Below are 72,089 nucleotides of genomic sequence, written 5' to 3'. Positions count from 1 at the left end.
CAAAGAAAGTAACCAAAAGCCACTAACCATCACCTACAGCCCCCAACTAAAACCTTTCCAGCACATCATGAAGGATTTACAACCATCCTGAAGGACGATGTCACTCTCACAGACCTTGGGGGACAGGCCGGTCCTCACTTACAGACAGCCCCCTAACCTGAAGCAAATACTCACCAGCAACTACTAACCACACAACAGAAACACTAACCCAGGAAGCAGTGCCTGCAACAAACCCCTTGCCAACTCTGTCGGCATATCTATTCAATCGACATCATCATAGGACATAACCACATCAGCCACGCCATCAGGGGCTCGTCCACCTGCACATCTACCAATGTGATATATGTCATCATGTGCCAGCAATGCCCCTCTGCCATGTACGCTGGCCAAATCAGACAGTCTCTGTGCAAAAGAATAAACAGACACAAAGCAGACATCAAGAATTGTAACTTTCAAAAACCAATAGGAAAGAATTTCAGTCTCCCTGGACACTCAATAACAGATTTAAAGTGGCTATTCCTCAACAAAAAAACTTCAACAACAGACTCAAATCAATTTGAAAATTTGCACTATCAGATTAAGCCTGAATAAAGGCTGGGAGTGGCTGGGTCACTACAAAAAATCACTTTCCCTATGTTGATAATCACACCTTCTTGTCAACTGTTGGGAATGGTCCACATCTACCATGATTGAACTGGCCTCGTTAACACCGACCCCCCACTTGGTAAGGCAACTCCCATCTTTTCATGTGCTGTATATTTGTACCTGCTTACTGTATTTTTCACTCCATGCATCTGATGAAGTGGTTTATAGCCCACAAAAGCTTATGCCCAAATTAATTTGTTAGTCTCTAAGGTGCCATAAGAAGTCCTCATTGGTTAAATCTGGACAAGTAATTGCTCATATAACTATTGTGAATATGTTTATAGTAAATGAATGAGGCAGAAGTTTACTAAACTAAATATTGTGGGTATGTTAATAGTAAATAAAGTAGGCAGGAACTTCCTGAACTGGTAAGATTGCCTTAGACAATCTGCAAAGTGATTGGTGTGTGCAAAATTTGCAAAGTTATTGGTCCTTACATACAAGACGCACAGATGTTGGTAGATAGGAAAGATGTCTATTAAGTGTGTAGTGTTTGATATGAACTGGAATTGTGGTATCACCTTGCACATAAGCCCCCTGGATCTGGGCCTGGCCAGCATGGGTAAAGAGCTGTTACATGCCTAATAAAAAAGCCTTAGTGCTGAGCTGGAGTTGAAATGAGATGGGTTTTTTTGGATCCCAGAGAACTGGATAAAGCGTTCCAGAACTGAGTGAGGTGTTCTGGATAAGCCAAGTGGAAAGGTCTTGGAAGGAATCCCAACAATGGTATCAAAGTTTCCCAACACAATGAAGTCTTCTGAATGTCATCATCATGTCAGATACATATTAGAATCTTCCTCAACTCCTCCAAAAAGGCTTTGTTAGTTTGGGATTGACAGATTAGCATGTTGAATAGGAAAATCTTGAAAAAAAAACTCCAGTTGACTTCACTGAGGGCATAACAAAGGCCATTTTCCTACTTTTCATCTGAAAAATTTCCATCACACTCTCAGTCATGTCCATAGGGGATGAAGTCTTCAAGTCATTACTGAAACATGGTAGACCGGGGACACTGGCTCACTTCTTTGCCCCTCTGATGCTCTGAGTTGCTTTGGTTCTGTTCATAAATATTATACTCTCTGCAAAATTGCATCTAATTTGCTAAATCTGTTTTAACCCTTCACGGTCTAATGGAACAATTAATCACAGTGAACCAAATTCAGAATCATGGTGGACCAGTTTAGTGGTTTTAGTAAAAATAAAATAAACAAATAAACAAACCCAACAACAATATTTGCTAACCAGGGTTTTCTTTTTTTAGGCTGGGATATTCAAATATATTGAATGGAAGTTGAGTGCCTAACTCCCTAAGGATTTTTGCTTTATTTATTTATTTTCCCAGCAGCTCCTGCCTGCTTGACTCTGTTCTCTGTAGGGAACTCTTGGCTTGTTATGCACACACCAGTGAACCTCATGTGGTTAAGAGATTCTGCCCCAGAGGAGCCATCTAGAGAATGGAAATTGGTTCCCCCCTGTGATTCAGACTGTGAATATGATAAAAAGGTTCATTTGTTCCACAGATTCAGCACATCATCCAGAAGTTCATTCAATAGGAGCTTGCATCTCTCTTCTATTCTGAACAGATAGATACTCCTGATATTTCTCTTCAGTGCCCTTTGACACCAATCATTGTTATTGTTTCCATTACAAGGATGACCAACGTGGCCCCTGGCTGAGCTTTGAGGGAACAGCATGCGAGAGTCACCAAGGGTAGGAGTTTTAAATTGCCTCAGACTCCTTTTGAAAAGCTCCTGATTTTGGAAATGCAGGTAGCCCTAACAGCCAGTGCTTCGGAAACTTGTGTATTACCCCCAAAATTAAGGTAGGCTTCTAGACTAGGAGTTTCAAAACAAAATGCATTTAGAAGGTGGCATAGGTTTCCTAGATTCATGAATTTCAAGGCCAGAAGGGACCATTATTGTGATCTAGTCTGAAATCTTGTATAACTGGGCTTGGAAAAATTCAAATTTTGCTTTTTTTTAAAATATGTTTTTGATGGATAATATCAATGTTTATTTATAAACATTTTTATCACTTTAAATTTTCACAGTTGTGGGAAATTTAGGCAGGGCGGGAGGTCAGATAATAATTATGGAATGACAGTGGACATTGAGATTCGAAAGTTTAAGCTTTATAACCCTTAGAACACAAACTGTCAATGTCACACGTCAAAATATACGAAGTAAATAGCCTTAAATTAAACTCAAATGAGTTCTCAAGCAACATTTTTCTTATGTTGCCGAGCAATACATTTCTATTATCAACAGAAATATTTTGTCGTTGTTTTGTGTGTGTATGGTGAAATTGATGTTTAATAACATTTACTGATAAAAAGCTGATACCTCCGAGTCCACTTATGCAGCATTCATTACAGCTCATTTTATACACATTAAGGTTTGACGCCAATAAATGTTCCAGCATCATTTTTCTACCTTTGCCTATGTCTAAATTTCAGTGATCAATGGCAATATTTTTTCGTTGGCTTGCGTGTGTACACTGAAATCAATGTTCACTGACATTTACTGATAAAACACAAATGCTTCCAAGCATATGTATAACATATGCCAAAGAATTCCACCAAATGATTCCTGTGTAACGTGTATGTGAGATATAGCAGATAGCAATGCAGTTTTTTTTAAATCAGCCTAGTTTAGTGGCTAGAACCAACTAGGACTCAGGAAATCTATACTTTACCTCAGCTCAACCATTCACCTGCAGTGTGACCTTGGGTAGATGGTTTCCTCCCTTTGTTTCACCACACACCCTTTATTTAGCTTGTGAGCTCACTGGACTGGGGCAGGGCTATCACTCACTATGTGTCTATATAGTGTAAACAGGGCTCTAATCTCAGTTGTCACCTTTAATTGCTATGGTATTGCAAATCATAGTGGACATGATGGGAAATGTCCAGTTTAATTGTTATTAGGCATATTGATCCTTAGATGTAGCTTCCTTTTAATGTCCTAGGATTCTAAGCAGATAACCTCCAGTCTAAGCTCCATTATGAGTGTGCCAGACATGGCAATTTCGTGTAATATCCTTGGGATACCTTACTGGATTAAGTTTAAGTATTTTGGAGGTCTATTGTATTCAATGAATGGTTTCTGTATTATTGTGGGTCAGAATTGTATGCAACCTCTCAATGGGGGAGATGTGACAGATGTGAGATGTAGGGTGTTCAACAGACTGTATTGAAAAATGTGCCAGATAAGAACAGATTTTTGAGACAAAAGTGGGTGATATTCCTGAGGACTATGTAGGGGGAGGTGAATGCAAAACCTCCACCTATGCTTATGCAAAATCCTAGCCACTTGTAGCTACACCCTGAGCAGTGAGCCATTGTCTGCTGATGACCTGTTACATGATGATAAGATCAAAGGCCCAAGATACCTAAAGGAAAGACAGAACTTTTCATGGTTGTTCTGGTTCTGAATCAGTTAAGAACTTGTAACTACAGGGAAAACCCAGTTGTGGATCTGACGGACTAACACCTACCAGAGCCTGAGGTTGGAGTTAGGTGGCCTCTGTTAGTCTTTTTAGCATGCATGTAGGTTATTTTGTTATTTTTAATATGCTTTCTCTATAATGCTTTCAGCCTACAATAAATGTCCTTGCTTATAAAGAACTGCATGGTTACATAACTGTGAGCCATTAAGCTGTTCATGGCCTTGGGAGAGAAAACAAAGCACTGGTGCTGGCATGTGTAGGCAGTCTGGCTAAACAGTATAGGCAGAGAACTGTGCAGCCTGGAGAAAGCTTGCTCAGGAGGGGGAGAAACATGGTTCTCTACCAAAGAAAGGTGACGGCTGAGGAGCCTAAAATGAGACCTTCAGTGGACCCCCGGGGAGAATACAGGTGCAGTTGCCTTAAACTGTGAAAATGACTACCAGATGCTATGAGTGATCCCCAGCTCTACTTGGAGCATGTCAGTTCTTCTCTAGGTGCCCCTCCTCTTTGTTCCAGTGAGAGTGGTGGTAATAGAAATAAATTAATAACAACAACAGGAGTGTTAAACATTTTCCCCCTAAAAATCTCACAGAAGGGGCAATGAAAACCAATGGGATGTAAACTCTGAACAATACTTGATTTTGTTTCATGTTGGTTCAATTAAAATATTTGGATTGTTCATGGCAAACTGCGCTAATAAAGAGAGAACAATAAGAGTTTTAAAATCAGCACTCTACAATTTTCACTGGAGTCTGTCCTGTTTCTTTCAGGACCCCTTTTGCAAAAAAGAGCTAAAACACTCTGAGATCTGTGTTTGCTGGAATGACTGCTTTCCATGCGGCTATTTCCCGTTATCAGATATGCATAGTGTTTATCTGTGAAGAGTTCTTCACCTCTTGGGAACTGCTGCAAATGAATTAATCAAGGACCATGGTGAGGTTTAACGAGTGAGAGTAAGGCACTTTGGAGTCCCACTTCAACATGGGTTGGAAGATGCTTTTGCAACTGCAAAGTAGTATGATTAATATGCCTACTTTTTATACATTACTCTTATCACTGCAGTGATAGAAAATCAAATTAAATCTAATCTATCTCAGCTTCAAAAAGAAATGAAAAATCCATTATTATTTTGCCTCTTTGTACTATACAATTCTATCTGGATACACAATGCACCTATGGCTGCAGAAAGAAAACTCTCTACCACAAAATGACTGACTCCAACCCAATGTATTGCACTGGTCCCAGGTTCTGCAACCTAGAGAGGGTTAGAACCTTAAGCTGCTTTCACTTCCTGCTGCTTTGTCCTCTTCCCCCTGCAGGGATGGAGAACCAGACAGAAGTGAGCGAGTTCATTTTCCTGGGCCTCACCAATGTGAGAAGTCTTCAGTGTTATCTCTTTACCCTCTTCCTGCTGCTCTACATGGCCAGCATTTTGGGAAATGGAGCCACTGTGGCTGTGATATTGGCCGAGCCCCGGCTTCACACCCCCATGTACTTCTTCCTGGGAAATCTCTCCAGCCTAGACATCTTCTACTCCACAGTCACTGTGCCCAAGATGTTGGCCGGCTTCCTCTCAGGGCACCAGACCATTTCCTTCACCAGCTGCCTGTCACAGCTCCATTTCTTCCATTTCCTGGGCAGCAGCGAGGCCATGCTGCTGGCTGTCATGGCCTATGACCGTTACGTGGCCATCTGCAATCCACTGCGCTACACACAAGTCATGAGCCCACAGGCCTGCCTGCTGCTGGCAGGAGTCACCTGGGCCACTGGCTTCCTGCATGCCCTGATGCACACGGTCATGACCTCTCGGTTGCACTTCTGTGGCCCCAACTGTATCCTCCACTTCTTCTGTGACATCAAGCCCCTGCTGAGCCTGGCCTGCAGCAGCACCCGCCTCAACCTGAGCCTCCTCCACAACGTCACTGGGATTATCGGTGTGAGTCTATTCATCATCACGCTCCTCTCTTACCTCTACATCATCACCTTCCTCTTCCTGAAGGTCCAGTCACGGGAAAGCAGGAGAAAGGCCTTCTCCACTTGCACCTCGCACCTCACCGTGATAGCACTGTACTATGGGACAGCAATCTTCACCTACTTGCGTCCTTCCTCAGGAAGCTCCAAGGGCAAAGAGATGATCATCACCCTACTGTATAGTGTCATCACCCCAGCTCTGAATCCCCTCATATACACCCTGCGGAACAGTGAGGTGAAATACGCCACCAGGAAATTCATCACTAGAAAACTCTTCCTTGAAAGGAACTAAATAAAATGACTGCTTCTTGTTTTGAAGTGAAAAGGAGAGATGTTGACCAGGAGAATTATAATGTAGGGGATCTATCTTCAATATTCCCTGGAAAAATAGACTGTTGGAGACATTATTGCAGTGACCAAGATGGAGATGGAAAAATGTCCTCCCATGATTTCTTCATCTCTAATTGTTATGGAGAATAATGTTTGGAGATTAATTTTAAATATTATTCCCAAACAAAATTGGTATAAAGGTTTATAATACATATGATTAATTGAAGTTAAACTACTTTACAGAGATATTGCGTAGATTCCAAAACCAAGCGCTACAAACCTTGGAAGTTGAAGGTTAAGATTTCATTTAAAAGAAATCCAACCTTGTTATGGTCCACAAATGCAGGGATCAGGCTTGCAAACCACCTTATCTCTGTTATGTCACAGATTCTTCCAACTTCTCTTCTTGTTAAAACACACTGAAATTTGTCACATAGGTCACATTTAAATATTTATTGATTTATTAGATGTAATTCTTGTTTCCTCCCATTATTCATCATAAATGAAATTTCTTTCTCTAGAAATCTCTACTCTGGCTTGTGTTCACAACTGGCAACTAATGCATACCATTGTGATCGAGGTATTTTAATGTCTGTGCAGCCAGCTTAAATGAACCTGATTTTTAAAGCCCCATTGATTTGTTTCTTTTCCACACACCCCTCTTCTGGTCACAACAATGGAGAGTTAAGATTTTTTGGATGCCCCAACTGTGCATGTAATAAACCTTGTGTGCTTATTTGTGGTATCTGTCTTAGTACATTTAAGAATTGTGAATGATCTTATGAAATGACTATATCTGTATGAAATTTCTGACAGTAGCTCAGCCCCAACTTTCCACCCCAATGTCCTTCTTCCTGGGCAAAACATCTTCTATTCCACAGGCACCATACCCAAGATGTTGGCCAGCTTCCTCTCAGGGCACCAGGCCATCTCCTTTACCAGCTGCCTCACCCAGTTCCACTTCTTCCACTTCCTGGGCAGCAGAAAGGCCATTCTGCCAGCTGTCATGGCCTGTGAGTGCTACATGGCCCTCTTTAACCCGCTGCACTACACGCTGGTCTGGAACCCACAGACCTGCCTGTGACTGATAGCAGCCTGGGCCCCACTTCATCCCTGAACATGCTGATGCAACAGTCATGACCTCTTGCCTCTGTTTCTAGTGCCTCGGCTGCTTCTATGACTTCCTCTGTGACATCAAGCCCTTGCTGAGCCTGGCCTGCTGCAGCACCCACCTCAACCTGAGCCTCCTTAAAATCATCACTAGGGGCTTCACACTGGGTTCTTTTGTCCCCAACTTCCTGCTGTACCTCTACTTAATTTCCTTCCTCCGGACAATCATGGGGAATCAGGACCAATATCTTTTCTACCTGCACCTCCCACCCCATGATGGTGTCTCCATGCTACGTACCAACCCTTGGCAACTACACGACTTACTCCCCTGGGGTCTCCTCTGAAAGGAACATTATAATCATCCACATATACAATGTTGTCACCCCAATTCTGAACCCCATGATCTATCTCTCAGGAAAGAGGAGGTGAAATTTGCCCTGTAGAAATTGCTGAACAGAAAACTCTTCCATGAAAGGACATGAATAAAAAAGGAGACACATAAAACCCTTTAAAATTATGATTAAAACCTTTTAGTCTTTTTGGACTTCAAGTTTTTAAAGTACACATTAGACTCGCCCTCTCCCCTCATTTCTTCCTCTTCAAGGTGTCACTATAGGGCAGTGCTTAGTTTGTTTGGGTGCCCTAATATCATTTCTTGCTGTAACATGTATGCATATTGTTTAACTTTCATTTTGAATTTCCTGTGGGATTTTGTGGGGAAATTACACGTTGCTAATGTATTCTACCCTAAATTAAGGACATGTTCTCTAAACCTGGACTCCATCTTAATGACTGCTGATAGTGAAACTTTGAAGGATAGTGGTGAGGAAAATACCATGAACCATACAAAAAAAGATTATTCACATAGTTCCTGTATGCAAAATTTCATTGCTTTAACTAGAAGGGAAGATGGGAAAAATTATGATAGGGCAGAGTTAAGGTTATTTTGGTGGCTTAACTGTGTATTTTCATTCCTTAATATGTTTGGATTTAAGTTTAACCTTAACTTGGAAGTTCTTGGGTTTTAACACTTAATTGTGTATAATTACAACATCTTTGCAATGCATTTTCCACAAATTTACTGATGTAAAACTTTATTTCTGTTTTAACACAGATTTTGTGTGGTACTTGCAAAGGGAAGTTGGCATTGGAATATATAATTGCAGCAGCCAATCTGCATTGGACAATGAAAAACATGTTGCAGAGGACAATCCTGGTCCTTGAATATAACAAAAAGTTGGCAATGAACTATGTAATGTGGGAGAACAAACTGTGTTAGCTACTGAAAGATTGATTCTACAGGAGAACTCACAACTGCAAAAATGGGTGGAAGGAGCTGAACAAATGTCATAGCAAGACTCTCTCATCTCTACCAATTGTGGGGCAACATTACATGAATTATTAATTTTTATTATTATTACTACATTAACAACTGTAGGCATCAAATGAGATCAGAAACCTAACGACTTGGAAAAGTAAAAAAAGAAAAATAGTGATAGACAGTCCCTGCTCCCTAGAGACCTTCCAAAGCAAAGTGTTTCAAAGGGAAATATGAGATTTAGGCAACCATGGGCTAGATACACTAAAGAACTTAGGTGCTATGTTAGGTACCTAAATCCCAGAATCAGACCCCAGTGGGAATCACAAAACCCTCCTCAGCTGCCTCCAAACTCTGTGGGTGCCACAACTCTCTAAGAACCTAATTTTTTCAGGAAAAAGTTCCCTCGGCACCTATGATTCTTCCTCTGAGCATGAGCACTGCAGCCCCATGCCAGGTATCTGGACATCTAAGCCCCACAGTGATGCAGAAAATAGGGTCTGAGTCGCTATCCCCCGCAATTCATGGCTGCCAGGCCTCCTGGATCATCAGCCCCATAGGCCTTCCGGGGACAATGCCGTGATTGGGTCCATCAGCAACACAGGTGGGCCTCAGGTATAAAAAATTGTGAATCCCTGCATTAAGCAGTGGTGTAGGGATGTTCTGAATAGAGATTCAGTGCTTTCTCTTAAAAATCATATTTCAAACACTGAATATTATTACCAAAGCCTGAAAAGCTTTTGACCACCAAATTTTCAGTTTTTGCAGAAAATAAAATGTTCCCGACATTGTTTTTGATAAAAAGTCATTTTTTGTCCAAATTGTGTTTGATGGAAAACAGTGACCAGCTCTAGTGCTGAGGTTGAAACAGAGCCTGGCAGGAGCCAAAGAGCCTAAAAGAGTTAGGCACCGAACTTCCAAAGTGTGGTAATGGGAGTTGGGCACTTGACTCCCTTTGCTGCTTTTGAAAAGGCCAGCCTACATTTCCAGCATAGAAAATAAATCTGACCTGCGAGAATTAGATTTAAATAGCAGGTTACATGGTCAGGGATGGTCTAAGTATATTTACTCCTCCCTCAGCATGGGAGCATGGACAAAATGACCTCTTAGGGTCCTTACCATCCCTACATTTCTATAACACTACGTAAACAAAACCTTTGGAACATTTTCAGGCAAACAGGTCTCATTCCCAAAGGTTACAGCACAGAGATGATTAAAAATTGGGATCATAGGCAAATGAATTTCAATGAGATTTGGCCACTTGACTCCCTTGAGTTCCATTGGAAATCCCAGATATAGACAGTTACTCTCAGGCTATTTACAAATTGGATGCAAATATCTTTCAGTAAACTGATGAATTAATGTGGAAGAACTTTTGTGTTTTAATATGGCTAAATGTCAACGTATACATCTCAGAATAAACAACGGAGGCCATGCTTACAGGCTGGGATCCTGGGAAGCATTGACTTTGAAAAAATGTTTGGGAGCACGGAGGGCAGGCGGAGGGGTAATCAGCTGAACATTAGCTCCCAGTGCAATGCTGTAGGCAATAGGACTAATGTGATCCAAGGAAGCACAAACAGGGAAATCTCGAGTGGAGAGGTTATTGGCATTGGTGCAGCTGCTGCTGGAATACTGTGACCAGTTCAGGTGTCCACCATTCAAGAAAGATGGTGAGAAATGGGAGAGGGTTCAAAGAAGAGCCACAAGAATGGCTAAAGGATTAGAAAACCTGCCTTATAGTGATAGACTCCAAGAGCTCAATCTGTTTAGCTTAACAAAGAGAAGGTTAAGGTGTGATGCAGAGAAAGGTACGATGTGATCCACTGAGTGGAAGTTGAAGCTAGACAAATTCAGACTGGAAATAAGATGCAAATTTTTAACAGTGAGAATAATTGACCATTGGAACAACTTACCAAGGGTGATGGATTTTCCATCGCTGACAATGTTTAAATCAAGACTGGATGTTTTTCTAAAAGATCTACTCTAGGATTATTGTGGGGAAGTTCTGTGGCCTGTGTTATACCGGAGATGAGACTAGATGATCACAGTGGTCCCTTCTGGCCTTGGAATATAGGTATCTGTGAACTCTCCATCACAAGCCATTGACTAGAAGGGTAATTGTAAACAAGAGGTTTACAATTCTGTAAGAGACAGTTGTGCAAGCCCCACACAATGGGGATTGCTCAACTCTATGACTCAGTTGCACAACCTCCCACCAGGACATGCCTAGGCCAGTATCTTCTCTGGGACATGAGATGAATTGAGAGTATAAAATAAGGGACAGCGGCATCCTGAGACCACCACTCTCCTCCCGCACCTATGCTGAAGGTAACAAGAATGCTGAGAAGACAAAGACTTTGAACTGAGGAGATTGGTCCCAGGCTGAGAAGGAAATTCAGTCTGTGTATTAAGAACTGTAGCCTGCCTGTGACATCCAGTGGGGTGAGAAAAGCTGTATAATCCAAATCTTGCTTAGTCTAATAGAGTTTAGGATTTAGAATGTGTGTTTGCTTTTTATTTTCTTAGGTAACTATCTCTGACCTTTATGCCTTATGTCTTTCTGTAGTTCAACTTATTTGAATGTTTTCTCTTTATCAGTGAGTTTGTCTAAAGTGCTTGGGGAATTTGCTCAGATTACAAAGGCTGGTGCAAGTCCCCTATCCTTTGACAAAGTGGCAAACTAATAAATGAGCAGAAGGTCTTGAGCAGTGTAAGATGGTGCGTTTCTGGGGTGCAAGACTGGGGCCTGGGGATATTTGCTGATGTCTCCTTCTATATAGTTCATGAGTGGCTTAGAGAGCATTCATGTAACTTCCTTGGGTGAATCTCTGTATGTTGGCGGCTGAGTGATAACAGCAGCTGGAGTGATAACAGCACCTGAGTGAAAACAGCTGCTTGTCACTAGGAAAGCATCATGAGAGACATCCCAGGCTGGAGAGTTAAGAGGGATGAAAATTTTCAGTTTTCCAGTTTTCAGATGGAAAATAAAACATTTTTTGTAGGAAGGAGATTTTGGGGGAAAATGTTTGTTTTGTTGCAAACCCAGTTTGTGACCAGTAAGTTGTTCATCCTGAAACTTAATGGTGATGCTATCAATGTCATAGACATCAACTATTTTCCTGCTGATCAAATCAAGCAAGCAAGAAGAGGGCAGTCTCTTGTGAGTGACATTTTAGTTTGAATTGTGAATGGGTGGAGCTTAGGTTGTGTTCAGAGCAGGGAAGATTAACACCGCTCTTTCTTTTGCAATATGGACTGGGGATGTTCAAAAAAAATAACTTTGCAAGCAGGGGTGGCTCCAAGTATCAGTGCAGCAAGCGTGTGCCTGGGGCTGCAAGCCATGGTTGGCAGCGTGCCAGTCGCCGTGAGGATGCCAGTCAGGCTGCTTTTGCCAGCATGCCTGCCAGAGGTCCACCAGTCCCGCGGCTTTGGCAGAAATTCAGGGGGGACGCTGATGGCACGACACCAGCAGACCTTTTGCAGGCATGCTGCCTAATCCACGTGACCAGCAGACCACCTGCAGGCATGCTGCTGAAAGCTGCCTGCCTGCCATGCTTGGGGCGGAAAAAAACAGAGCCGCCCCTGTTTGCAAGGGGTGTCTAGATGTTCTTGAACCAGCCCTTCCAAAGCGTCCCCACCATGCTTCTCTGCTAATATGGGAAGGAACTAGAAAACACAATTCATCTCATAGTTCAGTTTCCTCAGAGGTAAGGGTAATGTTCAGAAATTCTCAAAACCACACTCTGTTGGCCTTCTTTATGAGTTTGTTGCCATATAAAGTTTTCAAGTCAGACTCCCAGCTGGCATAAATCAATGTAGCTCTGTTGGAGTCATTGGGACAGACCCCCAACTGACATAAATCAGCATTGCCCCATTGGAGTCAATGGGGACAGATCGCCATCTGGTGTAAATCAGCAATAGTGACATTGATGCCTTGTTCTTGGAAGAGGCATTGCTTCCGTTTTGAAATGAAACTCTTCGTCCTCTGAATCATACTTGGTTGGACAAGCTGGTTTTTCATTTGTTGAGCTGGGGCTCTACTGAATTTCAGTGAAGGTCAGGTGCCCTACTCCTTTATGTTCCTTTGAGAGTTCCAGCCTGAGTAATTGAAAACACCATGATTGTATAGGACTTAATCCTACAAGGTGCTGGGAATTGCCTTTAAAGGCTCCCAACTCTCTCTGAGAACTCTTGTTTCTGAGATTTAAGGAGATTTCCTATAGGAGTTAGGTGTCCACTTCCCATTGAATTTCCAAGTGAATTAGGTGCCTAACTCCCTCAGCCTCCTTTGAGAATCCCAGCCTCACTACCTTGCAGGATCACCAGGCCCTGGTAAGTGAAGGTAGTTCATCATGCTGGTCACATGGCTGTGATACATCATGGAAAATGAAGTCCAGTTGGGGACCTGTTCACAGAGGATAACTGGGACATGAGGCACCTGAACTATAACTCCCACAAGGCACAACAGTGGCATTTCAGAATTAAAAGACCTCAATTTTTGGATGAAACATTTCACTTTTTGGCTGCAATATTTCACTTGTCAACAGAAAATAAAAAAAATTATGTTTTCAGGTGTTCAGTTTTTTCAAGAGAAATTTTGTACAGAAAGGAGAAACTTTACTGAAAATTTTTATTTATTTGAAAAATCGTATTTTCTCTTCAAAAGAAGTTTCAGCAGAAAATTTTTGACCATTCACACATATAACATAAGGAATTAGCCAGAGCTGCTGAACTTTCCCAAGAGCAAGAACTAGCAAAATAATAAAACAGAAAACAAGTTGAAATGGGGAGTAAGTGAAATCCACTTCATCTCAGTACATCCTTAACTGAGGTTGTTATACAGGTCAATGGCTTATCGAGATGGTAAGAAATATGTTGAGAGGTGGGAATAGCACCTGAACTGAACCAAACTAATGTATTTAGGAGCTATGGACCAACATGTTTTAGAGCACAAGGCGATTAGCAAATGATGGACAGGAATATTTTTTTTTCCTTTTTGATATATAGCAGAGATGGAATGGATGCCGTAAAGCCTAAGGGTCACACCTTCAGCTGGTATGCTAGACTGAACTCCCATCCTTAGACCTGATCTGCTCCAGAATAGGGTGGTGTGCACCCCCACTGTGAGTCCACTGGACCCAGGACTCTATTCAGTTAATTAAAAAAAAATGCTTCTTCTTCCCCATCTGTGACGATGCGGTTCTCGCAGGACCCAACTGAGAGTGCCAATTCAGGACCAATTGCTTAAACAGGACAGTTACAGCCCTAGGCTGGGGTTTTTCCACCTCTAAGGCAAACCAAAGCAGACAAAAATGACTTCGGTTTCACCCCACTGGCTAACCACAAGTCACCCAAGCAATTTCCTTAGACACTTGAGTCTCCCAGTATTACCACCAGTGCCACCCGTCCTGGGGATGAATGGTTATGAAAAACACCCCAGTAAAAGAAAAAGGTTCTCTCGATCCCAAAGGACCAAGCCTCAGCCCCAGGTCAATATACACATCAGATTTTACCCACAAATCACGCTGTTGCCAGTCCTTTAGAATCTAAACTCTAAAGGTTTATTCATAAAGGGAAAAAGATAGAGATGAGAGCTAGAATTGGTTAAATGGAATCAATTACATACAGTAATGGCAAAGTTCTTAGGTCAGGCTTGTAGCAGTGATGAAGTAAACTGCAGGTCCAAATCAAGTCTCTGGAGAACATCCCCCGCTGGGATGGGTCATCAGTCCCTTGTGTAGAGTTTCAGCTTGCAGCAAAGTCCCTCCAGAGGTAAGAAGCAGGATTGAAGACAAGATGGAGATGAGGCATCAGCCTTATATAGGCACTTCCAGGTGTAAGAACACTTCTTTGTTCTTACTGTGGAAAATTACAGCAAAATGGAGCTTGCAGTCACATGGGTCAGTTTCTGCACACCCTGCTGAGTTACAAGGCATATCTGCCTCCTCTCAATGGGTCATTTGTGTAGCTGATGGCCCTTAATGGGCCATCAAGCAGGCTAAGCAGAGCTAACACCCACTTATCTGGGATCTTTCCCAGTAACACAGCACAAGTTTGAAATATAGACAGTATACAGCCAATATTCATAACTTCAACTACAAAATGATACAGACATACAGACAGTATTATCATAATCAGTGACCCATATCCTGGTCTTAGATGCCTTACATGACCCCCTTTACATAAGATCTGGTGCCACTACAGGACCTTGGTTGCAACCCATGTTCTATATGGTCCCAGTTTATATCAATAACGTCACACCATCATACACCTGAGAGCCCCTTTCACATCCTTGTTCCTCAAGCTGTAGATGAGAGGGTTTAGCATGGGGATCACCAGGGTATAGAACATGGCACCATTTTGCTCTGGTTGGAAACGGATATGGTGACTGGCTGGGCATATATGAAGAAGGCTGTCCCATAGAACAGACTCATGGCCATCATGTGGGAGGCACAGGTGAAGAAGGTGTTATACCTACCTACTGAAGAGCAGGTCTTGAGAATGGTGGAGGGGATGAAGGCATAGGAGGGGACACCACAGTGACAGCTATGATGACATTGCAGAGGGCGAACACCATGACCTCATTGATGTGTGTAACAAATTATCCCTTTTTTTGTCACAATGTAACATTTTGCTTTTCATTTTTTTTTCAACTTTTCCTCCCCCTTCCTACTTTCCTTTCTTTTTTTCAGTGGTAAAAATGGAAAATGAAGCAAAGGCTGGGGGAGAGGGGAAAGTAAGGAAAGAGCGGAAACCAAAAAATGAAAATAAATTTTTCAATACACATTTTTTGTGAAAAATGGTGAATTAATGAAAAAAATGCTTTCTGATACTTGTACAGTATTTCACATTTTCAGGAGTTTTCAAGAAAAAATATTTACCAGTTTTCAATTAGTTCAAATGAGCATGTGAAGCCTTAGTTATCACTTACTTTAAAGAGGGTTAGATTAAAATATAGAGTTGGTCATTGGAGTTGCAGCCTAGATTTCCATGGAAGTTCTCAATTTACACCATCAGAGTATCAGGCCCCAAACTGAAACAAAACCAAAATCTCAAAATTTCCTACAAAGCAATTTTTTGGATAAAAACCTCTTTTGGGGTCAATAAAAATATTTCAGTAGGATAAAAATTAGCATTTTTTAAATTTTATATTGTATTTGCTAAAATACAATAAATTTTGAAACAGAAAGTTTCTTTTGAAATGAAAAATCGCAACGTCACACTCCAATAAGTTTGAAATGGAGCTTTTGTTGAAATGCTTAGCAAATCTTGTCACAAAAACTCACTTTTTTTTTCAATGAAATTTTGAAGAAATAGACACTTCCCCATGGAAAGTTTCAATTTCAACAAAACAGCATCTTATTTGAAGAAAAAGTTGTTCCATGGGTAAATTTTAGATATCAACTCTACTTATCTAGCTCATCACTGCAGTATCTGAGTGCTTCACAGTTCTTAATAGATTTGGGGACAGATTTTTAGACCAGGTGGGATTTACAAATGTGCCTCACTTCCACGGATTTCAATGGAAATAAGACACCTAAGTGCTTGTAAAATGAGGATATGGGGCTTCCAGGACCCCAGAACTTCCCACTTTGCTGCCTGGCAGATTGCTTGGCCTTTGAGCAGTTTATGAAGAGGTAGAAACATTTTTTAAAGTCAAAACAAAATATTATAAACAAATTTTGGGAATTCCTGGTCTATGGGAAATTTAATTTTTTTTCTTCAACATAACTTTTCTCTTTTTGAAATTTCAGAATTTCCCACAGAATTGAATTTGAGTTTCCAGCCAGTTCCACTACTGACAAAACGAATTCAGCAGTGTGCATTCACACTTGGCCAGTTGTGCTGGTGCATTGTGTCCACATAGCATCAGGTAGTATTGGCAAAAGATGTGTGCCCATCTGGATAAGGATAGGCATCCTGTAGACATGTAGACTCACCCCTGCAGCACCTCCTGCTGGTCTGTTCCAGGAACTAGCTTGTGCCAGCTCTGGAGCACCCTCTGCTGGCTGGTGATCGGCTTGTCCTCTGGCCCCCGTGTCCCTCTTAGGACCCTGCTACCCTATTAGCTGGGGTGCTGCCCCTGAACAGTAACCTCTTTCTCTTTTGGTCTCCCCTTCCCCAGGGAACCCCCACCTCTCCTCAATATATGGCTACTACCAGTCATTGTCTATGCCCACGCCCTGGGGCAGGCTGCAGTATCAGCTACTCATCACCGGCAAGGTTGGGTTTGGACCTGCTGCCTTTGTCTACCCCTGGGCTGCCCTCTGCAACCCTCAGTACCCGTTGGCCTTATGCTAGGCCACAGCCTGGGGCTTTCCAGGTTGGAGCTCCCCAGCTCCTGTGCCTTTCCCCAGCCCTGTTCCACTGAGGTACCCTGTCTCTAGCTCCCTACAGCCAGGTCCTTCTTCCTATACAGGCAGAAGGAGACTGTTTGGACTTCTGGCTCACAGCCTCTTATAGGGACCAGCTGTGGCCTGATTGGGACATGGTCCAGCTGTGGTTGCTTCCCCAGTCAGCCCAGCTTTTAGAGCTGCAGCTCTCTCTAGGGCTGCTTTAAGCCCTGAAGGGCAGGAGTGGGTAACCACCCCACTACAATTTCATTGTCCTTTTCCCCCCTTCTGGCATGCTATCTTGGGGGATATTTTCACAATGAATTGTGGGATACACTTACACATCTCAGGGAAATGTTAAACTAATAAGTACAGGTAGTCACACCCAACATCTGAGTCTCAGAGTTAAATCAATCATTTCAGGGAGTAGACAAAAATACCATTTGACCTGCTAGCCCAATCAAATCGAATCAGTCTAATTTCAAACACACTCAGAGAACTTTCCAGGGTCTGGCTACAGACTGAAGGTCTGATTTGCCTCTCACCTCACCCTGATGTAAATGAGGAGTAACTCCATTGGAGTCAATGGAGCTGATTCCCACCATTATGTAAATCAGAAAACCACCCCCTTCCACTCCCAACATAGGTTACAATGCCTTATCTGTTACATGTATACAAGAAAGACACATGTTTAAAGTGTAACTCCTTACTTTAAGATACTTTAAGAAATCCTGTTGGATTTCTGAGGGGGAAAATAAAAGCCACTTCTAATACATATCTCCTTGTTTGGAAATATACACTCAGCAATGTTCAATTATACAGTGCTGAGGCTGCTGGGTTTTCAGATGACTTCTCCAAAATGGAGATATCTTCCCCCACCATCCTGATTTTGATTACAATGTCTGAATCTCTCTCTGTTGGGTGAAATGCCAAGTAATTCTAGGGGGAGTGCTCTATTCTGATTTGTCCTGGGGCCCCTGGGTGGAGTTATGGGAGGGAGAGAAAAAGCCACGAGACTTTAAGTAGCCTTGTCAGAGACAGGTCATCAGTTTATGCTATTGTATCTTTATCTCCAGAAGTCATGAGACTGGATGAAAAGGCATTTCTTCATCTCCTGTGTTGTTGAAGAAACCCAACAGCAGCCTCAACTTCAAATAATTTTCACAGACTGGTGAGTCACCATTCTCCTGCCGGCTAGCGAAAGAGGCAGCAGAGCCGAGACAATCACCATCAATGGCAAATAATCTTGAAGTGCCATAAGAGACACAAAGTTCAAAGGACTTTCCTAAGTATGCAGTCTTTATCCTTTTAGTTTTCCATTTTTGCCAGCAGGGATACATGCTAATATGCAAATAAGCATTTTGTAACAGCAAAGTATTGGGCGGAGGCAGTATGTGTGTGAATGTATTTCAGTGTGTCTGGTTGAATCTCCTACATAAGATAATTTATCAGATTTTTAAATCAGACCTAAATTAAATAATTTTATGCCTTAAGGAGACCACAGATTTGTAGAGTCATAGAGGTCCAGAAGGAGGTGAGAGGCAGATAAGTTGAAAGTCTGTGGGTGAAGATAACAGGATGAAAATACAGGGGTGATGTCATGGAAGGGGTCTGCTATAGATCATGAAATCAAGAGGAGGAGATGGATATGGACTCTCTAGAACAAACAACAAAAATATCCAAAACAGAAGACCTGATATTAATGGAGGACTTTAACTACCAAGACATCTTTTGGAAAAGTAATATGACAAAAGACAAAATAGTCAACATGTTCTTGGAATGTTTGGGCGACCACGTTTGTTTCAAAAGGTGGAGGAAGTAACCAGAGGAAAAGCCATTTCAGACTTTATTAGGACTAACAAGAAGGAATTGGTTGAGAATCTGAAGGCTGAAGTTAATTTGAGTGAAAGTGATCAATGATAAATGATAAATTTAATAATTTGAAGGAAAGGAAGGAGTGAGAGCAGCAGAATAAGGGCAATGTACTTCATAACTCAAAGAAATGGGTAGATAAGGTCCCATGAGAAGAAAATGTAAGGGAAAAAGGAGTTCCTGAGAGTTGGCAGTTGCTCAAAGCTACAGTCTTAAAGGTGCTACACCAAACTATCCCGATGTGGAAGAAAGATAGGAAGAATAGTCAGAGTCCAATATGGCTCCATCAGGAGCTTTTTAATGTTGTGAAAATGAAAAAGGAATAAAAAAGTGGAAACAGATTGCTAAGGATGAGTACAAAAGGACAGCACAAACAGGAGGGACAAAATCCAAAAGGCTAAGGTACAAAATGAGTTACACCTAGTAAGGGACATAAAAGGCACTAAGAAGAGGTTCTTTAATACTATATTAGGAGTCAGAGAAGGACAAAGGAAAGTGCAGGTATTCTACTTAATAGGAAAGGAGAGCCAATAACTGATAATATTAAGAAGGCTGAGGTATTTAACAGCTATTTTGCTTCAGTCTTCACTAAAAAGCTTAATGGTGACCAGATGTTTAACACAATTCATACTAACAACAAGGGGGAAGGAACACAAGCCAAAATAAGGAAAGAGCAGGTCAAAGAATATTTAGATATTTTAAATGTATTCAACTCAACAGGGACTGATGAAATTCATCCTAGAGTACTTAAGGAACGAAATGAATCAATCTTAGAACCATTAGCGATTATCTTTGAGAACTCATGGAGGATGGGTGAGGTCCCAGAGGACTGGAGAAGGGCACACATAGTTCCTGTCTTTAAAAAAAAAAAAAAGAGGACGAAAGAGGACCCAGGGAATTTTAGATCAGTCAGAACTTTGGTACCTGGAAAGTTACTGGAACAAATTATTAAACTATCAATGTGTAAGCCACTGGAGGATAACAGAATAACAAGTTATAGCCAGCATGGATTTGCGAAGAACAAATCATGCCAATTCAAACTCATTTCATTCTTTGACAGGATCATTGAGCTAGTGGATAGGCGCAAATCTGTAGAAATTATATTTCTTGAATGTTCCATTGTCATAAGCAAAGTAGGGAAATGTGGTCTAGATGAAATTATTGTAAGTTGGGTACAATACTGAAAGACTGTACTCAAACAGTAGCTATTGGTGGTTTGCTGTCAAAATGGGGGAACATATCTATGGGATCCTGAAGAGATCTGTCCTGGGTTTGGTATTATTCAGTAAAAAAAAATCCGAAGTACTATACTTCCGAGGGAAAAAAATCAATTGCATATTTACAAAATGGGAAGCAACTGGCTAGATGGTAGTACTGCTGAAAAGGATCTGGGAGTTATAGTGGATCAGAAATTGAATATGAGCCAACAATGAGATACAGCTGTGAAAAAGGCTTATATCATTCTGGGTTGTATTGACAGGAATGTTGTATGTAAGACACAGGAGATAAATGTCCCGCTACACCAGGCATTGTTGAGGACTCAGCTGGAGTACTAGGTCAGTTCTGGGCACCACACTTTAAGAAAGATGTGGACAAACTGGAGAGAGTACAGAAGAGACCACAAAATTGATCAAAGGTATAGAAAACTTGACCTATGAGGAAAGGTTAAAAAACCCAGGCATGTTCAGTCTTGAGAAAAGAAGCCTGCGGGGGAGGGACCTGATAACCATCTTCAAATATATTAAGGGCTATTATAAAGAAGACAGAGATCAATTTTTCTCCATGTCCATTGAGGACAGGAAAAGAAGTAATGAGCTTAATCTGCAGTAAGGGAGATTTAGGTTAGATATTAGGAAAAACTTCCAACTATAAGGCTAGTTAAGTACTGGAACAGGCTTTGAAGGGAGGTTGTGAAATCTCTGTCATTGGACGGTTTTTTTTAAGTACAGGTTACGCAAATACCTCTTAGGGATGGTCCATGTATACTTGGTCCTTTCTCTGTGCAGAAGAATGGATTGAATGACCTATTGAGGTCCCTTCCAGCCTTACATTTCAATGCTTCTATGATCATCTTTAATTCTCTCACTGTAAGGTATTTTCTTGGCCACTCAAATAATTTTTGTGGTTATTTTCTGCACCGACTTCAATTTTTCTACATGAATTGAGGGCAACTGTATGTTCTTGAGCTCCAATTGTGGTCATATGTCTAAAAAAGCTAATCTCTTCTACCATCAGGCATTTATAGACTATGATCAAATCATGTCTAAACCATCTCTTGAATAATTTAAATAGATTGATCTCCTTTGTTAGTTCATTGTAAAACCTCAACTCATTTTTGTATCTCTTCTTGAACCCTTTTCATTTTCTCAATGTCCTTTTAGAAGTGTGCACACCAAAAGTGGACATTTCATCTCTACCATGCCATATACAAAGGTAATTAACCTCCTGCTTCAGAGATAGCCATTTGATGTGACCTATCTATTGCTCGTACAACAGTGAATGCATTAATAAAACTAACCTCTTTTTGGGAGTGGAAGAGCAGGTTGGGCTGGAGGGGCTTAGGATAGTGCTGAAATGGAGGAATGAGAGAATTCAAGAAGACCATTGAAAGATTTCCCTCCAAAAATTAACCTGCAGTACTCAGCAGAGTCTGAAAATTGCTAGTTCAGTCAGTTCAATAGGAGATGCATACCACTGAAAATCCCAACTTCAATAATCTAAGATGAGGCAAAATTAAAACTTCACCGGAATCAGAGAAACACAGACATCTCTGCATCTTCAGAGGATTCCCTGAACATCTTCCGGTGTTGCCCTAGATTCCAGTTGTGAGATCTCAGCTGTCTTTCATCTGACAGAAGAGAATCACATCTATAATGACAGTTCGTGAATTCCCTTACAACTTTGACTAACCTGTTTTAAAAAAAAACTTCCAACAACAGGGATTCCACAGCCTCCCCTGGAAGCCTATTCCAGAGCTCAGCTACCTCTACAGTTAGGTTAGATATCAGGAAATTTTTTCTAAGTCTCCTTTGCTGCAGATTGAATGTTTTACTTCTTGTCCTACCTTCAGTGAATATGGAGAACAATTGTTCACAATTCTCTTTATAGCAGTCCTTAACATATTTGAAGACTCTCATCCAGTGCCCTTTCAGTCTTCTTTTCTCAAGACTAAACGTGCCTAGTTTTTTTTTAACCTTTCCTCATAGGTCAGATTTTTCTAAATCTCTCATCATTTTTGTTTTTCTCCTCTGGACTCTCTCCAATTTGTCCACAAACTTGCTAAAGTGTGGCACCCGGAACTTGACACAATACTCCAGCTGAGGCCTCACCAGTGCCAAGTAGAGTGGGATAATTACCTCCCATGCATTACATAGGACAATCCTGTTAATGCACCCCAGAATGATAGCCTTTTCGCAACTGCATCACATTGTTGATTCGTAGTCAATTTGTGATCCACTGTAACTCCCTTTTCATCAGTACCATCACCTAGCCAACTGTTTTTCATTCTGCAGTTGTACAACGAATGTTTTTCTTCCTAGGTATAGTACTTTGCAGTTTTCTTTACTGAATTTCAGTTTGCACATTTCAGATCATTTCTCTAATTTGTCAAGATCCTTTTGATTTCTAGTCCTGCCCTCCAAAGTGCTTGTGAACGCCAAGATAGGTGGCTATCCAGCTTGATGTCATCCAAGCTGGATAGACATCTGTCTTGGATGGTTTAGAAGCAACAAATCCTGCCTTTTTGCAGGGATTTAGACTCTATGATCCTTGCAGTCCCTTTTAAACCTATGATTCACAAGTGTTATAAGAATACTCTCTACTCTATTATCCAAGTCTTTAATCAAAATATTGACTAGTACTGGACCCAGGACCGACCCAGACTCACAGATTTTAAGGCCAGAAGGAAACATTGTGATCATCTAGTCTGACCTCCTGCACGTCACAGTCCACAGAACCTTGCCTACCCACTCCTGTAATAGACCCATAAACCTTGAGTTGAGTTACTGAAGTCCTGAAATCATGATTTAAAGACTTCAAGTTAGAGAATCCACCATTTTCTCTAGTTCAACCCTGCTGTTAATCCACGCGTCACGCTCCAGAGGAAGGCAAAACCCTCACTGTCTGCCAATCTGGCCAGGGGAAAATTCCTTCCTGATGCCAAATATGGAGATCACTTAGACCTTGAGTAAGTGGGAGAAATGCACCAGCCAGACACCTGTGAAAGAATTCTCCATCGTAACTTAGAGTCTTCCCCATCTAGTGTCCCATCTCTGGCTATTGGAGATATTTGCTACTAGCAGTTGCACATGGGCCATGTGCCATCATAGGCAGTGTCATCATACAATCCCCTTCATAAGTTCGATTTCTTGTCCCCACTGCTCCCCTGGAAGGCTGTTCCAGAACGTCACTCCTCTGACGGTTAGAAACCTTCATCTAATTTCACGCCTGAACTTGTTGATGCTCAGTTTAAATCCATTTGTTCTAAGGCCAATATCAGCCCTTAAAGACCTCCTCTCCCTTTCTGATGTTTATCCCCTGATGTGTTTATAGAGAGCAATCATGTTTCTCCTCAGCCTTCATTTGGTTAGGCTAAACAAGTCAAGCTTCTTAAGTCTGCTCTTGTAAGGAAGGGTCTCCATTCTTCTGATCATCCCAGTAGCCCTTCTCTGTACCTGTTCCACTCTGAATTCATCCTTCTTAAACATGGATGACCAGAATTGTACACAGTATTCCAGATGAGGTCTCATCTGTGCTTTGTATAATGGTAATTACACTTCCCTGTCTCTCCTGGAAATACTTCTCCTGATGCATCCTAGGACTGCATTAGCCTTTTTCATGGCCACATCATATTGATGGGTCGTAGTTATCCTGTGACAGACAAATACACCCAGGTCTTTCTCCTACTCTGTCACTTACAACTGATATGTCCACGGCTTATAGCAAAAATCCTGTTAGTCCCTAAGTGCAAGACTTTGCACTTTATGCTATTAAATTTCATCCCCATTTCTATTACTCCAGTTTTCAAGGTCATCCAATCTTCTTGTATGATATTATTGATGTCAAAGTCTCATTCTCCCACCCTTTTATAAATTAGTGGGATCACACATAAGTGGATAGAGTCTGCAATTGTCCAACTTGGCTGAAGAGATGTGCTTTGTATTACAGCTGTAAGGAGTAGCAGGTTAATTTAGCTGCTAGTCTAGAAAAGATGCCTTCCAAAAGAGCAACTCAAATTTTATGAGGAATTTGTTTAACTTGGATTACAAGGGCCTTATCTGCTTACAGTCAAATCAAAAACAACTTTGCCATCAAATTTAATCTATCTATGATGAGATTTTCAATAGAAAATCAGTGAATGAAGGACACAAATATTATAAAAAGTCAATGGGGAGTTGGGTGGCTCATTTTGAAAATCACTTACAAGGTACTTTATCCCTTGCCACCGTAGCATTTGAGCAATTCCAAAATATTAGTGATTTTATAATCACAACACCCTCTGAGTTCTGGAAATAATATTATATTTATTTTCAGTACTGGGAACTAAGGGGCAGAAATATCAAAGCTGAGCATTTTCAGAAGAGCTTAATGGTTAGACCCCTGATTTTTAATGAAATTTAGGATCAATTTACAGTATTTAGGATTAAAGGCATTGATCAGAATGGCCCCTTCTGGTCTTGGAATCTATGAATCTAGGAGCCTAGTGAGATTTTGCAAAAGCATCTAGATGTCTAGTATTCATTGAAATCAATGAGATTTTGATGACTTGGTGCTTTTGAAAATTCCACTAGGCACCGAAATACCTTCAAAAATCTGGTCCTAGTAATTAAATGGAGTTGAGTGCTCAATTCCCTTTGGCTGCTTTGGAAATCCCAGCCCAAGTGACTGGGCCAAGGCCGCACAGGGAGTCTGCGGCAGAGCTGGAAAATGAACATTGATTTGCTGAGTCTCAGACCATCCTCCCTCTTTTCATTAAGGCCATCATTGCATCTTCTTCATTTTCCTCTTCTTCAATCCTTATCTCAAGCCTTTTCCAAAGGATTTAAGAGCCATGGCGCCAGTGAGAGAGTGGAACTGCACAGCAATCATGGAATTCATCCTGCTAGGGTTTGGAAATGGTCCAGGATGCCAGATGATCCCCTCTGTCTTGTTTCTGGTGATTTACACAGTAACTGTGCTGGAAAACACCATCCTGGTCCTCATCATGAGAGTCAGCTCTCGCCTTCACACCCCCATGTACTTCTTCCTCATGAACCTGTCACTCTTAGACCTCTGCTTCACCTCCACCATCGCCCCCAAAGCGATGGCAAGCTTCCTATCAGGGAGCAAAGCCATTTCCTATAACGGATGTGCCACCCAATTCTTCCTCTTCTGTCTCTTCCTCACCACCGAAAGGTTCCTCCTGGCAACAATGACATATGATCGCTACACTGCCATCTGCAACCCGCTCCTGTATCCTGTCACCATGTCCAAGTGGGTTTGCATTCAGATGGTGGTAGGGTTGTATATCTGCGGCTGTGTGAAAGCCATGGTGCAAACCAGCTTCACCTTTAAGCTGCACTATTGTGGGAGTAATGAGATCGATCATTTCTTCTGCGATGGTCCTCCCTTGATCAGTCTCTCCTGCAGTGACACGTATGTCAATAATCTTGTGATACTTACCTTATGTGGCCTCATCATAGCGAGCACTGCCCTGATTGTGCTCCTCTCCTACATCTCCATCATCTCCACTGTCCTCCGGATTCGTTCTGCTGAGGGCAGGCACAGAGCCTTCTGCTCTCCCACTCCCCACACAGACAGTCCCTACTGCATCACATCTCTCCCCCCTTCGAGACTGAACTGAGCAGGGTCACTCTGCCCAGTGACCTGGGGAAGTTCAGGGCCCCCTCTCCGGGACAACGCATCTGCTGTCAGGTTGGCACTTCTCTTCACATGGACCACGTCCATGTGCATGGACTACAACCGCACTGACCTCAACACCGCCGCGCCGCCCCCGGCCAAGCCCCCGCACTGCGCCTGGAAGGTGGGTGGCGCTGCAAGGCCCCCCGCAGCTGCTGCACCTCCGACCAAGTCCCCCCGCAAGCCTCAGCCGCCTCCCCCTTGCGAGCCGGGCTTCTTACCCATTTAAAGTTTGAGAATAGGTTGAGATCGTTTTGGCCCCAAGACCTCTCATCATTCGCTTTACCAGATAAAACTGCGGAAGCACGCGAGTGCCAGCTATCCTGAAGGAAACTTCGGAGGGAACCAGCTACTAGATGGTTCGATTAGTCTTTCGCCCCTATACCCAGGTCGGATGACATATTGGCACGTCAGGACCGCTACGGACCTCCACCAGAGTTTCCTTTGGCTTCGCCCTGCCCAGGCATAGTTCACCATCTTTCGGGTCCTAGCACATGCGCTCATGCTCCACCTCCCCGATTCGGCCGGCGCGGGCCGGCTGTCTCCACCTGCACCTCCCACGTGATGGTTGTGACTTTATTTTATGGGACCACTTCTTTCATGTACGCCCAGCCCACTTGGTCATCTTCTCTGTACTCCAGGAAAGCAGTATCTGTATTTTACACCTTTGTCATCCCCATGTTGAACCCTTCATCTACAGCCTTAGGAACAAGGACGTTAAAGAAGCTTTGAGAAGGACTATGGGCCACAAATCCTTGACAAAATGAACCTTGCATTTCGACAGAGAGACAGAACACAGCGTCTCAGCATTCCTTTTAATTTGCACAAAAAACTGGAGCAACAAGAAAAAACTACAAAACTATGACACACTGTTTCATTGTTTCTCTTTCTTATTTCTTATCCAACTATAAGCCAATGAGTTTGAAACATGTGGGTGGACATCTAGCACAACTCGTCTGACTGTCACTATCACTTCTCTCTCTAGTTAACATTCTAATCACACTTGTACATGTTGGTGGCTCAGGAGGTCATTCAGACATGGAGACTAACAGAATTCTAAAATGTGTTTATCATTTGTAGAGACCTTCATGCTTCAGGACATGAGCCAACCACTGACTACCTGGGCTAGGATGAAAATTTTCTCACAGTTTAGCCTATATTTTTCCTTTCTCTAAAGCAGCTGATACTGCCTACCACTGGAGATGGGTGCCTGGAGTAGAAGAACCACAGGGCTGATGCTGCATGGCAATTTCTCTGTCAAGTGACAATATAGCATATTAAAAACAATAAAGTATTTCCATAGACTTCAAATCTTTGTGTATGTTTTACATTCCTATAGCTGTAGAACAGGTAAGAGCCATCTCCAAATCCTTGGCAAGCTGAAATTAGTGTGCTCTACAAAAGGATTTAGGCATCTAAATGCTACTTTAGGTGTCTAAATCCAACATTTCAGTGCCACTGAGATCCACAAAACTCCTGTTGCTTAACCCTGTAGGCCTTTAAAATCCCTAGGTGCCTGACTTTCCAACATTCAAGTCCCCAAGGCTCTTTAGTTTCTGCATGTGCACAGCCACCTTGATGTAAATGCCTGGGTGTCTATCTGATCCCTAAGCCCCAATGGGGTCCTCGGAGCAGGCGTGGCACCATCTGCCTAGCCTGTGGGGATTGATCTAGTAGGTGGTCTCAGAGCACAGCTAAACAGACACAAAATGATGGGGGTGGGGGCAGGTGAGGCCTCCCTTATAACTTTTAGCTCATGGGTTGAAGCACTCACTTGGGATGTAGAAAACCTGAGTTCAGTTCCCCTCCATTTGTGATGTGCGATTGGTATTTGGACTTGGATTTCTAGCCTCCTAGGTGAGTGCCCTAACCCTGGGCTATGGGATATTGTAGGCTGAATGTCTCTATCTCTCCTGTAGAAGCTGTTCCACTTTGTAGGAAATAATTAAATATACAGCAAGCAACAAAGGGAGTGAGAATGAGTCTATTGTGCAGCAGTTTGGGTATCCAACAGAGAGATGCTATTGGGCAAACCCTTCCTCTTATCAGGCAGAAGGGGGAAACTGAACTGGATTTATCCACAGCCTGGCTTGCTACACTAACCACTTGACTGAAGGGGAGGCCTCCCAGACCCATCCCCTGGTAGTCATAAAACCCCTGCTCAGCAGCTGAATCCTTTAGGCCCCTAAACTCATTCAGTGCCTAAATTCTCAGCGTAAATGTTTCCTAGGTGTCTATGTTTCTGCCTCTGGGCATGTGTGCTGCAGCCTCACTTGGGGATCTGGACACCTATCATCTGCTTGAGCCCCAGTGCAAAATCCCAGGCTGGGAGAAGGTGGGTGTTCCTCTGCCTACCTCACTTGCAGGGCCTGATCTGGTAGGATATGCTCATAAATCCACATAAAAAAGGCAGGGGAGGGGAAGGGCCTCCCTTATAACCTTTAGCTTAGTGCTTAGGACACCTTTAGTTCTAGCCCCATGTACCCTGATGGGGAGAAAGAAGGTGAACAGGAATCTGCTACCTCTCAGATGAGGGACTGAACCACTGAGCTATGAGGTATTCAGATCTGGAGCTCCCTCAGTCTCTCCTGTTGAAGCCATTCAGCTTTGGAGGAATAGAAAGAATCATATGGGGAGGAAAAGAGAGACTGCACAAAAATGACTCTATATCGTGGTGGTTAGAGCCCTTACCCTGAATGCAGAAGACCTTGGATCTGCCCCACCCCCAGTGATGCTTTAATTATTTATTCAAAGTAGGACTACACCAATGAGAGAAATTGAGGGTGCCTCACATGAGAACATCCCATAGCTCAGTGGTTAGAGCCCTACATGGGACATAGCAGAGCCCAGTTCAGCCCACTTCTGTCCCTCAGGCAGATGGGGGATTTGAACCCATGGTCTTCTAGGTGAGCATATGGACCACTGGGCTAAAAGCAACAAGGGAGGGAATTCTTCCCCACCTCTTGCAAGAAATGCCTTAGGTGCCACACTCCAGGTGAGGGATCACAGCTGAGGTAGGTGCAGAACTCCCTGAAAGGGGTGGGACTTAACACCCCCCTTCTGCTCAGCACCTCCCATTGGCTAGCTTAGGCAAGGAGCCAGGCAGCATGCTGGCTTTGTGAATCCCATTCTCAGGCACCTGTCTCCCTACATTCATTGTAAGGGAAGCTTGACCACCAAACTAAGGCTTTGTGAATCCCAGTGATTTTCAAGGCACCTAACAGTTAATACTTGTGACTCTGATCATCACAACATCTAAATCCCTTGTAGAATCAAGGCCTAGGTACCTAAATACCTTGATAAATCAGGGACAAAGTGCCTAAAAGTTAAACATTGCAGTACCTAAGTCCCTTCATGGGTCAAGCCCCAAATGACTTCCATGGAGCTACATTGATTTACACCAGCTGAGGATCTGGTTTTTGCAGTATCTCCGATGCCATGGTAACTGCTGGAAAATGGTCAAGAATGTGACACCTGTATCAGGTTGTGGTCACTGCAGGCTAGATCCACAATGGGAACTTAGTCTTAGGCTGGGCCAGAGGGAGATGTCTCCCTCTGCTCTGCTGTGAATCAAGAGTAACTCCTGTGAAGTCAATGTAGTTGTACTTCTGTAAAGCTTCTATCAGTGAAAGAAGAACAAGGCACATTCTCTGCATTTGCAAGAGGTTGTGAATTTAGTGACAGGAGCTTATGAAAACACATGTGTTTTTTGATCTGGCCATGAAATGAAAACATTTTAGGCCCCATTGTGTACATTTCATTGAAGCAAAAATCCACTAACCTTCAATGGGGATTTTGGTGGTATATGATTGTAGTGGTGCCTTCTCCCAGCTTCTCCACAAACACAGTCAGAGACCAACTGAAGTGCAGCACTTATGTCCTTTTATTGTTTGTGTCTGTTCCCACCACCTATTATTTACAGATATCTACAGAGACCAACACTCTGGGAGACTACTAACTTCCCAGCCAGCAGGGAACTAGAGCCCACACTCCTCCCTTTTCTGTCTCCCACCTGCTTCCTGTCTCTTAGCCAGTTTTATAGGGCAGGCTGCCAACCCAGGCCTGCAGGTGGAGCCACTTTGGTAATTAAGGTGTGGCCTCTCAGCCAGCCCAACTAATATCCTTCTTCAGCTGGAACAGGGGCCTGGCTTGTTTCTTCTAGCCAGCATCCTGTTACAATGACTCATAGGTTTGAGTGCCCTCTCAGCATTTAACAGGGAGGTCCCAGGACAGTGATTACTGAGTTTCTCTCCCTTGCAAACCTGGGTAATGAAAATCTGAATGCATCACCTATTTAAATAAAGATCTAATTATGAAGGGACATATAGTCTCTCTGTTTCCAAAATGTGAAGATTTAGGGCTAGAGCCTGGAACTCTTACTCATATTCAGAAGCAGTAAGGTCCAGATCCTCAAAAGTACCAAGGCATCCAACTCCCAGTAATTTCAATGAGAGGTAGGCACGTAAATATGTTTGGAGGTTTGGGCCTTTCTCCCTTGATTAACCTTATTGGCTGCAGAGAGGCTACTCATTTAAGTGTCTGCTGTCCATTCAGCATCTGGCCTTTAGTTTAGTGGGCTCTTTTTATGTTTCCGTGGTTTAAATTTTCTGATCAAATTGAGAACAATCATGCTGCTGTTACAGTCACTGTGAGGTTTACCTTTGATTTCAATGGGAGAACATCTACTGCTTATTGAAAACAATATGTCAACATCCATGTATTTACCACTTCCTGAATTTCATTCTCTCAGCCAAGATAATCATCATCGAATAAGTGTGTTTCTAGTAGGATTCTGCAGGGATCGGTTCTTGGTCCTGTGCTATTTAACATTTTTATTAATGAGCTGGAAGGAAACATCAAATCGTCACTAATAAAGTTTGCAGATAACACAGAAATTGGAGGAATGGTAAATAACGAAGAGGACAGGTCACAGATACAAAGCGATCTGGATCACTTGGTAAGGTGGGTGCAAGCAAACAATATGCTTTTTAATATGGCTAAATGTAAATGTATACATCTAGGAACAAAGAATGTAGGCCACTGTGACACTGGCAGACCGGTGAATCTGTATATGACCCATAACAATTTAACAAGGGCAATTACAGTGGTATCAGGAGAATTCACTTGTGCGTGAATTTCAAACAGATGTACTAGACCAGCGGTCATTAACCCATTCATTTTTAGTAATAGAAATCAAGGATAGATGCTTAGTGTATTTGTCTGTGTTTATCTATATCCCATTAGAAGTTTTATAATGTAACCAAATTAGCTTGTAGGTGCTAATTCCCTTTCATGTCTTAATTTCCTTACATTATGTATGAAACTGCATTCAGTTAACCTTAAGATCAAAGATGTGAGATAATCCAGGAAACTAATATTATCTGCATTGTCTTCAGTTTATCCCTTTCTGTTATAATGAAGGACCGACTAATTGTTTTATGCAAATGACCTGCCTGGCAAAATCAAGGAGAAAATCATTTTAATGGAGATGCTTATCTCAGGTCCCTCACTGACACCATACGTTCCCATCTTCCTGTTGAGGATTCTGATTCTACATTGGCTGTGGAGTGTAAACTGAGACCAAATTTGAAATTTGACCTTTAAGTCAGAGCTCACCAAAAGAATATCAGAATATTCAGCTATGCTCTTGGCTCAAATATGTTAAAATGAATGTGAGCGACCTGGCACGATCATGCTTGCTTGTTCCAACCACTACACCTCACTCCCCTCCTCCAACTGCATAAGCCCAGCAAGTCCTGACTCCTATGTCCAGCGATAACCACTTGATCAGATTGATCTCTCAGTGCCAGGAAGAGCACCCAAGAGTCCTGGGATTTCCAATGTTTCTGAGAACAGACGAATACCCAGTTCATCCTCTGTGTCCTGGATATCCTCCCTTGTGTCAGCACCAGTCAACACCGCAAACGTTTCCAGCCTGTTGAGTTTGGGTGGCTAAAAACAAACATGAACCAAATGAAACGTGCTGTGAACTTGTTAATGATTCCCCTTGTGACAGGAACCCCAAAGCTCTGGGGAACCGACTTCTTGATCAGACCCAGTAAAGCTCAGGGGGATTTCAGAGAGTTTTTCTTCTCAGCACCTATTCAGATATTATACATGGGAAAGATTTCTGGGAAAGTGTCATTTCTGGAACTAGTGCCACTTCACCTGCCAGTCAGAAGGGCAGTGAACATCTCTAAGATGTGACTTCCCCAGGCCATCCTCAGTTATAAGGAGGCAGCCAGTTCTGAGATAACAGGCACAGCTGTTGTTTGAGGTAATGACTCTTATTGCAGAAAATCTGCAACATGCTATTTGTGATACACATTGTAATTGAGGGGGAATAGGTGGGTGAGTGTATCTTTGGATAGAGACTTTTATTTTTAGAGGAGCATAAGTGAGTGAGGAGAACAGCAAACAGACACTTCCCCATCTGTGCCACGTTTCCCAATTCTAAACCAGGGATAATGAAAGTGACCTACTTTGTAAAGTGCTTTGAGATCTACATATGAAAAACATTAAAAAGAGGTAAGAACTATTAAAATGGAAAAATATTATTTATTTCCCAAAAAAGGAATCAAAATGAAAATTCCATGCAGATTTTGAAATTTGAAAAAAAAAACTTGTTTGAAATTGATATGAAAACTTGGATTTCAATATCAGGGAAATACAATTTCTTTGCTTATTTAACCATATTTTTATTTTCAAAAAAAAACAACAAATATTTTGTTGAGGTGGTTTTTTGGGACCATCTAGTTTGGATCTAGCTCTCTTCCATTTAGCATCAGAGACCCCCATTAGGAAGCGCTTTCCTTGTGATCCACAATCTTCCCTACACGGAACCCCTAGGACCCATCAGGAATCTGTGGACCGTCAGAGGTGTGCCCCATCAGGGCTGCAGGAAGATGAATGGAGACAGTGGTTACCATAGGGCTTGACTCAATGTGTAGACGGCTCCTCTTCCCTTCCAAGGACCCCAGGACTGGAGATGACCACTGGTGGAGCTCACAAGTTCTGCTGAAACAAGGTTACTCACAAACGGGCCTGAGGGGAGAGTGGAATTTAGTAAACAAAGGAAATTACCAAGCAAGTGGTTTTTTATGTTAAGATGGAGTTAATATTCATTTGATATCAGTAATGCAGTGGGATTATATCATAATCATTATCATCATTGTTCCTTCTGCAGGCACATTTTGCAATTAATAAATGGAGAAGAATCTCACCACCCCAGTAACAGAATTTGTCCTCTTGGGTCTCACTCAGAATCCTGAGCTGCAGCTATTCCTCTTTGTGGTTTTCTTCATCATCTATGTGAACACTTGGCTGGGAAACTTCACCATCATCACCACCATGATCACCGACCACCAGCTCGACACCCCCATGTACTTCCTGCTGGCCAACTTGGCTTTCTTGGATGTCAATGAATCATCAGTAAATGCTCCAAAATTGCTCTCAGGTCTCCTCACCCAGAGTAAAACCATCTCATTCAATGAGTGCATCCTTCAGATATTCTTCTTCCACTTCATTACTGGTGCTATGGTCTTTTTACCTGTGGTGATGGCTGCCGATAGGTACGTAGCCATCTCTAAACCACTGAGATACATGACTATCATGAACAGGGGTGTGTGTGTGGTGTTAGTGTTAAATGCATGGCTGGGTGGATTGGTTCACTCTGCTGTTCAGCTTGTACTGCTCCTCCAGTTGCTGTTCTGTGGTCCAAATGTCCTGGACAATTTCTACTGTGATATCCCACAAGTCATCAAACTGGCCTGCACTGAAACTCACTTGTTTGAATGGCAGATGGTCTTCAATGCTGGAGTGCTGCTCATACTAGTATTCATCATTCTGCTGATTTCCTACGCTGTCATCTTAGTCAAGATCAGGACACATGTCATGGAAGGGAAGCGTAAGTCTCTGTCCACCTGTGGAACCCAAATTATCGTGGTGTGTTTACAGTTCATATCTAGCATCTTCATCTATGCTCGGCCCTTCAAGCAGTTCACGCTGGACAAGGTGATATCTGTCATTTACACTGTAATCACCCCAGTGCTGAACTTGATGATCTACACGTTGAGAAACACTGAGATGAAGAAGGCCATCAAGAGACTGATGAGGAGAATGCTCTTCTCAGGGAGGGAAAGAGAGACATAATTTATCTTTCAATCTTACATTTGTGTTCAAAATCTAATTTGTGCACTGTATCAGACAGTAGATATATGTGGCATGTGAAAAGTGTGTGGAGTAAAAAGAGATGAAATACTGCACGCTCAAGAGAATCTGTGCTCACAAACACATTATAGACTGAGGGCAAGAACCTCCATGTAAGTAAAAAAAGCAGTCGATATAAATATAACATAGCTCCATGAGGGTAAATGGGTCAGTTCCCAGCAGCAGGAAATGGGGGCATCCTTCCTAATTGGCTTCCACCAGTTGGGCTTTTGACAATGAGAATTGCTGGCTGAAATCTCTCTAAGAATGATTTCAACTAATGAGGAACTCATGAAAATCAGTTCCTTCTCCGAAAAAAGATCTGTTCAGTAAATCGTGTATCAGAACTAATGGACTGATTGTGGTGAGGAAATTACTATAGAATGTTCCAGCAGGTGAACAGGAACAATTTTTTCTTTATGGCTTATTCTTTTCTTCCTTTTACATATATACCATTTATACACATTTATCATGTGACTTCATATCAGAGTGCTTTAATAACACTGGGATATAATTATAAGAATTAATTGATTTCAATTTTGTTATATAATATTTCAATTTCTGTCTATGACTTCACAGGTTAAATTAAATTCATCTTTGGTGGCCTTTTCTGCCAAATCATGATATAAAAGTGCAGTTATAAATAGAGGAGGGAAACATTTTTTCTTGGATTTGTTCTAGTGTCCTTTTCACTGGTAATCTATAAATAACATTATAAAATGTTTTCATATATTTTCCAGATTTTTATTTTCAAGGAAAAAAAGGAACTTTCTTTCCTAAATATATTTAGTTTTAACTTTTTCTACATTTCCTCCTTTTTTTCTAAGAAAGAAAGAAAGAAAGAAAGAAAGAAAGAAAGAAGCAGTTACTAGATTTTTACAATATGAGTAAAACAAATAAAAATAGTTATGTTAACTTTTCAAAGAAAATTTTGCTTTTTTCCTTTCCCAAGCAGTTCTATATTTTCAAATTTGTTGTACTAAAGAAAGTTCTATAGTGAAAAATAGTTAATAAAGGTCTCTCTTTCCTGAAAAGATGGACCCTCCATGTGTATCAAAATTGGCTTTTCAGATCCAAAATGAATTATGACTATTTATACTCCTGTAAGATCTCCTAACCAATGTGGCTCTAAGAGAACAGCTAGCAGCTACTTCTGACAGTAACATCTTAAAAAAACAGTCTTAATGAATTTCAAATCAAGTACACCTGTATATAATGAATGAAGACAACAGGAATGTAAAAAAAATAATAAAGGAATGGTTTTCGACAGAGAATGAGGAGGACAGGGCTACAAAGAAGCAATGAGACAGGGTGTGAAGGAGACAAAAACATTTTTAGATATGTTGAAAACATTATGTATCATAAATATTTCTTTACTGACATGATTTTAAAATAAGGTGGCTCTTTACTGAAATTAGAAAATAAAGTGAAAATATTCTAATACGTTTTTGAGGATTTTTGAGGCATAAAAATAAAAAGCATAAAATCAAAATATAATTAATTCACTCTTTGGGTTTATTCTTCTTCTTCTTTTTCTCTTCCTCTCTTTCATTTCTCATTAAAAAAAGGGGAGAAAGTAAAAAAAAAGATTAAAAGGGGGCAGTAGTAGAAAACCAAGAAAAGAAAACAAAACTGAAAAATCAAAACCTAATCATTTTAGTCAAATATGTCATGAATATTTATTTTTAAAAGAATAAGTTATTTTTGAAACCTTTGAATTGCAAATGTTGTTGAAAATTTTTGTGAAATATTTTGTGTATAATTAGGTTAAAAAGAATTAGATAAATTCATAGAGGATATGTCCATCAATGGCTATTAGCTAAGATGGCCAGGGATGCAACCTCATGCTCCGGGTGTCTCTAAGCTACGGACTGCCAGATGCTGGGAGTGGACAACAAGAAATGGATCACTTGATAATTATCACGTCTTGTTCATTTCCTTTGGGACATCTGGCATTTGCCACTACTGAAGGACAAGATACTGGGCTAGATCCACCATTGGTCTGACCCACTATGGCAGTTCTTATATTTATAACTTTTAAGGGGTTAAATTGTTGGTTGACTGTGAAAATTAATTAAGCAAAGAAAGGCCTCTTATTCAACCGATCTGCAATCCAGGTGTATCAGTGATTTTCAGTGGGACTGGTGCTCCTAAAATCTTAGAATCATAGAATATCAGGGGTGGAAGGGACCTCAGGAGGTCATCTAGTCCAACTCCCTGCTCAAAGCAGGACCAATCCCCAACTAAATCATCCCAGCCAGTGCTTTGTCAAGCCTAACCTTAAAAACCTCCAAGGAAGGAGATTCCACCACCTCCCTAGGTAACCCATTCCAGTGCTTCACTACCCTCCTAGTGAAAAAGTTTTTTCCTACTATCCAACCTAAACCTCCCCCATTGCAACTTGAGTCCATTACTCCTTGTTCTGTCATCTGCTACCACTGAGAACAGGTAGTTGAAAGCAGCTATCAAATCCCCCCTCACTCTTCTCTTCTGCAGACCAAACAATCCCATTTCCCTCAGCCTCTCCACATAAGTCATTTGCTCCAGCCTCCTATTCATTTTTGTTGCCCTCCGCTGGACTTTTTCCAATTTTTCCACATCCTTCTTGTAGTGTGGAACTCAAAACTGGACACAGAGCTCCAGATGAAGCCTCACCAATGTTGAATAGAGGAGAATGATCACATCCCTTGATCTGCTGGTAATGCCCCTACTTATACAGTCCAGAATGCCATTAGCCTTCTTGGCAACAAGGGCACACTGTTGACTCATATCCAGCTTCTCATCCTCTCTAACTCCTAGGTCCTTTTCTGCAGAACTGCTGCCTAGCCATTCGGTCCCTAGTCTGCAGCAGTGCTTAGGATTCTTCCCTCCTAAATGCAGGACTCAGCACTTGTCCTTGTTGAACCTCATCAGATTTCTTTTGGCCCAATCCTCCAATTTGTCTAGGTCCCTCTGTATCCTATCCCTACCCTCCAGCGTATCTACTGCTCCTCCCAGTTTAGTGTGATCTACAAACTTGCTGAGGGTGCAGTCCACACCATCCTCCAGATTATTAATGAAGATATTGAACAAAACCAGCCCCTGGACTGACCTTTGGGGCACTCTGCTTGATACCGTCTGCCAACTAGACATGGAGCCACTGATCACTACCTGTTGAGCCCAATGGTCTAGCCAGCTTTCTGTCCACCTTATAGTCCATTCATCCAGCCCATACTTCAACTTGCTGGCAAGAATACTGTAGGAGACCAAATTAAAAGCTTTGCTAAAGTCAAGGAATAACACATCCACTGCTTTCCCCTCATCTGCAGAGCCAGTTATCTCCTCATAGAAGGCAAATAGGTTAGTCAGGCATGATTTACCCTTGGTTAATCCATGCTGACTGTTCCTGTTCACTTTTCTCTCCTCTAAGTGCTTCAGGATTGATTCCTTGAGGACCTGTTCCATGATTTTTCCAGGGACTGAGGTGAGGCTGGCTGGCCTGCAGCCATTGATAACTACCCACTGTTAAGAGCTTTTGAAATTCCATGTTTATCTGCTGTAGTGATGAAGACCATATAGTTAGCAGCTACATAGAAAAATAGAGAACCTTGGAGAATAGTATAGCTGGTGTAAAGCCCAAGATGTCAACCAATTTAGATTCTGTTGCAAAATATGGTAGACAATTCTAAAGTGAAGGGACCTTTACTGGAATTGGCCTGCCCACAACCTTCCAGGTTAGAAGTTAATTCCTCTTATTCTATTCACCTTGCCCAGTGACTATCCACTGTCATTATGAATGACTGTGAATTGCCAATATGAATGGCAAATATCTAGTCTTTGGCCTGGGTGATAGTGAGTATTGCTCTACTGCTTGGTTGGTGATGTGGTCCCCTGAGATGGGGGAGACACAAGGTCATGTTCCTGCTCTATTGGAAGTTTAATTATTTATATTAAAATATATTGAACAGCTTCAATAGGCGAGACTGAGAACTCAGCCCAGACTATCCCATAGCCCAGTGTCAGGGTGTTTTCCTATAATGGGGGAGACCGTCATTCAATTCCTTTATTCTCATCAGATGGGTGTTGAGGGGAAATGAATCCAGGTTTCTTACATTTTTATGATTGCCATGACCACTGCGTATGGCTTATGAGGGAGCACCCTACCACTACCACCATGCTGTTTGCCTTCTGTGGTTTTGGAAATATTTAATTTGCTTTTGGCAAAATGTGTGAAAATCTAAACAAAATTTCTCAGGTTGATACAGAATGAAACACTTTGCTTTGACATTACCAATGATTCAGTTTGTTTCGAGGTCAAAACTTCTTGGACTTTTCAATCAAAAAATGTTTTTTTTTAAATGTTATTTTCTGTTTGACCTGAAACTGAACATTAATTTCAAATTTGTAAACAGCCAGTGAACCAAAAAAGTCTGCTATTCACCCAACTCTACCTGTAATGACTTGGCATGGTCAGAACCCAACAGGTTAGATTTCTATTCTATTAATTCTATTCTAAGCACAAAAAAGGATCCCATCACTGTTGTTACTGAAGTGAAGTGCCTGATAAAATTAGGTAGAAGGATGTTCTAAATGAGATGTTTATACCTCGTTAACACAGGCGTCCCCTGGTATTGAGCCTCAGTATTGCCATTTCAAGTCTCTGATTGTATATCGGCTGCTGAGCCCAAAAGCAGACCAACTTTGGACTTCGATATTTTTTAATCATATCTCACCAAATGTTAACAGTTCTTCAGTAAAGCTCTTGGACAGTATATGTCAAAGGGGCCCATGAGGGATCCAGAAATACAATTACCCCCTGCACTAATCATTGAGATCACTACCTATCCAGAATTGACATGGAACCGAGAAGCCTTGAATTTTTTCTCTCCTGCTCTAACTCCTTGTTTAGCTCTATCCTTCTCAGTGCCAGGAACAAAAGCTAGCAGTCATGGGGTTTCCTCAGCTTTGGAGGCCAGTCAAATATCCAGTTCTTCCACTGTATCCCAAGTAGCCTCTCAGCACAGGAAGGAATTTTCAAAGAATCTAAAATTTGCATGGCTAGAATAAACACATAAAGAGACTGAAAAATGCCATGAATTTATTAATGACTCCTCTTCTGAACTAATCCCTAAATCTCCAAAGCAGCAACTTTCTTGATTGTGCCTACCAAAGCTCAAGGGTATTTCAGACACTCTTTGCTCCTAGTATCAGCCTTAGTGGGGGTAAATAAGCATATAAGGGAAAGATTTCTGGGGCTGTCATCCTTGGGATCAAGTCTTCTTCTCCTGCTGCTCGGGACCACAATGATCAGCTCTGAGGTTTGACTTCTCAGGCTATTCTCGATCGTTTGGAGGCAGCTGGCTCTGAGATCACAGACACGGCAGGTCATGTAAGGTATTGACTCTTGATTCATAAAACATGTGATGTGTTACTAGGGAGAGGTACTGTTATTATAAGGAGGACAGATGCTCAGAGACCCCACTGATAAAGAAAGAATGACCTGTTTGGAGAGATAACATTTAACACTCACAGAGTCATCTGACCTCTTCCTGTGCCTAACTCTCTCAGACTAGGTTTCTCCCATGGCAGGGCTGCAAGCTGCTCAGATCTGAGAGAGATGTCACTGGGACAGTGTGAAGGTGTGAACGACAGTGAGAAAGAGCCCAGGGAAGTGTCCAGATATGCAGATAAAACCACAGTGAGATTCCCATTGTGGGCTTCTTGCTTTTATAAAAGTTTACCTGCTTTAGCTGTCTAATAGCGTTAGTCTGGAATTTCAAAGCTATCAGAATTTCAACAGGAGCTGGACACCTAACTCCCTTAGTCTCCTTGGACACTCCCAGCCTAAAAGTGCCTGAAATGTTCAAAAGCCACATGTCTAACAGAGATCGAGGTGCAGCCCATGCTAACGCAGTGTGCCTCTCTATTTGATTGGCAGGAGCATGGACAGAGATTTATGGGTCTCCTACAGCAGCTGACCTGACAGCTGTGGTCACTTAATTTGGCTCATGCTTTTACATCAAGATACCTTGAGTTCAGTCCTTGGACACGTCCCCTGTAAACCTCCAAACCTTAAAAGCTGTATCAAAGTAGAGAGTCTCTGAGGTCTACAGGATGCTGGTGGACAATGCCTACTCCCCACAATTTCACTGCCTTCCCCCCAGAGTTATCCACCTCATCTCCATTGTACTTTGAGTGTTTCATGATCATTAGAGGATTGAGCCTCACAGACTTCCTGCCAAGCAGGGGAGCTGCAGAATTGCCCTCATTTCAGAGAGGGAAACTGAGGCACCGAGTTCGTGATTTTCAAAGGACTCTGGAGAGGCTATGAATGCTGTGATCAAAGGGAAGATGAAGTAGAATTGGTCACTTAACTTCCTTATTCTCTTTGGAAAATCCCACACCAGGAGTGGATGTGAGTTATCCATGAGCACAAAGATTGTCTGTGGCAGGACAGAAATTGAACCTCACTCCTCTGAGCCCAAGCCTAGTGGTTTACCCACAAAACCATCCCCCCACACTGCTCATAGCAATATCTTACTGCCATTTAGAGCTGGTTGACATTCTTTTACAGAAACAGATGAATAAATAAGTAAATACATAATTCTGTCAACAAATTGTGGATGGGAAAATCTGTTTTAATATTTAAAAAAAAACTGAATATTTCAAAGATAAATATTTGTTTCATGAAACCTTGAACCAAAAATTTCAGTCTTTACATTTTCAAGTGGACAAAAAGTAAAGTAAAGCCATTTTTTTCACCTTCTCACACTTTCTTCTTCCCGCCTCCTCTTCCCCCCATTTTTTCAAATAGCAAACTAAAAATGAGAGAGAAAATGCATGGGAGGATATGGAGAATACAAACACCAAAAAATAAACTAGAATTTGTTTTTTTTTCAAATGCTGAATCAAAATTAAAATGTCAGTATGAAACGGATCAAAAGAAAAATTGGGTTTTGAATAGCAATGAAATGAACACTAACATTTTGTCACATTTTAAAAAAAATCCCTGTGAAAAAAGTTTGAACCAAAAATATCATGTTTTTCCTTTGAGAGATTTTTCTGGAAATAATGTCTTTTTCAAGCAGCTCTAGAGATTTTCCAAAATTTTAATGAAAATCAGGTGTCCACATCCTCTGGCTAAACGCATACCTGGACATCATTGTGTTCACAATTTTTAAATGCTGGTTCACCATTTAAAGTTCAGCAGCAGAATCCATAGGCACCGTAATACAGTGACCCAACTTTTCTGCTCACCTCAGAAAAGATCAGTCAGTAAGATGGAATCTCTTTGGTGGATGAGCCACTATAAAGGGAAAAAGTTAATATGCTCAGTACCTCTGGTACTGAGGCCATACATTCAGCATCTGAATCCCTTAATTTGGTGGCTCTCAAGTTTTTCCATTCCAGGTCCCATCCCATCTAGTTGAGACCTTACTCCCATTTAGCCACATATGTAGGTCAATCCGGTCATAATCACCTTCTGACATTTGTTTGTGACCCTCAGGCTGAGAAATCCTGGACTCTGAGAAACTCTACCTAAGTGCAACTCCTATCCTTCCCAATGCAGAACCTCTAGGCTCCAAGAAGACTCTACAGACCTTGGGAGCACTGCACCACCAGGGCTGCAGGAAGAGGAATTCAGACTGGAGTTAGCTAGTGCCTCTTGAATGAACAAACCACTCCTCTTCACTCCCAAGCACCCCATGCAGATCCCCAATGGGGTAGCTCTTAGGGTCTGCCGAAGCAGGGTTCCCCTGCAGTGGTGCTGCAGAGATAGTATTTAGGAAAATCAAGAATTACCCATAACCAATGTCTTTCTTACGGTGGAGTTAACATTGATTTAATATCAGTAATTTAAAGGTGGAAAAAATTAAAAAAAAATTTTATTAATTATTATTATTTTCCTTCCATTTCCAGGTATATTTTAAGGACACAAAATGGAGCAGAAGAACCTCACTGCCACAGTGACAGAATTTGTCCTCTTGGGCCTCACCCAAAGTCCTGAGCTGCAGCGATTCCTCTTCATCATCTTTTCCATACTCTACCTGACAACCTGGCTGAGTAACTTCATCATTATCACCACCGTGATCTCCAACCAGCGACTCCACACCCCGATGTACTTCCTGCTGGCCAACCTAGCTTTCATAGATATTAGTGATTCTACAGTCAGTATACTGAAGATGCTGTTGGGTCTCCTCTCCGAGCACAAAACCATCTCATTCAATGAGTGCATCTTCCAGATGTTCTTCCACTTCATTGCTGGTGCTATGGTCTTTTTACTTGTGGTGATGGCTGCCGATAGGTACGTGGCCATCCATAAATCATAGCAATACTTGACTATTATGAACCGGGGTGTGTGGGGTGGGTTAGTGGCAGGCACATGGATGGGTGGATTTGCTCCCTCTGCTATTCAGATTGGACTAGTCCTCCAGTTACTGTTCTGTGGGTCAAATGTCCTGGACAATTTCTACTGTGATATCCCACAAATTGTCAAACTGGCCTGCACCGACACCTACTTGTTCGAGTTGCTTATGGTCTCCCAAAATGGAGTACTTGTCATAATTATCTTCATCCTCCTGCTCATTTCATACACTATCATCTTAGTCAAGATAAGGACACACCTCAAGGAAGGCAAGTGCAAGGCTCTCTCCACCTGCGGAACGCAGATCATGGTTTTGTGTTTAATATTCATACTCTTCATCTTCATCTGCGCTCGACCTTTCCAGAAATTCCCCATAGACAAGGTGGTCTCTGTCCTTTACACTGTAATCACCCCAATGCTGAACCCTATAATCTACACATTGAGGAACACCGGGATAAAGAAGGCTATCAGGAGACTGATGAGCAGAATTCTCTTCTCAGGGATGGAAATGAAGATTTTTTTTTTTAACTATCACTTTTTAAAATTTTGTTTTTCTCCAGTTTCATGAACAGTGTTAACAAATCTTATCCAGAATCTGTGTTTGTTCCCTGTATAAGAGTGTCACCCATGTGCTTTTAGTTCTATCATTAATATAGTGGAAGTACTACTTCATTCTTTTATGGTAGTGCTAGAGGCCAGGGCCCCATTGTGCTGGATACGGTTGAAAATCTCTGTCCCTTAAAACTTACAATCCTAAGGCTACACTATTCACTACCTGAAAACTTTCTTAACACAAAGCTAAAGCTGACTGTCAGTGCCTCTAGTACCTGTCTAGAAAGTCAAGTGCCTTATACTTAAACCTCTGAGAATCAGGAAATACAGCCCCATAACCTTAACTCTGCCCCTGGAGCTGGGAAGAGTCACTGGGGATATTCTGTAAGCATAGTTCAGTCAGGAGCTGCTCTATAAGAAGTAACCACAAAGAATGACTAAACAAAGGTACCCTTTTATCTGGTGTGAGTTGTCCCACAGATTTCATCTACACTATTATCATTATTGTGCTAGTCCCAAGTGGTATGTCTTCACTGTAGCTAAGAGTGAGCCTCTCAGCCCAGGTAGACAGACTAGTGTGCTAGAAACAGCTCTGTGGACTTGTGACATCAACAGATGCTCGGGCTATCCACCTGAGCTCAGACCCAGGGGATCTCCTACTAATCTTCTTGCTTCCAGGCTATCTTGTGACTGTGGATTCCACTGGCCAATTGCTAGTGGATGATGATCTCTGTTTTATGTTATTATTACAGTCTCTCAGTGACGCATTCAAAAACTAATGTTTAAATGAAAAGAAACCCAAGCATTTTAAAGTACAGAAAATAACTCAAAAGACCTATTTAGGTCTTTGCAGGATCAGGGCCTTAGATTGTCAGCTCTTCATGGCAGGCCACTGTTTTTTCCCCTCTTTGTACAGCTCCTAGCACAATGGGTGCTACTGCAGTACAAATTAGAAAGAATGAAAGAAAGAAAGAAAGGTTATGTGTCAAAATGTGTGTGTGTGAGAGAGAGAATGAGATGGCATTTTGTGTGCCCTGAAGATCTGCTTCACTCAGACAAGGGCTGTGTCCAACCACTCTCATGTCCCACATGTCACCCAACAGCTACTGCATTCTCAGGTTTACAGATCTGAATTGAGAATGTACCTGATTTTGCCACTGACATTCTTAGTGGCTTTGGGTAATAGTCAACACTTGGTGCTTCACAGCACGTCAGAAATCATCTTGCCCAGCTCTGAAAATTCTTATATGTAATTTACTTGTATGCTCTGAGGCCAGAATTTTCAGAAGAACTCAGTTCCCATTCATGCACCAAATTAAATGGCCAGATGATCAGAAGAACTCAGTACCCTGGGTGGTGAGTCGAGCTGTTTGTGAAATGATTTTCATCTTAGTCAAGATTTTTCCTGGAATTTTTTGGAGGTTTCTTTTCAAGAAAAATCTGACAAATTTCAATGACTGCTGAATTTTTTAGAGCAACTTCCAATGGAATTTGGATGCCTAACTCCCTTTGGCTCAATAAAACCAGTCATAGTGACTGTAGCTGACAGGGACATTGGAGGCACAAAGGTTGTGTAGCTTGTTTAAACTCACACCGTCAGTGGGAGACCTTAGAGCAGAATCTAGATCTCCTGATTTAAGATGAGAGTTTCAAAGGAATGAAAGGAAGTGATGGGCCAACACCATCGAATTTCAGTGAGCCTTGGGCATCAAACTCCTATGGTCTCCTCTGAAATTTCCAGTCTACTTCCCCTTTTGAAGATTGCTCAGGGATGAAATAAGCCTAATGATCACTCTAGCCGGGGGAACTATCATAACTCCACTCTAGAGCTGGCCACAAAACCAAGACCTATTATATGGCTGCAGTGTCTGTGCCAGGAGTGGTCAAAAATGTTCCATTCAAACTGTTTTCAGTGGAAAACTGCAGAGGTGACAAAGCAAAAGTGTTCCCAGAAAGTGCCTACAATCCTTGAAAATTGTAAAGATTTCATTTTAAAAAAAGATGAAAACATAGAAAATGAACATTTTTGGCTGAAAATATTTTTTTTTGAATTTAATGTACTTTAATAGTTTTTGTCAACTTTCAGATGTAAATGTTCAGTTTTAGGAAATTTTGTGTTTTTGACAAAAAGTCAATTTTTTTCAGAAAGAAAAAAAATCCACTTTTCAACCAGTTCTATTCTAGGCCAATCTTTAACCCATTTATCCTCGCAATCCTGCCGCGAGGCAGGGAAGCATTAATATCCCCATTTAGCAGATGGGGAACTGAAGCACAGAGGCGTAGTTTCACAAAGTCTGAGTTTAGTTTCCTGAGTCACAGTTTTAGGCACCTCTGTGATTCACACAACTCCTGCTTAACCCCTTAAGACCCTAAATTCATGCGTCGCCTCAATTTTCAAGGTAAATGTTCCCTCAGCACCTAAGTTTATGCCTTTGAGAATGGGCAGTGCTGAATTCCCCCAGGCATCTGGATGCCTGTCTCCTAGGGAGATCCACAAATGAGGGAAAATACACACTTTGTCTAACTAATTCAAGAGTTGTTGGCCCAGAGGGGATAGAACCAAAGGCAGGGATGAACGTAACTCACAGGACTTATCGGTATGACAGTCCTGGGAGTGTGTGTGGCCTCAACTGGAAGAGGCGTGGCCTCAACTGGAAGAGGCAGGGACTCAAGATTTAAAGGCTCTGGGGCACCAGCTGTGGCTGAGAGTCCAAGGGCCTTTAATTCACCGAGGGGGCTCTGAGCTTCAGAGGTGGCTGGTAGCCCCCGGGCGAACTAAAGGGCCCTAGGCTCCAGCCACCATGGAGCTCTGGGCCCTTTAAATGCTAGCCCCAGCCTGGCTGCCAGAGCTGTGGGCCGTGGCCAGGATTTAAGGGTTCCTCCGAGTTCCCCACCGCCCGGCCTGGCTGCCGCAGTGGGCCGGGGCCGGGATATAAAGGGCTCCTCTGGGCTTCCCACCACAGGGGGAGCTTGGAGGATCCCTTTAAATGCCAGCCCCAGCCCAGACCCCGGAGCTGTAGGCCGGGATTTAAAGGGCTCGGAGCTCTCTGCAGAGCCCTTTAAATCCCCGTCGCAGAAGCGGATGCGGTCCAGCATGGTGTACTGGCTCTTTCTGGTACTTTCACCTCTGACCAAAGAACTCCCATCTTATCACTCTAACCATTAGATTACTACAGAGACATTCTCTCTCTCTCTCCTCCCCAGTGTTTTTGTAAGTATTCAATTCACAGTGCAATAGCTTCAACAGGAGTGCCCGTTTCTTCAGTTAAATTTTGCCAGGCGTAGCACTGAAGTCAATGGAAGAACTCACCATAGTAAAGACTATGCCTGAAGGGAAGTGCTTGAAGAATTGGGTTCAAAACTGCTATGTGGTTAGCAATGAACTAGTTCTTCCCTTCCAGCCATGAAAGTTCTTGCTCTGGCCAATAAATAAATAAATACATAAATAAATAAATAAAGAGCCTGACCCTGGAAACACATAAAAAACATGAGGAAAATTATTGATAGGAATAAGCCTATTGATTTCAGTGAGACTGCTGCCAGACAATGACAGAAATGTAGAGTTGGAAGTGACTTTGAGAGATCATATAGCCAGGCCCCCTTTCCTGAGGCAGGATTAAGTATGTCTAGACTTGGGATAGCCAACCTATGGCATGTGTGCCAAAGGTGGCAAGCGAGCTGGTTTTCAGTGTCATCATACTGCCATTGGTCAGAGAGGCTCTGCATTTTAATTTAATTTTAAATGAAGCTTCTTAAACATTTTAAAAACCTCATTTACTTTACATACAACAATAATTTAGTTACATATTATAGACTTATAGAAAGAGACTTTCTAAAAACATTAAAATGTATTACTGGCATGTGAAGCCTTAAATTAGAGTGAATAAATGAAGACTTGGCACAACATTTCTGAAAGTTTACCAGCCCCTGGTATAGACCATCCCTGAGAGGTGTTTGAGACAAGTTCTTCACAGGCATACGTATTTGTTTGCAGCATCAGGATCCTGATATGAACATTGTCAACCAGCAGTCTACTCAGTTGATAGATACATAGATAGATAGATGTGTGTGTATGAGGATAGATAGATAGTTAGATAGATAGATCGATAGATTTTAAAGAGTTGCAGGAAGTGTGGCACATGATTCTGAGTGCTCCTGTCATCTGCTGGGGATTTATGAATTATTTTAAATAGCTTCTTTCGCTGCTGAAGCGTTAAAGAGTAACACAAACAACAGAGACAGCTGGCCAGTTAAGGGTGGAAACACAGAAAATGACTCTACACAAATAGTTTATGTCTAAAACATGCAGTGATCTCGCTGGATAACCTTGAATAATATTTGCTCTCTAAGCTCTTTTACTAACAGTTATCTCAGGCGATAATTGTGATAATAGTAGGCAAAAGAAATTCCAGAGAGAAGTTTGATTTGTAAGATGTTGCAGTCCCTTGAAGAAAAATCTCTTTAAAAAATCCTATATAATATCCAACAGGGAATGTCTCTCTCTTTCTCTCTCTGTAAGCCCATTGATCAAAGCCTTAGAAATAAGAGAGCTCAAAACTGTCACCTGTGGATGAAATGGAGGAAGAGGGGCTGTCATAAATATAAAGGGTAACCACCTTTATGTATGCAGCAAAATAAAATCCCTTCTGATCAGAGGTATAGCATCACTTTACCTGTAAGGGGTTAAGAAGCTCAGATAACCTGGTTTGGACCTGATCAGAAGGACCAAGGAAAGAAGATGCTTTCAAATCTGGGGCAGGGAGAGAGGCTTTGTTTGCTCTCTCTCTGGATAGAGAGAGAGACCAAGCAGGTAAACCATCTCTTGAAAAGATACCTGAAACGATACATATAAAATTACAAAAATTATAAGTAAAGGCAAGGAAATGCATTTGATTATCTTTTGGTTTAGCTTGTGAATTCTCCCTATGCTAAGATGGAGTTTTATTTCTGTTTTTTGTAACTTTGAAGCTAAGCCTAGAAGGGAATCCTCTGTGTTTTATATCTTTTTATTTACCCTGTAAAGCTACCTTCTATCCTGATTTTGCAGGTGTGGTTCTTTTACTTTTTTAAAAAAATAAAATTCTTCTTTTAAGAACCTGATTGATTTTCAGTGTTTAAAAACCCAGGGGTTTGGTCTGTGCTCAATCGGTTAGTATGTTATTCTCAAGCCTCCCTAGGAAAGGGGGTGAAGGGACTTGGGGGGAATATTTTAGGGAAACAGGGACTCTAAGTGGCCTTTTTTCCTGAATTTTTGTCTAAATCACTTGGACAAGGAAAGTTTTAGCCTAAGCTTGTAGAAATAAGATTAGGGGATCTTTTATGTGGTCCCCACATCTGTACACCAGAGTTCAGAGTGGGGAGGGAACCCTGACATGGGCCCAGAGCAGCTTAAGACCTGCAGTTATGGAAGGACTCCACTGTTGAGGGAGCTCTCTGCCGCTGTCTATTGGAGAGCAAAGGGAATTGAGTGGATGGGCCCAGCCTCTTTTACATTGCATTTACATGAGAGTGTGGACCATTCTGGTTAAATTTTGAGTTTGGGAGGCATAAAGTGTAATAGACCTTATTGGGAGATAGAGGGACAAGACATCAAGCTGAATGTGCCTGGGGTCACCCTGACCAAGTCTTCTGTTAGGCACAGTGGGAAAAGGAAGCCTGAATATACATACTTGTAAGGTTAATTATCAAACAATTGAAATGAACAATCCATTGTTATCAAGGGGGCTACACTGGCAGGAAGGTACTACTTACTGTGAATAAGGGTGGCAGAATCGGACACTTGACAAAAAATCCAACCAAAGTTGAAGTAACTTGTAGTTAAAAGCAAATACCAAGTCCTTACATTCGTTCTCAGACTTTACTCTGTCAATACTCAGACAAAACTCCAGCTGAATGTCCCTGACTAAGGATACTCTGTGCAAAGCTTAAAGCTCTCAGCTAGAACCATTGCAATCTCTCAGGAGCAGAAATGAAGATTAATTAAAACATATATATTAATATATTAAATTTAATTAATAATTCATTAAATCATATGGCCACATATATATACTGATTCACAGACTGAAAGTAATAGAATATTTAAAGTAAAAGGCCTTATTTCTGTAACCCTTTTATAAATCAGTGGCATTGCTCATGAAGGATTTGCCCACGTCTTAATAAGCCAAGAAGAGTCATGAATCTTGATTGTAGGGGAAAGTTGGTTAATTTGGTGTTCATTGCAAAATTTTCCAAAAAAACCCCAAAACCTGAGGCCACTGCGGTTTGGCAAAGCATAATCTAAGAATCTGTCTTTCTTTCTTTCTTTCTTTCTTTCTTTCTTTCTTTCTTTCTTTCCACTCTTGCAAAAGATCAAAGGTGTCAGCTTGTGGCACTCCTACTCTCATTCATAAGAACTGATTTCAGTGAGAGTCAGGTACCTAAATATCTTTTTAAAACCTTGACCTTACTCACTTGAGGAGTCTTAGGCTACGTTTAGAGTAGCACTTTTGTTGGTATAACCTTTGTCACTCAGGGCGTGAAAAAACACACCCTTGAACAGCATAAGTTACACCTACAGAAGTGCCAGTATGGATAGCACTATGTTTAAGGGCACAAGAGCAAACTATCCCAACTGCGTAGAAAAGATAGGAAGTATAGTGAAAAATCACCCTGGCGTAACCAGGAAATCTTCAATGATCTAAACTCAAAAAAGAGTCCTACAAAAAGTGGAAACTAGGTCAAATTACAAAGGGTGAATATAAGCAAATAACACAAGTATGTAGGGATAAAATTCAAAAGGTCAAGACACAAAAAAAGATTAAATTAGCAAAAGACATAAAGGGTAACAAGAAAACATTATACAAATACATTATAAGCAAGAGGATGACCAAGGACATAGTAGGCCTGTTACTCCAATGAAGGGGGAAAAACAATACCAGAAAAAGTGGAAATGGCAGAGATGCTTACTGACTTCTTTGTTTCGGTTTTCACCAAGAAGGTTGGTGGTGACTGGGTATCTAACATAGTGAATGCCAGTGAAAATGAGGTAGAATTAGAAGCTAAAATAGGGAAAGAACAAGTCAAAAATTACTTAGACAAGTTAGATGTCTTCAATTCACAAGGTCCTGATGAAATGCATCCTAGAATACTCAGGGAGCTGAATAAGGAGATATCTGAGCCATTAGTGATTATCTTTGAAAAATCTTGGAAGACTGGAATAGGGAAAATGTAATGTCAGTCTATAAAAAGGGAGATAAGAACAACCTGGGAATTACAGACCAGTCATTTGAATTTCTGTACCCCAAAAGATAATGGAACAAATAATTAAGTAATCATAAACTCATAGACTTTAGGGTCAGAAGGGACCAATATAATCATCTAGTCTGACCTCCTACACAAAGCAGGCCACAGAACCCTACCCATCCACTTCTATAACAAACCCCTATCCTATGTCCGAGTTATTAAAGTCTTCAAATTGTGGTTTGAAGACATCAAGCTGCAGAGAATCCACCAGCAAGTGACCCATGCCCCACGCTGCAGAGGAAGGTGAAAAACCTCCAGAGCCTCTGCCAATCTGCCGCGGAAGAAAATTCCTTCCCGACCCCAAATATAGTGATCAGCTAAACCCTGAGCATGTGGGCAAGACTCACCAGCCAGCACTCAGGAAAGAATTCTCTGCAGTAACTCAGATCCCATCCCATCCAACATCCCATCACAGACCACTGGGCATACTTATCTGCTGATAATCAAAGATCAATTGCCAAAATTAAGCTATCCCATCATACCATCCCTTCCATAACCTTATCACGCTTAGTTTTAAAGCCAGATATATCTTTCCCCCCCACTACTGCCCTTGGAAGGTTGTTCCGGAACTTCACTCCTCTAATGGTTAGAAACCTTTATCTAATTTCAAATCTAAACTTCCTAGTGTCCAGTTTATACCCATTTGTTCTTGTGTCTACATTGGTACTAAGCTTAAATAATTCCTCTCCCTCTCTATTATTAATCCCTCTGATATATTTATAAAGAGCAAGCAAATCCCCCCTCAGCCTTCTTTTGGCTAGGCTAAACAAGCCAAGCTCTTTGAGTCTCCTTTCATAAGGCAGGTTTTCCATTCCTCGGATCATCCTAGTAGCCCATCTCTGAATCTGTTCCAGTTTGAATTCATCCTTCTTAAACATGGGAGACCAGAACTGCACAAAGTATTCCAGATGAGGTCTCACCAGTGCCTTATATAACGGTACTAACATCTCCTTATCTTTGCTGGAAATATCTCGCCTGATGCATCCTAAAACTGCATTAGCCTTTTTAATGGCCATATCACATGGGTGGCTCATAGTCATCCTGTGATCAACCAATACTCCAAGGTCCTTCTCCTCCTCTGTTGCTTCCAACTGATGTGTCCCCAATGTATATCTAAAATTCTTATTATTAATCCCTAAGTGCATGACCTTGCACTTTTCACTATTAAATTTCATCCTATTACTATTACTCCAGTTTACAAGGTCATCCAGATCTTCCTGTATGATATCCAGGTCCTTCTCTGTGTTAGCAATACCTCCCAGCTTTGTGTCATCCGCAAACTTTATTAGCACTTTCCCACTTTTTGTGCCAAGGTCAGTAATAGAAAGGTTAAATATGATTGGTCCCAAAACTGATCCTTGAGGAACTCTACAAGTAACCTCCTTCCAGCCTGACAGTTCACCCTTCAGTACGACCCGTTGGAGTCTCCCCTTTAACCAGTTCCTTATCCACGTTTCAATTTTCATATTGATCCCCTTCTTTTCCAATATAACTAATAATTCCCCATGTGGAACCTTGTCAAATGCCTTACTGAAATCGATTTGCAAACATCTAGAAGATAATAAGATGATAAGTAACAGCATGGATTTTTCAAGAACAAATAATGTCAAACCAATCTGACAGCAGGCTAACAAGCCTTGTGGATAGAGGGGAAGTAGTAGATTTGTTATATCTTGACTTTAGTAAGGTTTTTGATACTATCTCACATGACCTCATAAACAAACTAGAGAAATACAACCTAGATGGAGCTACTATAAGGTGGGTGCATAACTGGTTGAAAAACCATTCCCAGAGAGTAGTTATCAGTGGTTCACAGTCATGCTGGAAGGGCATATCAAGTTTGATCCCATAGGAATCAGATCTGGGTCCAGTTCTGTTCAATATCTTCATCAATGCTTTATATCATGGCATAGAGAGTACACTTATCAAGTTTGCGGACGATGCCAAGTTGGGTGGGTTGCAAGTGCTTTGGAGGATAGGATTATAATTTAAAATGATCTGGACAAACTGGAGAAATGGTCTGAAGTAAATAAGATGAAATTCAATAAAGAAAAATGCACAGTACTCCACTTAGAAAGGAACAATCGGTTGCATACATATAAAATGTGAAATGACAGCCTAGAAAGGAGTTGCACAGAAAGGGATTAGCCCCACAAGCCCAAGTCAGCTGACATTGGCCAGCTGGGGGTGTTTAACTGCAGTATAGATGTACTCATAGATCCGTGCCTAACACTGGCCAGCCCTTTTTAGGTCTATTGCCTTCAAAGTTCTCAGCCTCTTTGGCTGAAGGTATCCTCAGAGGTTATGTCTACACTGTAGTGTAAACTCAGGGTTCAAACTCAGAATGAAGCCTAATCCCCCTTCCATCTTCATGCAAACTGTGCTAACCCAGGGCTCAGATCAAGGATCCCACAGGGGTGGAGGATCTGAGCCTGAGTCAAGCCAGGATCAGGGTTCAAACCCTGCTGCTTTGCAGCGTAGACACAGCCTCACTGGACTTGTGCTTTGGCGGGTATGTCTACAGTGCAATTAAACACCTCAGAGGGAGGGAGGGTCCCAGAGCCTGGCATCCGACCCAAACATCTACACCACAATTTTACAGCCCCACAGCCTGAGCCCCTCAAATCCAAGTCAGCTAATACCGGCCAGCTGCTGGTGTTTAATTGCAATGTAGAGATACCATGGGCAATCGTCAGAAGTATTCCACGGTACCATGGGCCGTCTTCCTTTGTCCTCTAGACAGTCAAATTTGGTAGACAGTTAAGTTTTCTCATGCTGCCCTATGAACAAATGGCTAGAGCATTTGAGGAGGATGCTAGGAAGTCAGGGATTGGACTCAGGCCCACATAATACAGTGTAGATACTGGAGCTCCAGGTTGGAACACAAGGATCAAAAATTCCTGAACTGGGTTTACGAATGAGTGTAGACTCTCAAGCCCTAGGTTACCAAACACAGGTTCTGCCAACTCTAGTTCTACTAACCCTGGCCTTACATTGCAGTGTAGACATACGAATGGGGCCAGTTCATGTCAGAGGTGCTGGTCAGTTTCAGGCTGTGTATGTTGACAAGGGCCCAGTCTGCAGGGGCAGAATCTGCTCCAATTTACTGCAGATTTCCCTTATTCAGATGGGCCTCAAGGCTGATCATACACTGAGAGTCCATTGCTGACATTAGGAGAAGTCAACCCTACACCGGACCTTTCACTGTCAGGTACCTTCTGTCCACTGAAAGGCTAGTGTTGCTAGCACTGATCCGACTCGGCTGGCCCCAATCCTGGCTTCCAGCTCAGACAAAGTAAAGACCTTTTCCTTCAACAAGTCTCTGGCACTGTGGTCTCTGGCACTGTGTTGCAGCTATCGAGTATGTCTGGTTCTTTATAATGCTGATCAAAAACAAAAAACTCATTTTGCAAAACAGTCCAATTTCTATGTTTCCCCTCGTCTCCAAAAAAGGTTTGAAACAGACTTTGGATCAGGCTAATGGGTGTGCAATATGAGGACCTTAATCTCGATTTACACGGGTGTAACTTAGGCTAACGTCTACACTTGGAGATAAGAATGTGACTCCCAGCTGGTGCAGACATACTTGTACTAGCTCTCATTGATAGTGTGCTAAAATTAGGAATGTGGCCACAGTAGCACAGGCAGCGGTAAGTGACAGTACCGTGCGCTAGTCACCCTGAGTGCAAACCTGCTCGCACCCCGTGGGTGTATAGTAGAGGAAGCTAGCCTGTACCACCACTCCCCCAGCTCCCAATTTAGATGTCGCTTTAGAGCAGAATTTGGCTTAGTTGACCCAAATCCCATTGACATGGAGGCTCCCTTGTACGACTCTAGCACTGTAAAAAAGTGCCTGAAAATGGATATAAATTACATTCACTCACAAGGCTCTGTGACATTGCCAGAGCCACATGAAGTGGTTTTAATGTGAGTGAGAATTAGACCTAGTGACTCTCAAGCCAAAAAAGGGAAAAGTTTACACTGAAAATCCTAACGCTGCAGTTTTTTTACAGCCCAATCAGAGAGAAGCAATAGAATCCCCCAGTGAGTTGGGTGTAAGCTCCAGCACAATACTGCCCCAAAGGTCATCTAAGGGGGCTCAAATAGACCACAGAAACCAGCACAATCATTTGCAGAGAGGTGAGCAGAAGGAGCTGGCGGTAGGAGGAACTTATTTTGAATCTAACTAAATTGTAGTTATTGTTCACTTTTACACGGCTTGAAAACATAGCTGAGGGCATGATGCTTTAGATCCTGTGACTTGAACTATCTCAGCATGGAAACCAGGGACAGATTTTCAGCTAGTGTCATTTGTAACAAAGAATTTTCACCACCCGAGAGTCAGCCCCTTAGTATTTCCTTTTCTTGCTTTTCTCGAGAAATGTAACACTACAATTAAACAGGTGCCTGTCTCTGGAAGTTCCTGGCATTAGCCATCCCAGGGCTCCATACAGAAATGTAAACTCTTCCAGAAGGAATACGGAGTGTGAAATGATGGAATTCGGCTATATGTTCTTTGGGGGCAAGGGCTGGCTCTTTGTTCTGGGTTTGTCCAGCGCACAGGTCACCGGGGCCCTAATCGATGACTGGGGCTCCTAGCTATTAAGGTAATTCAAAGAAAGAAAGAAAATGTGTCCATCAAGCGATGCAGACCCGAACATACAACTAAACCAGGCAGAGATAGCTCCATATCTGGCAGATTCTGGCAATTGCAAAGAGATAAATCAGTATCTTATAATTAAGTTGAAGGCAAATGAGAGTTTGCATCAGGTTTGATTTCATCAGAAGAGATTGTGTAAAATTGACACTAATGATGAAGTATTTGTTCTGCTTTTTTTTATTGTTTTTTAATTCCCTGTTTAACTGAGCAGACTGTGATTTCAGGGATCTCAGACTCTGAATTCGGCCATTGCCAATTACGTTTTAATTTTGCCTGGTCATATGATAAACACAGAACTTCCTAATTCTGTGACATTAGAGAAGTTTAGCGGTCAGATAGGATTATGCACTTTATCACACATTTATCCAGGCTCAGTTTCACAAATACACACATGAATGACACTCCTTATGTGGCAAAGTTTGCTAGATCAGAGCCTTTGGTTATTGGCAACTCCTAACCATGGGAGTATTTGGAGGGAAGGCAGAAGGGGCGTTGCTCCCCTCAAACTGCAAGCCTCAGGCAGGTGTGGAATTTTCCTCTCCACACATGCGGGCCTCCATTGGCCTGATGGAGTTGCCCCCTCAAAAATATAGATGTCAAACTACGCCTATGCACTGACAGATATTATTATTCCCCAAATGCAAGTTGTCAAGGCTGTGGTCTCTGCAGCATCGGTAGCCATGCAGCCTTTACTGGTGTCTTTAGAATGGAGCACGCTGACAGCCAAACAATGGGATTGTATTGATGGTTGGTGGATGCATGAGACGAACTGTTTGTCTGTCTATCTCTCGGTACATATATATGACTCCCATCTCTGTAGTTTGATTAATCGTATATTTGGTTTTCTGCAGAGGTGTATACTCTCACATCTATAGGGAATATTCAGGGGCAGTTTTGTGCTTAGACCAGGGTGACTTATGAGATCTGGAATCTGTTCCTGCTCCATCACACATTAGCTGTGCAACCTTGGAAGAGAATCATTTCTTGCTGCTCTGTGGCTCAGTTTCCCCATCTGTAGAAATGGGATAAATACTGACCTGTCTCAGCCAGAGGTAGTGAGACTTACACAACTGATGTTAGTTGTTGAGAGGTTCTCAGAGGAAGGTGCTATATAAATGATAGGTGATAGAGTGTGATACCTTCGTATTGAATGGGACCTTGTTCTGTAAATTATCACAGTGCTTGCTGTGGAATTGCTCATGGAGAAACTGAAATGATAATCCGTAAGTCTAGCATAACAGGCTCAAAGAATTGGCTTATTTTTATTATTATTAATTAGTTATTATTATTATTATTTATTACAAATAAGAATAAGAGCAATGCCTTACCTTTTTTTCAGAACTGGTCAAAAAATGGAATTTCTGTCCTGTAAGAAATACATAGATTTCAAAATTGGTTTTAATCTCAAATAAGGCCAAAAGGTAAAAATTTCAGACTTTTTCATGAAACAAAATATTCTGAAATATTGCACATCAATAAGGAAAAAATTTTTTTTAATAAGGTTGAAACATTTCTTTTGAACATTATCATTTTATTATATTATCTTTCATTTGGACTTTATCATTATATTATATCATATTATATTGACAAAACAAAAAGTTTCAACCTTATCAATTTCCCATGGAAAGTTTTGACAAAATCAATGCATTCCAGCTAAACATTTAGATTTTATTGAATTAGCATTTTCTTATGGGGAAAACATTTATCTAAAAATTTTAAACCAGATCTACTTTTTGTTACGTTTTTCTACATGCCTATATACAGTTGTTACATTTCCTTGTAGACCTGTAGTTACACACTCCTGTTCTCTGGTAATGTCTTCATACTTTAGATTCACCGAGCAGGGCAGAAAACTCTGTGCTGATTACATGGAATTCTAGGGTAAAATGCTGGTGCAGATCAGCATAGCTCCATTTACTTCAAAGCAGCTTTGCTGATCTGCACCACTTGGGGATCTCTATAGTGTACCATTTAGAACATAGTGTAGTCAATCTGTTCCTTTTGAATTGCTAAGTCAGAAACTGGTTTCAGAGTGGTAGCTGTGTTAGTCTGTATCAGCAAACAAACAAACAAACAAACAAACAAAAACAAGGCATACTTGTGGCACCTTAGAGACTAACAAATTTATTTGGGCATAAGCTTTTATGGGCTAAAACCCACTTCATCGGATGCGTGCAGTGGAAAATACAGCAGGAAGATATATATACACAGAGAACATGAAAAAATGGGTGTTGCCATGAGACTGGTATGGTAACATCCAGTTTTTTCATGTTCTCTGTGCATATATATCTTCCTGCTGTATTTTCCACTGCACGCATCCGATGAAGTGGGTTTTAGCCCACGAAAGCTTATGCCCAAATAAATTTGTTAGTCTCTCCGGTGCCACAAGTACAAACTGTGCATCCTTATTGGAGCAGAAGGGAAGGTGGGATGGTTAAAGTAATGTGAAAGAGGATAGAATTTAAACAAGTAACATGGGTCCAAGTGAAAACTATCCATTGGTCTACTGGTCTATATATCTATTGGTCTATCTGTATTTCTATTGGTCTGCCTGTGTGTCGGTGTGTCTTTCTGTTGGTTTATCTGTGAGTCTATCTGTCTAACTGAGGTGTCCTTTCCAGGCAGTCCTGACTGCTCACAGAGAAATTATGAACTTTTGGGGGTGATTCTTTTTCTTGAGACATTTACACCCATTTTCTGTCCATATCTAGAGTAGGAAATGCCAATCAACCCACACAGGGATTTCGGAATGAGCCTCGATGAGATTTGAACTGGGTGACATGAAGAAAGAATTTGCCCTTAAGGCTCTTGGGGAAGATTTTCAAAGGCACATGTGGCAGCCAGGCTCCCAGACACTTTAAAGTATTCAGGTGCCTAACTCCCCTAGAAATCAATGGGAAGTAGCCACTCACATACCTTTGGGGATGTGGGCCACAACTCCTACTGAATGTCCATGGGAATTGGGTTCATAAATTCCATATGTGCCTTTGAACATCCCCCACTTAGTTGCTGCAGTGGGTCATTCCTTCACATGTTACCTAGATATTTATTGTCCCCCCACAGATGAAATACGCAGAAGAATCAAGAAGGAGGAACCTCACTGTGGTGACTGAATTCATTTTACAGGGATTGTCCAACCATCAGGAGCTGGAAGTGCCTCTGTTCTCCATGTATCTGTTATTTTACACCATTACGCTGAGTGGGAACATCCTTCTCATCACAATCACCATGGACCCAACTCTTCACAACCCCATGTATTTCTTTCTCCGGGTCTTATCCTCCCTGGAGATCTGCTACACCTCGGTCACTGTCCCCAAGATGCTGGTGAACTTCCTCTCAGAGGACAAGAGCATTTCCTACATGGGCTGTGTTGTACAAATGTATTTCCTGCTCTTTCTTGGGGCCTCTGAGTGCTTCCTTCTGGCCGCCATGGCGTATGATCGCTATGTGGCCATATGCAACCCATTGAGGTACAGGCTCATCATGAACAGGATGGTGTGCCTTTCATTGGCAGTTCTCTCATGGTTCAGTGGGAATGTGGTGTCCCTAATACAGACAGTCTGGGTTTTCACCTTGCCATTTTGTGGCTCCAATAAGATAAACTATTTTTTCTGTGACATTCCCCCATTGATTAAGCTTTCTTGCATTGACACCTCTCAGTATGAAATGCAGTTGTTTTCAGCTTCTATACTGGTCATCTTCACTCCATTTACTCTCATCCTTGTGTCCTACATCTTTATTATCTCCACCATCTTAAAGATGGCATCGGCTGAAGGCAGACACAAAGCCTTCTCCACCTGCTCCTCACACCTCATTGTGGTGACGTTGTATTATGGCTGCAGCAGTCTGATCTATTTAAGACCCAACTCCATTAACTTACCAGACAGCAACAAAGTGCTATCTCTGATATACACAACTGTCACTCCGACCTTGAACCCTTTTATCTACAGCCTGAGGAACAAGGAGGTAAAAGAGGCTCTGAGGAGAATATTGGGAGACATGATGAAGAGAAAAATATTTTCTCATAGAAAGTAATTTGGGTACACATCTTTTTTTCTGATGTCAGTTATACAACTGTGCAAATCTTGAGCAGCTCTTTTGAAGTCAATGGCATTCAATGCTATGGTTCAACTAGTATACCAAAACTGCAAAAAAGAAACACATAAAATGTTAATGTTCTGTCCAATTTTTATACGCATTAGAATTAGAAATTTTGGCCAAAAAGCACTATCAAAGTTTCAGAAATAATTATCATCTCCATTGCTGATTGAAACACAGAAAAAAAAATCACAAAAAATCATCTGCATTTAATATAAGTAGGCTTTCATTTTTTTCATTTCAACTCAAAATTGCAATGAAGAATCTTGTTGAAATATCTAATTTTGGAAAATAATGTCCTCTATGTAAAATCATTGTATTGGAGATCACATGGGTATATGATTGTCTTCTAGATATCAGTATTTATGGAGGAGATCTTACATGTGAAGGGAATATGGATAGCATCATTTCTAGGTTCGTTGCACCATTAAGATTAATGTTGACCAAATGCTATTAATTTAATCATGAATGTTTCGTTGACTGTGGCAAGGTAAGCTGGTGGTTCAGTCATTCCTTCCTATATGTGAGGAAAGTTCCTCTGAATTTTCATTCATCCCTGCCCTGGTTGGCCAAGGTTTGAAAGAAACTGTGGAATATGATGGCATGAATCTCCATGGCCTTGCAACTTCTGTAGTTGATTACATTTGTAATATGCTTCCAGAGCAGAATAATAGTGCCTGATTCTTCTCTGACTGACACTAGTGTAAATCAGAAGTGACTGCACTAACATCAGAGGCATAAGTCAGAGGAGAAATAGGTCCTGAGCATTTATATTCTCATTCAGAGGTGTGAATGATTGCACAAGATGCAAGGCAGTGGACATTCATACTTCCCTCCCCTTCCTAGAATTTGTCCATATAAAGTAGGCCATAGGACTGCTTGATCTCCAATTTCTCCACTCTAGGTATACTACAAAAAAGAATTTTTCTCCACAGACCCTTCGGCCAACTCCTGAGTCTCTCAATCCTATTAGGGAATCATAGAATCATAGAATATCAGGGTTGGAAAGGACATCAGGAGGTCATCTAGTACAACCTCCTGCTCAAGCAGGACCAGTCCCCAACTAAATCATCCCATCAAGGACTTTGTCAAGCCTGACCTTAAAAACCTCTAAGGAAGGAGACTCCACCACCTCCCTAGGTAACCCATTCCAGTGCTTCACCACCCTCCTAGTGAAATAGTGTTTTCTAATATCCATCCTAGACCTCCCCCACTGCAACTTGAGACCATTGCTTCTTGTTCCATCATCTGCCACCACTGAGAACGGCCGAGCTCCATCCTCTTTGGAATCCCCCATCAGGTAGTTGAAAGCAGCTGTGAAATCTCCCCTCATTTTCCTCTTCTGCAGACTAAATAATCCCAATCCCCTCAACCTCGCCTCATAAATCATATGCTACACCTTCTAATCATTTTTTTTGTCCTCCGTTGAACTCTTTCCAATTTTTCCACATCTTTCTTGTAGTGTGGAGCCCAAAACTGGACACAGAACACCACATGAGACCTCACCAATGCCAAATAGAGGGGAATGCTCACGTCCCTCGATCTGCTGGCAATGTTCCTACTTATACAGCCCAAAATACCATTAGCCTTCTTGGCAACAAGGACACACAGTTCACTCATATCCAGCTTCTCGTCCACTGTAACCCCTAGGTCCTCTTCTGCAGAACTGCTGCCTAGTCATTTGATCCTTAGTCTGTAGAAGTGCATGGGCTTCTTCAATCCTAAATGAAGGACTCTGTACTTGTCCTTAGTTGAACCTGATCAGATTTCTTTTAGCCCAATACTCTAATTTGTCTAGGTCCCTCTGTGCCTTCCAGCATGTCTGCCACTCCTCCCAATTTAATGTCATCTGCAAACTTGCTGAGGGTGCAATCCACACCATCCTTCAGATCATTAATGAAGATATTGAACAACACTGGCCCCAGGACCAACCCTTGGGGCATTCTGCTTGATACCTGCTGCCAACTAGACATGGAGCCATTGATCACTACCTGTTGAGCCCGACTATCTAGCCATTTTTCTATCCATCTTATAGTCCATTCATCCAATCCATACTTTTTTAACTTGCTAGCAAGAATTCTGTGGAAGACCATATCAAAAGCTTTGCTAAAGTCAAGGAATAACACATCCAAACTTTCCCCTCATCCACAGAGCCAGTTATTTAGTCATAGAAAGCAATTAGGTTAGTCAGGCATGACTCGCCCTTGGTGAATCCATGCTGATTATTCCCGATCACTTTCCTCTCCTCTAAATGCTTCAGAATAGATTGAGGTTTGCTCCATGATTTTTCCAGGGACTGAGGTGAGGCTGACTGACCTGTAGTTCCCCAGATCCTCCTTCTTCTTTTTTTTAAAGATGGGCACTACATTAGCCTTTTTTCAGTCATCTGGGACCTCCCCTGATCAAAGATAATGGCCAATGACTCTGCAGTCACATCCAGCAACTCTTTTAGCACCCTCTGATGCAGCACATCCAGCCCCATGGATTTGTGCTCATCCAGCTTTTCTAAACAGTCCTGAACCACTTCTTTCTCCACAGAGGGCTGGTCACCTCTTTCCCACACTGTGCTGCCCAGTGCAGTAGTTTGGGAGCTGACCTTGTTCCTGAAGACAGAGGCAAAAAAAGCATTGAGTATATTAGCTTTTTCCACATCCTCTGTCACTAGGCTGCCTCCCTCATTCAGTAAGGGGCCCACACTTTCCTTGACCTTCTTGTTGCTAACATACCTGAAGAAACCCTTCTTGTTACTCTTATCATCTCTTCCGAACTGCAACTCCAAGTGTGATTTATCCTTCCTGATTTCATGCCTGAGCATATTTTTATACTCCTCCTTGGTCATTTGTCGAATCTTCCACTTCTTGTAAGCTTTTTTTTTGTGTTTAAGATCAGCAAGGATTTCTCTGTTAAGCCAAGCTGGTCAACTGCCATATTTACTATTCTTTCTACACATTGGGATGATTTATTCCTGCAACCTCAATAAGGATTATTTAAAATACAACCAGCTCTCCTGGACTCCTTTCCCCTTTATGTCATCCTCCCAAGGGATCCTGCCCATCTATTTCCTGAGAGAGTCAAAGCCCGCTTTTCTGAAGTCCAGGGTCCGTAATCTGCTGCTCTCCTTTCTTCCTTGTGTCAGCATTCTGAACTCAACCATCTCATGGTCACTGCCTCCCAGGTTGTCATTCACTTTTGCTTCCCCTATGAATTCTTCCCTGTTCATGAGCATCAGGTAAAGAAGAGCTTTGCCCGTAGTTGGTTCCTCCACCACTTGCTCCAAGAAATTGTCCCTTACACATTCCAAAAACTTCCTGGATTGTCTGTGCACTGCTGTATTGCTCTCTCAGCAGGTATCGGGGTGATTGAAGTCTCCCATGAGAACCAGGCCCTGTGATCTAGTAACATGACATCACCTTTGTTGCTCACACTTCTAAACTTAATGCAGGGACTCTCTGTTTTTTTCTGCAGTTTCATACTAGAGCTCTGAGCAGTCATACTGCTCTCTTACATACAGTGCAACTCCCCTACCTGTTCTTCCTGAACAGTTTATATCCATCCATGACAGTACTCTAGTCATGTGAGCTATCGCACCAAGTCTCTGTTAGTCCAATCACGTCATAATTCCTTGACTGTACCAGGACTTCCAGTTCTCCCAGGCTTCTTGCATTTGTGTATAGGCACTTAAGATAACCTGTTGATCATCCTGCTTTCTCAGTATGAGGCAGGAGTCCTCCCCTCTTGCGCATTCCTGCTCATGCTTCCTACTGGTATCCCACTTACCTCAGGGCTTTGGTCTTCTTCTCCCGGTGAACCTAATATAAAGCTTTCCTCACTAGGTTAGCCAGCCTGCTTGTGAAGATGCTTTTCCCTCTCTTGATTAGGTGGAGCCCGTCTCTGCCTAGCAGTCCTTTTTCTTGGAACATCATCTCATTCTTTGGTTAAGGAATCCAAAGCCTTCTTTCCGACACCACCTGCATAGCCATTCATTGACTTCCATGATTCAATGGTCTCTATCAGGGCCTTTTCCTTCCACAGGGAGGATGGACGAGAGCACCACTTGCTCCTCAGACTCCTTTATCCTTCTTCCCAGATCTATGTTGTCTTCAGTGATCTACTCAAGGTCATTCTTGGCAGTATCATTGGTGCCCACATGGAGGAGCAGGAAGGGGTAGCAATCCGAGGGCTTGATGAGTCTTGGCAGTCTCTCCATCACATCGTGAATCCTGGCTCCTGGCAAGCAGCACATTTCTTGGTTTTCCCAGTCGGGAAGGAACCAAAGCCCAATGGAGAGACTCCCATTGAAGTTAGTGAGCTTTGGACCATGTCCAAATTTTTAAAGGATGAAACTCATAACTGTTCAGAAGATCAATACAAGACCTGTGAACTACTTGACTCCCAGTGAAATCCTCAAAATATGGCTGATGTGTTGTGTAGGCCTAATGCTAGCACTCTGAGGAGGGTAATATTTCACCCTAAATGGTGAATTCTGAACCTATCACTGAGAGCTTGGTGTAGAACACGTGGCTTACAAACAACTCTTTGATTATCACTACACATGGGTCATGTTTAACTGACATGATGTGGATCACTAGTGGGCGGAGCATTGCTGAAGTGAACACTTGGCCTGTTTTGTGAACGGATAGAGGCTCCCAGATCTTTCTGGTGACATATGAAATCTCTTGATGCTGAGTAGAGCTGGTGGGAAAATCAGGATTTTTCCTGTGAAAAATTTAATGGGAAATATCTCCATTAGAAAGATTCCTGTCTGGAAATTCCAATTTTCCTAAAAGAAATTTTGAAAACATAGGAAAATATTATAGGAAAATATTGTTTTTTTCATACTTTCTTACTGTTTCCAAACTATTTCCACCTAACACTGAATACTGTTAAGTGTTGAAAGCATTTTCATTAAAAGTGAAAGTATTGCTTTATCTCTGACAGTAATATTTTCAGCACTTAATTATTATTTTCCAAATGGCATAAGTTAGAGGGAGGTCAAATAGTAGGGCCTTTTCCCCCCATCCTTTTTATCCTTTTCCACATTTTGCCATTTGGAAAATATCCTGCTGCGGGGAGGCTCCTGGGATGGGAGTTTCCCAGGACACCAGGGGAGCTGGGTGCCCAGTGGACACCGTGAGATGTGTGCCATTCAGTAGGTGACCTTGAGACTGGGGTCTATCTATATATATGGCTGGTTGTAATTTTACATACTGTCATGTTTTTAAACTACCATGTTGATTAAATCAAAATAAAATATTATATGAATTTAAAATTAAAAAAACAATAACAGTAACAACAATAAAATAATCAATCATAAAAATCAAAGTAGTTAGCACAATACGATTTGGGGGCAAAACATTTTTTCTTTATTTGTATGTTAAATCCTCATGCAGCCATGTGTGGTGTTCTAGAAAAGCTAAATAAGAATCATTTGCTGTTTGATTTTCCTGATTACAAAATGGGGAAAATGATAACTATCTACCCAGTTGAAGATTAACACTTTGATATTCTGGCTGAACATTCAACATACAAGCAGTGATTTAGCACTCTGCTTTGTGTCAGCACAACAGCTTTGATTTCAGGAGTTTCAATCAGTGTATAAGTGGAGTAACACACGAATATCTCAGAGCCATTCTATAAAGGTCTCAATCAATAGGTCTGATAGCAAAAGACCAGATGAAAATGAGCTAAAATTCATAGAATATGAGTGGCTTCCTGCTTCAATGAATGAAGAAGACTCCAGTGATCTTTGGTTACCCGGCTCAGATCTACAAAGGGAATTAGGCACCTGAAGACAAGATTTAGGCAGTTTCAGGCACCACGGCAATCCACAAACACTCGCTCTGCTGCCACTTAACTCTGTAACCACCTAAACTTACTTCTGGCAAAATTCTTAAAGGTATTTAGGTGCCTAGTGGGATTTAAGCATCTAACATGCATTGAAATCCCTACCTTTAAAAATACCTTTAAAAATCTCACTTTAGGCACCTAAATTTGCACTGTAAACATTCCCAAAGTGTCTTACTTTGTGCCTCTGGGCATGTGCCTCTGGGCATGCATCTCTGGAAGCCCCAGCATGATCTACAAACCTGTGAAGATGAATGTTGCCCAGCTTATCTCACCTGCAAAACCTTATCCAGTAGGCAGGCTCTCTACACACACTTAACTCTACACAAAATGGCCAGAGGGACACAGGGGTGCTGGAATAGGGGGGACCAGGGGACCCATCATTTTTTACAGGAGTTAAGGGCAAGTGCGAGGAAGGAGGGGGCAGAGAAGAATGATCGATGTGCAGAGCCTTCTGGGGAAGAGGTTGTGTGGGAGTGGGGCTTCACGGGAAGGTGTGACATGAGGGCAGGGCCTCAAGGGAAGGGGTGGTGTGGAAGCTGGGTCTTCGGGGAAGAGGTGATGTGGGAATGGGGCCTCAGAGGAAGTGGCAGTGTGGGGGTGGGGATTCGGAGAAGAGGTGGTGTAGGGGCAGGGCCTCAGGAAAGAGGCTCTGTTGAGGCGTGGCCTTGGGCGGAAGGGGGAGGGCCATGGTTCTGGCAGTGGTAGCCCCCCAACTTCTAGGGAGCTTCTGGTGGTCTTTTAGGGACATGGGAGAAAAAGGAAGCAACAGCAGCATCTTCCCTTGCAAAATTTAGCCCAGTGGTTAGGGCACCCACCTGGGCTGTTGGAGACCCCAGCTCAATTCCCTCCTCTGGTTGATCAGGAGAAGGAATTTGAACAGGGATCTTCCATCTCTCACGTGACTGACCTGACCACTGGGATACACAGTACCTTTCGCTCACTATAGGCCCAGTGCATATTTAATTGTTTATAAACAGGGAAACAGCTTCAACAGGAAAGACTGGAAGAGCACCATATTAAGATATCCTTTAGTTAGGCTTGGCAGAATTCAATTATATATTTTTTTTTAAATTTCAATGTATAATAGCAGTGTGTGCTTGTAAGCATTATTTTTCTATTTTTATCAATTTTCATTTTCACAATTGGGCAAAATTATGAGTTTTAAGGATTTTTTTCCAATTTTTATTGATTTTAACAATCACAGGTGTGAGAAATTGTGAGGGTGAGTCACTCAACAGAGTTGGTCAGACAACAATTATTTAATGACAGGAGATGTTGATTTTTAAAAGTTAAAGCTTTACAACCATTACAACACATGCTGACAACATCACATGTCAAAATACCATAAGGCAAATATACATAAATCAAACTCTAATAAATTCTCAAGCAGCATTTTTCTTACTTTGCCTATCTGTAAATTTCTATTCTTATCAATGGAAATATTTTTTTCATTATTTTGTGTGTGTGCGGTAAAATTGATGTATACGGGTAATTTACAAATAAAAATCTAATCCTTCAAGCCTATCTTTTGCACTGGGGTTAGTGCATGTATCTAAAATGCAGAAAACCAATGTTCAAAATTAAACTGGGGGTCTCCAATATTCTTGTTGAGTGGCCTAAGCAGTGGGCTAAAGTTTATAAGAGAAGCCTTCTCTTCTCCCTGCCATTTGATAGGGCTTGCTCTGAGAAAGCCTACCAGCTGAGGTATGCCACATGGTGTGATAGCCATGTGTAGGTCCCATGGATCTGGAAACATGTGTTGTAGTAGGTGTTGACCATCATGGCAGTGGAGATATGTCGGCAGGTTTCGCATCTGTTGTTATGGCCGGGGCTGGTGCCTCTTTGAGTTGGTGGTTCCTGGTCTGTGGGGAACTTGCGTCTGATAATGAGGTTGGAGAGGTTGCAGGGGTATGTTTGAAGGCCAAAGGAAGGGATTCGGAAAGATGTCATTCAGGATGTGGTCCCCAGAGAGTATGGGTTGTAATGGTTTAAGGATACTTAAATTCATAAATCTGCTACACAGCAAAAATCATGGGGCCTTAATAAAGATACTGAATTTATGGCTCATTCCAGCAATTTGTAACTCACCAATCCTCTTTGTCCTGTGACTGGAGAGGTGTTAACTGCCCACTTCACCTTGAATAGCCTCTTGCAACATGTGTTAATGCATTATCTGTTCCACATTTGTATGTAGCTGTGACATGCCGAGTGCCTGTCCCCAGGCTGAAGAAGACCTTTGTGTAAACTCAGAAGCTTGTCTCTTTCACCAGTGAAAGCTGGACCAATAAAAAATATTACCTCATCCACCTTGTCTCTTTAATATCCTGGGGGAAAACACGGCTACAACAATAGTGCAAACATCGTATATCTCATGTAAACCCTCTGCACTGCAGGGAACTTCATCATGAATAAACCCCTTAAGTCCCCACTGACATTGGTGGAGTTCAGTTCAGGGTGGGCTGGACATGCTCTGCCCATCTCACAGTGAAGCTCATTTAGCTCACATTACCCCAGGCAGATCCAGGATCCATCCAGAATGTGCTTTATGAGTCAGCGAATAGCTGGCCCTGCAGTCATTACTTGTAAACTGGCCCTTCTGCACTCCTGGGGTCTCACGGTAGGTAATAAAACAGCTCGAATAATTCAGGGCTCCCACATGCACTTTGGTTTACTACATTATACCTCTTGGTGAGCTTCCACTATATATATTTTATTGCTACTTCACAATAAATGTTGAGAAAAAAGTTTGTGATTGGTTATAAAAGTCATAGTCTTATTCAGAGCTTTTCTCAGGGCCTCCTTGACCTCTTTGTTTCTCAGGCTGTAGATGAGGGGATTGACCATGGGAATCAGGATGGTGTAGAAGGCAGAGGACACTTTCTTCAGGTCTCGCAGTGCAGCAGTGTCTGGGAGCATGTAGACAACAAGTAGAGTCCCATAGAAAATTGTCACCACGATGAGGTGAGAGGAGCAGGTGGAAAAAGTCTTTTGTCTCCCAGTGCTGGAAGAAATTCTCAGGATAGTGTTGATGATATACACATAAGATGCCTGGGTTAATAGAAATGGGGGAAGAAGGAATATGAAGGAGAGAGGGGAAATCACAAGAACCATCAAGCTGGTGTCCCTGCAGGACAGTTTTATCAATGTGGTGTAATCACAAAGGAAATGGTCAATTTCATTGGGGCAGCAGAAAATCAATTGTGATAGCCAACATGCTGTGATTGTGCTGGCTACAGACCCAGTTAGCCAACACCCCATTGCTACCTGGAAGGAAAATCTACTAGTCATGTGGGCTGCATATTGCAGTGGTTTGCATATAGCTAAATACCGATCGTAAGACATCACTGATAAGAGACAACATTCTGCAGCTAACAGAGAACCAAAGATATCAAATTGTACGATGCAGCCACTAACAGAAATGGATCTGTTCCCAGTCAGGTGACTGACCAGCATCCTGGGCAGGAGGGTGGAGGTGTAGCAGGTCTCCAAGCAGGACAAGTTCCCTAGGAAGAAGTACATGGAGGTGTGAAAGTGCTGATCAGCCACAACTAGTGCAACAATGAGGATGTTCCCAGCCACTGTCACAATGTAGATCACTAGCAACAGTGGGAAGAGAAGAATTTTCAGTTCATGGAGATTCCCAAAGCCCAGGAGGATAAATCCTGTGATGGACGTTTGATTTCTCTCTTTTGTGTCTGCCATGGGTTTTATCAAGAAAAATAGTTTTTAAAAAGTAGTAATAATAGCCTGTGAAATATGACATGAAACAGATACCTTTAGGGGGAGGGTTACTTTGTTTTTGTTGATGTTTAAATCTGATTAGAGAGTGAGGGACAGATTGTCCTGGATTTCTGCTCTTGAACCTTTGCCCTGCAAATATCATCGATGTCCCTGTACATGCTCTAACCCCAAAGCCTTTTGCTGGGTTGGTACCTCAGTTATCCGCAGTAACACTGTGCACTTCAGCATTGTGCTGTGTAATGGGCAAGACTGGGAGTCAGGAGATCTGGGCTTCATCCTGACCCAGTGTGACCTCGAGCAAATCATATCATTCCGTGCCTCATTTTCTCCAGCTGTAAAAGATCAGAATAACATTTTATGGCCTTTATAAAGTGGCTGACCATCTGCTGAGAAGCATAGTTACTGAACATCTTCATGGTGCTATGAGACCACTCACAGCTTTCTGCACACACTAACAAGCAAAGTCAGAATCATCTGTTGTGGTGTATGTAAGACCCAGGAGGTAATTGTTCTGCTCTGCTCATTACCAAGAAGGCCTCAGCTGGAGGACTATGTTCAGTTTTGGCCATCACACAGTAAAAAATACATGGACAAATTATGGAGAATCTAGAAGTGAGCAACAAAATGATAAAAGATTTAGACCTATGAGGAAAGGTTGAAAAAATTGGGCATATTTAGTCTAGAGAAGAGAGAACTGAGGGGGAACCTGATGAATCTTCAAACATGTAAAAGGTTATTATAAAGAGGACAGTGATCAATTGGTTTTTATGTCCACTGAGGGTCGCATAAGGAATCAGCTTTATCTGCAGCAAGGGAGATTTAGTTTAGACAGTAGAAAAGCTTTCTAACTCTCAGGATAGGGAAGCGTCAGAACAGGTTACAAGGCAGGTTTTGGAATCCCCATTATTTGACTTTTTAAAAAACAGCTTAGACAAACACCTATCAGAGATGATCTAGACGGTCAGTCCAGGAGGATGGACTAGGTGACCTCTCAAGATCCTTTCCAGCCCTTCAGTTCTATGATTTATTATTCTACCTCCTTGTCACACACATATCTGAATTTTTATTGATGCTTTAGTTAGTGACGAATTTGTTTGTGAATTTTGAGTTAAGAAGTACAATAATTGTTGTTTGATTGTTATTATATGTCTTTGTTTAGATAGTTTTAACAGGATTACAAATACTAGCAATGCAAATAGCAGATACAATACAATATTCATTTTAATCCTTGCCTATTTCTTACTCATAGACTCATAGACTCATAGACTCATAGGTCAGAAGGGACCAATCTGATCATCTAGTCTGACCTCCTGCACAAGGCAGGCCACAGAACCCCACCCATCCAATTTTGTACAACCCCTATCCCAGGACCGAGTTATTGAAATCCTCAAAAATGGTTTGAAGACCTCAAGCTGCAGAGACACCACCAGCAAGCGACCCGTGCCCCACGCTGCAGGGGAAGGCGAAAAACCTCCAGGGCACCTGCCAATCCGCCCTGGAGGAAAATTCCTTCCCGACCCCAAATATGGCGATCAGCTAAACCCTGAGCATGTGGGCAAGAGTCACCAGCCAGCACCCAAGAAGGAGTTCTCCGCAGCAACTCAGTACCCATCGCATGCAACATCACCCCGCAGACCATTGAGCAGACCTGTCTGGTGGTAATTCAAGATCAATTGCCCAAATTAACGATCCTATCATAACATCCCCTCCATATACTTATCAAGCTTTGTCTTAAAGCCAGGAAAGTCTTTTGCCCCTACTACCTTCCTCGGAAGGCTATTCCAGAACTTCACTCCCCTAATGGTCAGAAACCTTCGTCTAATTTCAAGTCTAAACTTCCTAATATCCAGTTTATACCCATTCGTCCTCGTGGCTACATTAGTACTAAACTTAAATAATTCCTCTCCCTCCCTAACGTTAACCCCCTTGATATATTTATATAGGGCGAGCATATCCCCCCTAAGCCTTCTTTTGGCCAGGCTAAACAAGCCAAGCTCTTTGAGTCTCCTTTCATAAGGCAGTTTTTCCATTCCTCGGATCATCCTCGTAGCCCGTCTCTGAACCTGTTCCAGTTTGAATTCATCCTTCTTGAACATGGGACACCAGAACTGCACACAGTATTCCAGATGGGGTCTCACCAACGCCGTATACAACGGTACTAACACCTCCTTATCCTTGCAGGAAATACCCCGCCTGATGCATCCCAAAATCGCATTTGCTTTTTTAACAGCCGTATCACATTGGCGACTCATAGTCATCCTGCTATCAACCAGTACCCCAAGGTCCTTCTCTTCCTCCGTCGCTTCCAACTGATGCACCCCCAACGTATATCCAAAATTCTTATTATTAATTCCTAAATGCATGACCTTGCACTTTTCACTGTTGTATTTCATCCTATTTCTATTACTCCAGTTTACAAGGTGGTTCAGATCTTCTTGAATAGTATCCCTGTCCTTCTCCGTGTTAGCAATACCCCCCAGCTTCGTGTCATCCGCGAACTTTATTAGCACATTCCCGCTCTTTGTGCCAAGGTCAGTAATAAAAAGGTTAAATAAGATCGGTCCCAAAACCGATCCTTGAGGGACTCCACTGGTGACCTCTTTCCAGTCCGACAGTTCACCTTTCAATACGACCCTCTGGAGTCTCCCCTTTAACCAGTTCCTTATCCACCTTACAACTTTCATATTCACTCCCAGCTTTTCCAATTTAACTAACAGCTCCCCGTGCGGAACCGTGTCGAACGCCTTACTGAAATCTAGGTAAATTATATCTACCGCATTTCCTTTATCTAAGTAATCCGTCACCTTCTCAAAGAAGGAGATCAGATTGGTTTGGCACGATCTACCTTTAGTAAATCCATGTAGCAATTCGTCCCAATTACCATTGACCTCTATGTCCTTAACTACTTTCTCCCTTAAAATTTTTTCCAAGACCTTACATACTACAGACGTCAAGCTAACAGGCCTATAATTACCCGGATCACTCTTTTTCCCTTTCTTAAAAATAGGAACTACATTAGCAATCCTCCAGTCATACGGCACAACACCCGAGATTATCGATTGCTTAAAAATTCTCGCTAACGGGCTCGCAATTTCACGCGCCAGTTCCTTTAATATCCTCGGGTGGAGATTGTCCGGGCCCTCCGACTTCGACCCATCGAGCTGTTCAAGTACGGCCTCTACCTCAGTTGCAGTAATATCCACTTCCATATCCACATTCCCGTTTATCATCCCTCCATCATCGCAAGGTTCCTCACTAGTCTTATTAAAAACCGAGGCAAAGTACTTGTTTAGATGTTGGGCCATGCCTAGGTTATCCTTAACCTCCATTCCATCCTCAGTGTATAGCGGCCCCACTTCTTCTTTCTTTGTTTTCTTCTTATTTATGTGGCTGTAGAACCTTTTACTATTGGTTTTGATTCCCTTTGCAAGT

The 72,089-nt window shown here is 42.0% G+C and overlaps 4 protein-coding genes and 1 pseudogene across 4 annotated transcripts; all 5 read left to right on the top strand.

Moving 5' to 3' along the window:
- The first annotated feature begins 5,398 nt into the window (after positions 1-5,398).
- Positions 5,399-6,417, top strand: LOC127032599 (olfactory receptor 12D1-like). Its single transcript, XM_050919884.1, has one exon. It carries the CDS (start codon positions 5,414-5,416, stop codon positions 6,353-6,355), a length of 942 nt encoding a protein of 313 aa, XP_050775841.1. The 5' UTR covers positions 5,399-5,413; the 3' UTR covers positions 6,356-6,417.
- An 18,661-nt stretch (positions 6,418-25,078) lies between these two features.
- Positions 25,079-26,658, top strand: LOC127032591 (olfactory receptor 12-like). The gene is made up of 2 exons (XM_050919879.1): positions 25,079-25,799; positions 26,468-26,658. The coding sequence occupies exons 1-2, from the start codon at positions 25,079-25,081 to the stop codon at positions 26,656-26,658; spliced, it is 912 nt and encodes a 303-aa protein (XP_050775836.1).
- A 6,446-nt stretch (positions 26,659-33,104) lies between these two features.
- LOC127032517 (olfactory receptor 4D2-like) lies at positions 33,105-34,077 on the top strand. Its single transcript, XM_050919824.1, has one exon. The coding sequence runs from the start codon at positions 33,133-33,135 to the stop codon at positions 34,075-34,077; it is 945 nt and encodes a 314-aa protein (XP_050775781.1). The 5' UTR covers positions 33,105-33,132.
- Positions 34,078-42,053: 7,976 nt separating this feature from the next.
- LOC127032120 (olfactory receptor 4D2-like) lies at positions 42,054-42,995 on the top strand (annotated as a pseudogene).
- A 15,039-nt stretch (positions 42,996-58,034) lies between these two features.
- LOC127032481 (olfactory receptor 10A7-like) lies at positions 58,035-59,006 on the top strand. Its single transcript, XM_050919797.1, has one exon. It carries the CDS (start codon positions 58,035-58,037, stop codon positions 59,004-59,006), a length of 972 nt encoding a protein of 323 aa, XP_050775754.1.
- The last annotated feature ends 13,083 nt before the right edge of the window (positions 59,007-72,089 follow it).

This window comes from Gopherus flavomarginatus, chromosome 12, assembly GCF_025201925.1.
Source record: "Gopherus flavomarginatus isolate rGopFla2 chromosome 12, rGopFla2.mat.asm, whole genome shotgun sequence".
In the NCBI taxonomy this organism is placed as follows: domain Eukaryota; kingdom Metazoa; phylum Chordata; order Testudines; family Testudinidae; genus Gopherus; species Gopherus flavomarginatus.
The sequence above is the reverse complement of the archived record's forward strand: the minus strand, read 5'-3'. Positions and strand labels throughout refer to the sequence as shown.

Bases quoted from the DNA above. Each gene is read 5' to 3' on its own strand.
- LOC127032599 (XM_050919884.1), top strand. From the start codon at position 5,414: ATGGAGAACCAGACAGAAGTGAGCGAGTTCATTTTCCTGGGCCTCACC.
- LOC127032591 (XM_050919879.1), top strand. From the start codon at position 25,079: ATGGCGCCAGTGAGAGAGTGGAACTGCACAGCAATCATGGAATTCATC. The intron at 25,800-26,467 runs TCTGCTCTCCCA...GCGGGCCGGCTG, and splicing joins TGAGGGCAGGCACAGAGCCT to TCTCCACCTGCACCTCCCAC.
- LOC127032517 (XM_050919824.1), top strand. From the start codon at position 33,133: ATGGAGAAGAATCTCACCACCCCAGTAACAGAATTTGTCCTCTTGGGT.
- LOC127032481 (XM_050919797.1), top strand. From the start codon at position 58,035: ATGAAATACGCAGAAGAATCAAGAAGGAGGAACCTCACTGTGGTGACT.